The 57,022-nt window shown below is 40.3% G+C and overlaps 3 protein-coding genes across 5 annotated transcripts; 1 reads left to right on the top strand and 2 right to left on the bottom strand.

The window, feature by feature from the left end:
* Nucleotides 1-640: 640 nt before the first annotated feature.
* Nucleotides 641-11,837, top strand: csf2rb (colony stimulating factor 2 receptor subunit beta). 2 transcript variants are annotated; one of them, XM_030736038.1, is made up of 15 exons: nucleotides 641-709; nucleotides 2,142-2,338; nucleotides 2,927-3,044; nucleotides 3,129-3,289; nucleotides 3,386-3,540; nucleotides 4,083-4,227; nucleotides 4,458-4,590; nucleotides 4,708-4,862; nucleotides 5,554-5,687; nucleotides 5,971-6,154; nucleotides 6,254-6,356; nucleotides 6,532-6,598; nucleotides 6,711-6,790; nucleotides 7,049-7,211; nucleotides 7,918-11,837. In XM_030736038.1, the coding sequence occupies exons 2-15, from the start codon at nucleotides 2,233-2,235 to the stop codon at nucleotides 8,323-8,325; spliced, it is 2,112 nt and encodes a 703-aa protein (XP_030591898.1). In that variant the 5' UTR covers nucleotides 641-709; nucleotides 2,142-2,232; the 3' UTR covers nucleotides 8,326-11,837. The 2 variants fall into 2 exon arrangements, with proteins under 2 accessions (XP_030591898.1, XP_030591899.1); XM_030736039.1 differs by having other exon boundaries at nucleotides 653-713.
* A 3,191-nt stretch (nucleotides 11,838-15,028) lies between these two features.
* Nucleotides 15,029-25,355, bottom strand: pdgfbb (platelet-derived growth factor beta polypeptide b). 2 transcript variants are annotated; one of them, XM_030736041.1, is made up of 8 exons: nucleotides 24,540-25,355; nucleotides 19,999-20,095; nucleotides 19,107-19,163; nucleotides 17,725-17,918; nucleotides 17,429-17,617; nucleotides 16,416-17,235; nucleotides 15,715-15,874; nucleotides 15,029-15,606 (listed from the first exon to the last, which is right to left on the bottom strand). In XM_030736041.1, the coding sequence occupies exons 1-7, from the start codon at nucleotides 24,603-24,605 to the stop codon at nucleotides 15,732-15,734; spliced, it is 1,566 nt and encodes a 521-aa protein (XP_030591901.1). In that variant the 5' UTR covers nucleotides 24,606-25,355; the 3' UTR covers nucleotides 15,029-15,606; nucleotides 15,715-15,731. The 2 variants fall into 2 exon arrangements, with proteins under 2 accessions (XP_030591901.1, XP_030591902.1); XM_030736042.1 differs by lacking the exon at nucleotides 24,540-25,355 and having other exon boundaries at nucleotides 20,003-20,065.
* A 19,495-nt stretch (nucleotides 25,356-44,850) lies between these two features.
* On the bottom strand, nucleotides 44,851-48,402 carry tmem150b (transmembrane protein 150B). The gene is made up of 6 exons (XM_030735465.1): nucleotides 48,329-48,402; nucleotides 47,372-47,431; nucleotides 47,145-47,212; nucleotides 46,792-46,914; nucleotides 46,476-46,613; nucleotides 44,851-45,107 (listed from the first exon to the last, which is right to left on the bottom strand). Exons 1-6 carry the CDS (start codon nucleotides 48,391-48,393, stop codon nucleotides 44,851-44,853), a joined length of 711 nt encoding a protein of 236 aa, XP_030591325.1. The 5' UTR covers nucleotides 48,394-48,402.
* Between the last annotated feature and the right edge of the window lie 8,620 nt (nucleotides 48,403-57,022).

Here is a 57,022-nt window from a genome sequence, read left to right on the forward strand (position 1 = left end):
CAGTTCAGTGCACGCAACACTTTAAATCAGAAAGCTACATTGTTAAAACATGGCTTCAGGGCTAACGGCTTTAGAACATACACAAATGGAGTATCCTGAATATGATACCAAGAGGGCGAGGTTTCATCTGCCTGTGGTGAAGCCACAAAACTAAGCTTTTGCCATTATCTGAAAAGATGTGGTTGATTAACTGCTTATACTTTGAGTGGCAGATCTTGATAAGACCTTATCATGAAACCAGAATATTTAAAAATTGTGGGTTTTCACCAATGTTCTTTATTTCTAGCTTAATAATGTTCCACATTTATAAAATGTATACCAAATATAAATTTGAACTTATACAGTACTTAGTGGAACTTTTTCAAAAGTTTACTGGATCCTCAGAAAGAAAAATACCAGTCATATGAGTGCGTTTCTGAATTTTGTCAATTTCTAAACTACACCAAAAGCCACCATTGTCTTTGCCTTCAGCTACTTCCATGAACTCTTTTCACTGGAAATTTTGCAATCAAGCAGCCCTTTTTTGGAGTTTATCATTTAAAACAGCTGATTACGCATTTATAGTGAAGATGACATTAAGTATCACTGTGGACAGAAAGGGGAAACTGAACTCGTCGCAGAGGAAACTCCCACAGACTTCTCGCCTGGCTGACAAGAAGGAAGCAACAGTGACAGAAGGACAAAGGAAAAGCATTCTTGATCATCTGTGGTGGGTAAGAGGGGCATTTATTTTCTATATACAGTTGTGTTGATGTTTGTGGCTGATCTACAGGAAATGGGAGAAGATTTGCCTGTTACAAAAAATTTTTTCACAGTTTAAAACTATTAATATAGTTTCAAAAAGTTAATGATACGTGTACATCAGCTCTACTTAGACATCATGACATGAGACACACTGAGTCTACCATTATTTTGAAAGAAGTCAAACAGGTAAGCTTGATCTTTGAGCTGATTTTAAAATGCCTTAAGAGAAACTGTCATGACGGTCCTGATGACTGCGGCTCAGAAACATACATGCTTTTCTGTACATGAGCGCTTACAACATCACTCAGAAAATGCAGTGTACAATTACTTCAAAAACAATTTAATAAAATAAAATAACACACAGGTGTTTTCAGGTGCTTTATGCGTACTGACAGTTTCTTACGTATACAAGTTTTCCATTCATGCGTTAGTTTGCTAAAAGCTCTGTCTTTGATTTCTACCAGACTGATGGTTTCCATTTCAACTGTGCACCCAACTGCACTTCAAACAATAACAGGTTGACAAGATTGTTTAGTTTCAGAGTGAATGCTATGTTCCCATATTCTCCTGAATGGGGTTTCCCCCAAACCTTCTACTGTAAACAGCAGGCAGAAGTAATGCTTGAGTGATCCTTAAAATCCCCCATTTATATTCTAAACCAGTGAACTGAAGACTTCTTTTTTTTTGTTTTTTGTTTTTTTTTTTTGGTTGTGTTCACTTATCGTAATTGTACCTCTAATTTTATTTTTACTGTGTAAAAAAAAAAAAAAAGGTTGTTATATTTACCCATTGTGTGGTGTTTACATTTTAATGCATAAAAAAAAACCATCATAACAAAATGATCTGATGTTTAAAGCTAAACAGATCATTTGGACAATTTTCTTTCTATTGTGTCCCTCTTACTTCAGTTTCTAAGATTCCCTAATCTGTCTCTGACAACTTCAGTTAGCCAGTTAACTTAGTTAGTTTTGATGCCCCTAACCCTCCCCTCCCCTCCCCTCCCCACCACACACACACACACACACACACACACACACACACACACACGCACACACACCCCTCCCCTCCCCTCCACTCCCCTCCCCACCAAACACACACACACACACACACCCTACATATGCATGCAATGTGTGTTACTGTGTCTGATCACCAGTGTGTTTATTTATTTATTTTTTATCTGTCTCTATCACATGTGAGAGAGAGAGATAAGAGACATGCGGATGTGTGGTGACATCCCACAACAAGCAGACACTCAAAAGCGGAAGAGTGCTCGTTGTGTGGTCATGACTCATTTCTTCATTATTTCTAGTAAATGAACTAATTCTTCTCCCCCTCGCGCTCTCACACATGCTTTCTTTCTCTTTCAACACATATAACCAACCTCCTGTCGTCTACAGACTTCTTGATGATGTCAGTACATGCAGTTAAGAAAGTTTCCTGAGACCAGCTCACAAGAAAAGGGTCGCCTTACCCTTACTGTCCGGAACTATGATGCCTCTCTTCTGGGTTCTGCTTTTGGCAATGCTCCCTACGCTGGCTCTTTCCTCCGGTCCCGATGATTGCAAGATCCAGGAGATCGACAGTTCACAATATGGTAAATATGTGCCTCATGTAATCCTTTAAAAAATAACATGATTTTTTTAATTTCACTTTTACTTTTATTTCAAAGTGTAAGTAAAAGAAAAAAATTGCATTACAGTGGCCTTTGTATACATTTCGCAAATAATAATTTTTCATGCAAATCATGCCATCATCTCCTAAAATCTGATGAATGGTTCAGCAAGGGAAAAAAAAAAAAAACAACACAAAAAAATGTTATTTTCATAAGAAATGTATTTTTGTATGAAAGCAAAAGCATTTTAATCTGTTTTCGCTCAACGATCATTATCATCATTTGGAAACCTGCTTTATTCTTTCAAGATGCAGCCTGTAGGGTGGGCTTTTGCTAGTAAATAGTAATGGCAATAAAAATTTTGTTCACAAAACACATCAGTGTTGATTATCCTATATTATACACGTGTAAACAGAAAAACACGTAATTTACCTGTGTGCTCATCCTTCTTTTTTTTAAAGCTTCTATTGCTGTTTTAACACTATAGATTCATCACAGAACAACAGCCATTACAGAAATACAACAAAATAATTGCCTGATTACCGTATCCACCCCCCTCTTTCTGCCCAGTGTCTCCAGTACTGGAATCATTGCAATGCCATAATGACTACAAGTCTTATGTGCAGTGCAAGTGGAAGCAACACATAAACACACCATTGGAGCTCTGGTTCAAAACAGGAGAAAGCAGGTAAAAAAAAAAAGGAGAAGTCAGAAGTGGCAAAAAAAAAAAAAAGGAGTAAGCAGAGGAGTAACTGTGTTTGTGTCCTTGCAGGAAGTTGTGTGTGCCATATGATGCTACAAATCTAGCTAACTGTAGATATGAAACAAATGTGTTTTCCATTGGCATCATCCACACCGCCTTCTTCCGTGAAAACAAGACTTTAAGTACCTGCTCCTCTGCTTCACACAAGCCTCTTCGTCTCTTGCAGCACTGTGAGTTTAACCTTCGTTCTGTTACTTTTACTGTAGCATTCCAGTGAAATTCAACACTCAACCCAACTAATGCTGCGGCTTTTGTATTTCACGCAGTGAGAACGCTCCCACCAGTGAATCTGTCCACGCACGATGCAGCTGATGGAGGTCGAAAGCTCATTTGGTCCAGCCCCTACCCCCCCTCCTCCTCTCTGAACAACAACCTCACATATCAGCTCAGCTACAAGATGCACAGACAGAGCAGCTGGACGGTAAGCATCACACATACAAACTGTGCTAATAAATTGTGACCACAGTGTTGTACTATTTGTTTTTATAATCACAGACGAACTGAAAATGTCTGTGCCTCATCTTCGCAGCATGTCAGTTTAACTGGAAGGTTGAAAATAGAAACCAAGGCAGCATTTAACACTCCTCATACTTCCTTGAAATATATTTAGCAATAATAATGAAACCAGTGACCTGATGCCCATATATTACATTTTAGATTTCCTCTCACAGGAAAACTCGCAAAAGGCTTCAAACCCATGAGACGCTGAAGTCTGAAGCCTGGCAGCGCTTAAAAAAACAGATTAAGATACAGCTGGGGAGGATCTGAATCCTAACATAAGCATACTAACACATTCACAGTTTGGCTTAAAACAAATAAAGCCACCGTATTTGCATTCTAGGCTGCTAAAAACCTGGAATGTAAAATAAAAATGCACAGAGAATTCAGTAGCTGCACAAAATACTTATTTAAACTTGAATAAATATTCCAGAAGCAACTCACAACACTTAACTCTCTTTGCAGACTGTGGATGTCACAAACACCAGTATGACACTAGAGAGACAGTTGTTGCTTCCAGGCAACAGGTATGAAGCCAGAGTGAGGGCCTGGGCCAGCATGGGCCAGTGGAGTGACTGGAGTCCTGTGGTGACCTGGCAGACTAACGAGGGTAAATTAAAGAAAGCAGTTCAACTTCAGCTGTGAATAAATGGATTGTTTAATGTACTGAATAATTTTGCACAAGTAGTGGCTTTTGCTTCTTAAAGAGACCCAGTCCCTTATCTCTTTTCCTCATATTTTGAATTTTTTTCCCTCTGCCCAATTTTTATGGGAGTTTGAGATCAGTGTGGGGCTTTGCAGCTGTTGTTGTTAGCTCTTTTTCTCTCTCTTGGGCCACAGACTTTGGGCAGCTTCCCACTTTGTACTGTGTTCTGGATGGAGAGGAGGCGGTAACATGTAGCTGGGAAGTGAGCAGAGAGCTGGCTAACACCATTACCTACCAGCTGGCCTGTCAACACAATGAGAATGCGCCGTAAGTTGAGCGTGACGCTGGCAACACCACCTGGCTGAAACAGAAAAATGCACCTGTATCATTCATCCATTCACTTATCGGACCATTCATGTCCTTTCTTTTAACCTCTGTTTTCAGGTTTGAGGCATGCTGTTTGAAACAAGCGGTCAGCTCTGACCTCAGTGAGACAATGCTGAGGTACAGCTGCTCAATGCCTGTCACAGACCCCGAACATCTGCTGCTGAAACTTCTACCAATGCACAATGCCAAGATTTTTAAAGCCCACGAACATAGTGAGTAGACATGTGATAGAAGCTACAGCATTAGAGGAGAGAATAAAGGTGGGTGGGGTGGGGGGTAGGATCTCCATCCTGAGTAGGGAGTAAAGCATGTCTGCTAAATTCAAAGCCCAAAGTCAGGGAACCCTTAGAACAAAGGGTTTTGATTAAGTAGCTCCACCTAGTGCCTGAATGGCACTATTGCATCCATTTTGTTATCTACACATTGGGCGTGCTTGAGCTGGAGGAACTCTTTTGTGGTAGCAACATACATTTTAGTGATACAGCGTTGACTGACACTAACTACTTTTGCTGTTTTTTAGCTGTTTCAAAATTTAGAGGGCAAATTTCTACAGACAGCTATTTAAACATCTGCCAAAATACTTAAAACCACCTTTTGGTATTTTCCACTACAGCATATCATGATGACACACACATACACACCTTGTTTCACTAACTTAATACAACTTAATACATTCCCTAGCCCTTTTACCCTAAACATACCTTTAAAAACTGAACACCTAACCCCAACTTAAAATCTAAATTTACCCTCGCAAAAAATTATCATGGGCCTGCAGGACATCAGTTTTTACCTCACAGCTTGATGGACAGCAAGAGTAAGGTTCCCACTTGGCATGATAAATGTGTTATAGCCATGATTACTTTAGCCATAAACTAACCCCTGTTCATTACTCTTGTTTCACAGTTCATCTCAACCCACCACGAAATGTAAACGTGATGGAAAAAGACAATAACTGGATCGTGAAATGGGATGAACCAAACAAACATGAAGAATTTAGCCTGTATTACCAGGTCTGTTATTACAAGAAACAAGATCAGGTAAGAAACTTTGTTTGTTTGTTGTTTTTGTTTTTTAATCTTGATACTTGCATTGCAACTCATCCACATTAACCATAAATGATGTATTAATTTAAAGGTGAAGTAACTAAAAACAAAAATTAGATTCAGATCAAAATGGTTTGCAGAGTGGATCATATTTCACTCTTGGTTGCTTACCACCCAGGACATCAACGCACATTATAAAATATGCTCAGATATTTAGGCCTTAAACAGACACAGCCTAGCAAGTTCGGAAAGATGTTATATTGTTTTTCTTTTTTAGGGCTCTTCTGTGCTACTGGATGTTTCAGATGGTTCCATGTCTCTGACCATCATTGGAAAATCGTTAGACCCGCTCCAGGATTACCAGGTCAAGGTCAGATCACTGGTTGCCTCTGGATCAGGTTCAGAGTACAAAGGAATCCCATCAGAATGGACTGATCCTGAGGAGTGGACCTCCAAAGAAGGTGTTGTGTACTTGACTTTCCATATGTTTTTGTTTTCTCTGAAGTAGTCAAAAAAGCATACCATGAATTAATTAACATCATAATTTATTCTGTTTTCAGCACTGATAGTCTGGTCTTCCACCACCTTGATCTATATCGTTGTCAGTGCATTAGTGGCTGTGGTGTTCCTCACTCTGTACTGCACTATTCCAGCTTGCCGAAGGTACTTCATTTATGTAAATGGATTTGTCTTCAAACCTGACAGAGCACTGCATCAAAACTAACTATTGCCACCAAACATATATACATAATGCATAACTTATTTTCTAATATCATAAGAATTTATTTTTTTAAATCATAAATTAAAATCTTTTACCCTTTTTTTTTTTAACCATTAGGAAGGTAATTCTTTGGGTGGACTCAGTTCCGTCTCCAAGAAAAAGCAAAACCCTGTCTGAGTTTATGGTAAGACTGGTTAATTTTACAGTCTGATCATTTTTTTTTTCCTACTTCTTGTATGACCACGAAGAAGTCATTCTTTGCATTTCATTTATCTCTATATATATTTGTGATCCAGTCGCCCAACAATGGGACCCTCATACAGCGTGAAAAGGTGTATGTCTGCAAAGTGCAACAACTGGACATCTTATCTACATGGTAATATGTTTCACACATGACCTGTCCAGACAGATAACAATTGCAATTTTTTTTTCTATAGTAAAAGAAAACACTTTGAGCATGAGTGATACTCTTTGGCTGTTGCATCATCCTCAGATATTGCAGCAATAACTCGCATAGACAGACTATTCTGTGGTACTGAATGTCACCGATAGCCAGGCGTAGCTCCAGGAAAGTGAATAGGAAATGACGAGCTGTTACATAAATCAATAAAATTCTTATTTTCTGCCCCTGCAGCTCATCAGAAGCATTACTGTGGCCAGCCAAGGACACTGAAAAGAAGTGCCTGGATCAGGACGAAGGATGCTGGAACTGCGATAACCTGCCTTCCCCTACTGAGGAGGTTAATGTCAGTGACACATCTGCGATGAGCTTCACTGGGCCATACATCCTCTGTCAGGTCAGCTGCTCAGAACCACTGACTGGGTCATTTGTCATGTGTCCAGCTGCTGAGAATTTCTGGAAGAAAATCAAAGACATTAAACTGTTCCTGAATGTTTAGTAGTCCCAGGCCTTAGTCCAATTACATATGCACATGCTGTATGGATTGGTTTAAAATAATAATTGTCTTGCTAAGAGTAGCAAGCGCTAGACCACATTCTAAGAAACTGAAAACAGACACACTGTGGTTTTAGACAGTTTCTTAATCAGGTTCAATGATGGGAAGCTTTTGCTCTTATCACAAAATCCCTGCAAACTGTATACAAAAAATAGATATAGCCACTGTGACATTACCCACTGGTTTGTGGACGACCAGTTTGAACATCTGAGTTTTAGCACAGCATGTCATTTTTATACTTTGAGTTTTTTTGTCCAGATCGAACATGCAAAATACAATGTCACATATAGAGGTTTCCAGTCGTGGTGCTAAGCTAAGCTTTTTAGCTCCTTAATTTACAGAGATGGAATTTGTACCAGCCTTCTCATCAGGCAGAAAGTAAATGTGTGCATTTGTAGAAAAATGCCAAATTGTGCCCTTCATTGGAAAAAAATGTGTAAAATAAAACAGTGTTATAATATGTATAGTGGTTCATAAATAAGTAAACATCCAAATAATAATTTTAGGCCTTAGATGCATACTGAACAGCACTGTTTCTATCTGACAGTCAACAGAAACCCCCCCCCAGTCAATGAATGCCAAGAATGAAGAGAAGGACATGGAAACCCCGTCAGATGATTCTGCATCTCCTTCCCGTGGGAATTTCACCCTTTACGGTGAAGGTTATGTGTGTCTGCCCAGGAGCAACATCTCCAGATCCTCACAGGACCTCCTATTTCACACTGATGACAACACAAGTTCACACTGGCATGACAGTGCTGAGCAGGACCGACAGTGCAATGATACAACACTGTGGCCCGTTAAGTCAGACATCATACCTGGCTCAAGTGAGGCCAGTGCTGTGGACAAACTGCCAGAATACACATCGGGACCTTTCACCAATTGGCCTGAAGAGGCCACCATACAGGCCTCAGGGTACTGCCACCTCCCCACAGCCTTCATGAGAGCAGCATAGTAGCCTGCATAATGTAAGGGAAGATGTTACCAAAGAAGACCTACTACTTTCTCAGCACATAAAATTATTTTGTTTTTACATAAATGTTGCGCTTCATTACAAGTTGCTCATGCTTCAGTGTGGGGGAAAAAATGTTTTCATTGTGACATTTTTGAGAAGCTTTTTGCTTGTTTTTTATTCTTACCTGACCAAGTGGCTCCATAGTGTAGTGATTGTTTACACAGTCTCCTAACAAGCAAAAGATCCCAGGTTTGATCCCAGAAAGTGGCACAACTTGTTTCGGGGTTGCTTCGGGAAGGGCATCCAGTATAAAAATCTGCCAAATCAAAAACATGAAGCGACCCACTATGGCGACACAGCTTTTATTCTTGTGTGGCCATTTGAGGGCAATAGCGAGTCAAATTTGTAGGAGCTCTATAAGCTTATAAAGGGAAAGAATGCAATATTGTGGGAAGCGAAATAAGTATTTCGCATTGAACTTTTCAAGGTAGTTTCCTGGCACATAGTAGGATGGGACAGTCTAATTTAATCTAATGTATTCCAAATAGCAGCCGTGCAAAAGAGCCTTTGTGAATCTCAAAGTGTTCAATTTTTGTTGAGCCTGTGTCTAAGTGTTGTGCATCTCTTCAATTGCATAGCACTATCACTGACTTCCTTGTATAATCTTGCAACATAATGGCAGCCTTTCACACAGGATGTGCATATTTAACCGCAGACTCGAAGAACTTGGTTGAAATCTAGTCTTCTTTTATGACTTCCTCAAATTCGCTGCTGCCGTCACAGCTGAGGTGAAGAAGCTGCATAAAATTTCACATCATGGGAAAAGTGTGTGCTGTAGGTTTGCTAACTGCAATGTTCATGTACAACATGCGTGTTTGCACAAAGGTGTCTGAGTTGGGACCTTGTTGTCAATGTTATAGCCCAAGTGTTGCTGATGGCATGTACAACATGTTGTCTGAATTGTGATGTGCTGATAGTGCTAAGATAAGAATAACTGTGTGCAAAGGTTTTAGCTCAGGACTGATGTCACCAGACATTTAAAATGAGTACAGAGAACATATACAGTATATGCTAATGTACTTAATGGCAATCAACAGTGAAGGAGTACATGCTTTTTATACCCTCAACTCTACTTTAAGAAACATTGGGTTGACAAACTGTGTGATATGAATGCACTCTGACTGTGAATAATCTTTATGTTTAAGGACATAAACTTTACATTAATTATTTACAGCTGTGAACTGTAATTAAATGTTCTTGGGGGGGTGCTAGGTTTCTGTCTTAATATAAAATGAATATAATGAAGAATAGAAGAAAGTCTTTAACTTAAAATGAAGAGTCAGTATGATGCAGCAATGATGCAAAGAAGTGTTAAAAGAAAGATGTTGCTATGGTTGATGTACAATTATGAATGCACTGATGCATCAACGTGCATGTTTTAATATTGTAGTTGGTCAAAGCAAGACTATAAACATCTTTAAACTTAAAAAAAAAAAAAAACTTTATATTTAGTTTAGTCTATTGGTTTTCACCCTGTTGATAGACCTTCCCCTAAGGCACACAAGATAAAATTGAGAGTATGAATATTGGAAGAATATACAGAAATGCAATGTTTGACATTTTAAAATGTGGGTATGTCACCAGAAGTTGCATCACTTTCATTAGAGTCAAAAACTGTTGGGGTTACAAAGCTTGTTTCCCTTAACAGCAATGATACTTGGGGGCTTTCTGCTGTCATGATGCAGCTAAATTGTAATAAACAAAATGATTCTCAAGATACTTGCTCAGGAAAATTGTTTTTATTAGAGATTTAAAGCTTTTTGAATGTAGGTTCAATTTAGGCCTTCCCAGATAGCACAAACATACTGGACCTAATCCAGGCTATTTTTGGTATTTGAGGCAGGTTCAACATGGGTTGAGGCATTGTATGGTCCACATGTAGCCCAAATATCATGACAAACTTGACATTTGTCTCATATAAGGTGGACTTGCATTGAGGCAGGCAAACTCACCATAAGTCAACACCATGAGTCAAGCTCAAATGTGGCCCATAAAATAACTGCAGGTGTGGGATATTCTTTGCAATCTAGTTTATTTTTCTAAAGCTATGAGTTGGTAATCAGCTACATTTTCTTGATATAGTATGGGTTTGGCTTTTTTTTTATATAGTTAAGACTGGGCTAATTATTAAAGTAGCATTTATAGTCCAAATATTTTTAGTACAGTACTGCTGCTGACTAAAATGCAGGTAATATCTTTCAGATTGGCTTTTGTTTTCACAGTTTTATATGAAAAGCAAAACAAACATTTTAAAAGAAGTGAAATATTATAATGCATAATAATAGTTGTGATGATTTGCATTTGTAGGGCACTTAGTGTTATCACCTCCTTTATTTTAACAGTTATATTATTTGCCTCTTTTTCAAAAGCACAGAAGCATCCGCATTTATCATCTTTTGCCAAAAACAGGTTTGTCAATTGGAACAGACTGTGTGTGCAAGTGTGTGTGTGGTGACTGAGTATTTCTTAACCTCACTCACCAGTGTTAAAATGGGAGCATCACACACAGTCTCACAGTGTTACCTAATTTATTGCTCTGTTTATTTTCCCATCTGTTTGGCCTGACAGGACTGCTGAGTTTCCCTGCGCTGTCAGTTTCTGGAAGCAGGTGTGAGTGTGTAATACAGTACATAGTTTGTGGCATGCACTTGTGTTTTAGGTTGCTATGCAACATGATTGTATCAGGGTAAACTAATGAAGATACTGCGCTTTGGTGATCAGTGATTTCTCTCAGTATTACAAGTATAAGATAGTCATTCTTTTCTCTACGCAGGGAACACAATGGTGGAATTCCAGGCATGCTGATATCAACTTCCTGTGTTTTCAGCCCATCGTTAGGTACAACTTCCTGCCTATTGAGATTAAGGATCAGTTTGACATATGCTAACTCAGTAATAATGCTTATGTAGATGCATACACACTCATTTTTTTGACCTTGAATGTGGCCATGGAAGGTGAGGGGAAGGTGTTTGATGTGTTTTCCCAGCATTCCAGGCTTTTTCCAAATACCGTGCCCCAAAAAACAGACACATTCCTTGGTCTCACCGTCACAGGGCTATTGTTCTTTCAGTAGGGAGTGAGTGACAGACACTTTTGTATTAAGTAGAAATGAAAAGTGGATGAGATAAAGCACCGAGGTATGTTTTGATGGAAAGACCAGACTGCTTAATGACGGGGGTGTTTGTGTGGTCATCTGTGTACAGCATGTCCCTGTCCTGTGTTGTACATAAAAACAGGAAAATAAAAGCGCTGGAAGGTGTAGGGAGTGCGTGGCGCCACACAGATGCTTGTGTAACCTCCTGTTCAAAGGCCTCCTGTTTCCTTACTACTGTACATGGGGAAATCTGGGCCATACTGAAGCACACATAGTTATAACATATCTTTCAAAGCAGCCTGGACATTTAGATGCATTTTTTCAGAGATGTTGTATTAAAGTTACAGTGATACTTTTTCATCGATTCATGGTGTGTTCTTTTTTGTTTGTTTGTTTTAAAAAATATTTTAAGTCTCTGTCTTTGTAATCACATTTTACACTCTTTTTCCTTGTTTGGAACAACCAAATACAAAAAAAACATTTAACAGAAAAATTAACTGCCTAGTTTCTGTAAATATATCTATTTAGTATGTGTCTAAAACAAACCCAAACCTAATGTGTTGATCTGTCAGTGACCCAAGACTGCAACCAGGCTAACTCACAGCAAAGCTCTAGTGAATCCTGACAAAATTAATATTATGTAACAGGATGGTTAACAGTTGGGTCATGGGTCATGATCTGGTTGGTTTGTATTAAAGTGTTTGTCCAGTTTTGAGTCATAATTGTTCATTAATTAGTTCCAGTGGCTGTGTGCTGTTTAGGCAACTGTTACTGACACCTAACAAGCCATATTGTCCTTTGAGGTCAGTCAGTCAGCTACGAGCAGCCCCGTGTCTTTAGTCACAGTCTCTGTCCCACAGAGACACTCCCACTCTGTTACGGTGGCTGACCCCTGTGTGTATCTGAATGAGCATGAGCAGGCCCGCGTGTGTTTGTCACAGTCAACAAGCCTCAATGCTCATCTCTCCCCCGTTTTTGTTTGAAGATTGTTGTGTGTGCGTGTGTGTGTGTGTGTGTGTGGGGGGGGGGGTTGCATTGGCAGCTACGAAAAAACAGGCATCCCACCTCAATGCTGAATTTGGAGATGGTCTGCTGTTTAGGAGTAGTATGCCTGTGTAAGATTGACAGTGAGGGTGGGGGAGGGTGGCACTGGAAGTAATGCATGAATACCTCAATACATGCTGACATAAGGCATCACATATGGAACATATGGAGATAAGGGGGCAAAGCAGAAATGCTAGATGGCGTAAACTGTGATTTATGTATATTGGGGCAAAATGACGAGGGCTTATTTACATGCACTCCCAGTCACATTCAAATTACCCCTACATGTATAAGGCTGTACAATTCAAAACATTAGTATTTATTATGTCAAGTAATTCTTTGTGTGAATGGTATGATGACAGGAGCCCAGATGACTTATTGGCTCAATAATTCACAAACATACCAGTGCAGCTGGCTGCTGAGTTGGGGAGTTTTTGCAGCCAAGAGTCAAGTGGGTAATTGTGAAAAACAAACTACAGAGCGAGTGCTTGCCAGAGTTCACCTCCAGTACTTTAACCCCTACATTTTCTTCTCTGGAGAGCTGAGGATATGGCAAATAAATACAGCTTTGTAACCTTGTAAGGTATTCATTGTTAAACTGTGCTTTGAGTAAATGCTGTGCATACAGTAGGTTAAACAGCTAAACAATATATAAAAATAACCTAGACTTAGGTTATAATTTCAAGATAATTTCAGAAACTAAAAAAGGTTTACAGCCTGATACAAAAAAAGGCTTCTGTCTGATCTTTATTTAATAACTGACTCATTAAACCATCGAGTTATACATAATTAAATACCCAGATGGATGCTGACTATTGTGCCAGCTGTCAGCTTGGCTTCACCTGTTAATCGAAGCCACCATTTGTGGTTTTGGTGCCTTTTGCAGTATTTTTAATGCAATTATTTGTACTAACAATCCACTGAAGAAGTCAGTTATGAGCCTTTTTTGGTTTTATCTGTTTGTTACTTACCATTAATTAGCAGGGATCTATGTCTTTGGGACAAATCCATTCAGGCTATACGCCGGGCTACCAAAGCTTCCTACTGGTATCTAATAAACCTCTACCCTCCTCACGCTCCAAAATGCCAAGATGATGATAGCCATAAAACGAAAGGTCAAGTTGACATCACAGTGACCAAGTAGTCTTTGGTCTAGTAGTTTTTAATTTCGTAGGCTAACATGCTAAATTTAGATGATAAATATGGTTTTCAAAAAATTGTACTTGCTTAGTATCTGCATGAAACACTGTCATTTGGGGCAATCAGTGAAAAGGAATAAAAACACAAACAAAGAAGATTTAAGCACAATAGCTTCTTATATCCATATCAAAATAGCATTATGTGGCAAAGTTATCACAAACATTCTCTTTTTTTTCACCAGATCATGTGAGAAAACAGAAAATAAGTAACAGTTGTCAGATGGTATAAAGAACATACATACAAGCCTTTTTTTTCAATAACTTAAGATGTTCTGATTATAGATTATCAGAAAAAATAGCATCAGTGTGTTTCTATATGTTGTTAATATGGGGGGAAAGGATCATAAAAACATTTTAAAAGTTTGCCTTAGTCTGTTTGTTTTAATAACTAACCCTTGGTTTACTGGTTTTGACTCTTTTAGATGCCTGAAAATGAAATAAAATATAATTTGTTGCAGGCTCCCTAAAGAAATATACTCTAGGCTTATGAGTTTAAAATGAATGTGGCTTTGGTGTGGAAGACACATTTCTGTATCAAAGAAAAAACAGAGAGAGAAATGAGGACTGTAGGTGTGAGCAGAAGCACATACTGGACCACACAGGCATACAACACAAACACACATGCACACACTTCTTGAAACTGAGGATACTCGGGGGGGGGACAGAAGGATTTGATTCTTATCCAAATGTTCCGTCTCTCTGTTTTAATCACCCAGCTATTATGACACACTGAATCTTCTTTGCAGACTCGATCTCAGCAACATGTTATTTGCAGTATTTTTATATAGAGTAACAGTAGCAACAAATAAATAAAGATAGCACACAGTCAGGTCACGAGTCAATTTGTGTTTCATCTCTGACAAGATTTTCGGACAAGGAAACTGATGCAAAACTATATTTCTTTCTATACCCATATATGTGTAAATCCAGTGTTTGCAATGAGTTAAATAAAATTAGATATGGTTTGAGCAAGACCATTTTTTTTGTTTTTCAATGAGCTAATAAATGATATCACAAATGGAAATTCTTCTGCTGCTGCAGTTTGTTGATGGTTGTCTCAATTATTTTATCCAATTAGAAAAAAACTGAGTTAGGCTTTGTTTTGTTTTTGGGGGGGGGGGGGGTTTGTATGTGTGTGTGTGTGTGTGTGTGTGTGTGTGTGTGTGTGCATGTGTGTGTGTGTGCATGTGTGTGTGTGTGCATGGGGGGAGTGTTAATTTTTACACCAGATATACTCTGGTGTATATACAGATATACTTAGGCTTTGTTTTGTTTTTTGGGGGGGGGGGGGGTTTGTATGTGTGTGTGTGTGTGTGTGTGTGTGTGTGTGTGTGTGTGTGTGCATGTGTGTGTGTGTGCATGGGGGGAGTGTTAATTTTTACACCAGATATACTCCTTAGTCTAATGTGACTGTGGTTATCACAAAATCCAGGCTTTCAGCAACAAACTCCTTTTAGACTCGCCTCTGTCAACATTTAAGTGCAGTTTCTGTCTGCTGATATCAAGACAAGGTTCCAAGTAGACTTTTGAAATTGCACTATTTTCCACAGTTCTACAGCGATGCAGTTTCATTTTCCCACAGGCACACTGCTTGCACACAGTTCATCAGTCTTTGGGTGCCACTTGTTGCTTTATACCATCAGCTGTCAAAGAGGCAAGCATTCTCTCAAGAAGGTCCACCTTTTATTTACACTCCTTTTTTATCCTTTCCCCTTTACTCCCGAGTATAGGTAGAGGTTCACCAGACAGTCATTAGTAGTGTTACTGAGGAGATCTCAAGGGATGAGCAAGTTACTGACAAATGAATAAATACTTATACAAAGGAAGTCCATTTGGTGTCTTCTCTGGGTTATCCAAAAAATGCACCATGTTCTCTTTGTGTCCCTAAGGTGGGAAATAAAGGAAGGAGTGGTTTAAAACAAAAAAACTGTAAAGCACAATTATCCTTGTTTTTTCTTTTGTGATTATTTTTTTCACATTCTATGAACTCACCTGGGTTTACTTTAGTTCTACATTAGCATTGCTCTCATAGCTGCCTTACTGATCCTTCTGCGATTCTTCCTCATCTTTTTTCTTTTTTGTGGTCGAGCTGGGAGTCTGGGGCCTGTAGGAGCTGGTGGCTTTCGCGTGGTAGTTGTCAATGTTGTTGTCTCTGTAAGAGTAGATACTGTATTAAAGACAATTACCAAATTTTGTGCATCACATTAATTGAAGCAGATCTTAAAGTCAAACTCAGCTATCATGACAGATCTGCTGATATCAGTGCCAGCTCACACTAGATGTGGACTTTGTTGATAGCCTTCATACAGGGTCTGCTATTTAAGTTACTTTAACTTGTCTATAGTTGCTGCCTATCTGCAGGCCGCTTTACAACCCACTTCCATCCCAGCTCCTCCTCCTGCATGCTGTGTTTGACTTAAGCAGCAATCGGTCTTGTGCTTTAAATGTATGCCAATAGAAGGGCCTTATGCTTTCACCATATGTGCATGAAAGACAGGGCAGTCCCAGAACTGAGCCAACCAGTGAAACATAAATTACTGCAGATGGACATGTCTTCTGTTAACTGAAGTAGTCCTGACTCTAGTTACAGTCCATTACTCTCACTCCTGTGATAAAATATACTTTTGATTCATTTAACTATACTGTTTTAGTCTGACAGTTTGTTTTTTTTAATGCTCAATAATCTCTGTTACCTGGTTTCTGAGTTGTAGTTTGGAGATGGTGGTGATGTTTACCATGTAGGTGTTGTTGACTGTCTGTCTCTTTTTCTTTCTGCCTTTCTTCCTCTTCTTGCTTTATTTGCTGCTGTCTCAGTATTTTCTTTTCTTGGTCCAACCTTTTATGGAGAAGTAGAAGCTCTTTTCTCTCCTCTTCCAGTTTTGCCTCTGCAATCTGTAATATCCTCTCCTCGTCTGGAGTCTCATTTTCTCTCCGTCTCTCCTGGTCACGAGGTTCAGGGTTTGGCTCTTTGGTGGGTCGGAACCTGCGCCTAACTGTGTTAGTACTGGTTTCCACAGTAGGACTGAATTTTGCTTGAGGAGTAACGTGCTGAGAGAATCCACTTGTATGGCTCTTTGAATATTTGCCTTTGTCTTCTTGCCATGGGCTGTGTGTTTGTGTCTCTTCGTTTCTCTCGTTAACTTTGCCTCCAGTGTTGATGATGTGCAACCCGTCCCCACCTTCTGCAAACTTGTCCTTTATCTCAGTTCCAACACTATCCACTGAGGAAGCAGTTTTGTTGTCATCTGAGACTACGCCATCCTTCCTCTCCACATTCTCAGTTTCTTTAGTCTCAGTAAGCTTGCTGATGTTATGAGCCCAGTGTGGGGCAAAGAGAACAGCCTCTCCAGAGTGGGAAGTGTTCTCCCCAGCAAGACTGTATCCTTCTCCAGGCTGAGTGAAGGTGTCTCCTCTGGGGCTCCATTGCTGCTCCAGGAGATCCTCCAAGTGGGCCCTCTGGTTTTCTTTGAGCTCATCCAACTGATGGAGTTCATCCTTGGAATGCACCTTAACCTTAACAAAAAAAAAAGAAACAAAATCCAGTTCACTTCTATCCACTTACAGTCAGCTACAAATTCACTGCAGTCCACAGGTCCCAATACAGTTATGTTTATAAATCAAAATTGTATTTGCTTTGCATTGCTATGATAAACAGCAGGTTTTTCATTTTAAAAAATGATGATAGCATGCAGAGTTCCATGTGCACCTGTCCCTGTGCGTGTCCTTGGCTAAGTGTCTGGTTTCGATGCAGGTGGCCGTGCTGCCTACGAGAGGATTTCTTCTTGTGCACTGGGGGACGAGGAGCAGGCTGACATCTGCACTCCACATGATCCACAACTGACACCACTGCTTTAGCATAAGTGGGTCTCTTGTTGATGTACTCAACCTTCATAACCTGGGGAATTTGAGAATAAGACAGGAGTAACAGGAAACAATTCCGAGAACAGGACAAATGTATGCATGCATGCATGTATTTATATAGCTCTGTGTGTGGTTGTTTACCTGCAAATATCTTGTGTGTGTGACAACAGGAACACACTGCAAGCTTTTAGTGTTGCAGCAGCCAGAGCAGCGCTGCACCTCAACACAGGGTGGCCACAAGAGGAAGTTAGCATTGCTCCGGTCCAACATCGCCCTTGTGACCTCAACCACTTCTGTTCGGACTTTACACAGAGCCTGCTGGGCTGGCTGGGCGTCTGAGCAATGAGATATGAGTGAGCATAAGTATTATGGTAGAAGTGGTGTTAGCATTAATATTTAAAACATCCATCAATGCATAAATTCATCAGTTTTCTTAATGACTTATCAAACTTAGGGCAGCTGTGTGGCCTAGCCCAGGTTGCCAGTCTGTCAGATGGATAACATAAACCTACACATCTACAGTCAGTTTATAATCACCAATTAAACTGGCAAGCATGCTTGAAACTGAAGCACCCAAAGGCAAACTATGGAGGCTCAGAGAGAACGTGAATATTTTTTAAAAATTATTCAATCAATATATAAAGCACGCTAGCCATCACCTTCAGAAACTCATTTTCCTTTGTGTATATGTGTTCACTGACCCAATTAGTAAAACAGATGATTAAAATGCATCCAGACCTCCTCATGATCAGCCACAGAAATGTAAACCTTTTTAAGATGCTTGAAACTGAGCGTTTCCCTAATTGTTTTCAGTCCCTTTAAGCGTACTCATTCAGCCCCTGATTCAGTTAGCATGTCTGCATGTCTATATGTATGATGCAAAATACAAGTTTCTGTCACTGACACTTTATCGGTTTTATTGAGATCACCTCTAAGTATTGCATATTGACACTTAAGGGTGATTTTAATAGCTGCAGACACAAAGCATGCAGCTACAAATGAGAAAACATGCTAGAACTCTTTCTCATCAGACTCTGCCGAGATATACGACATATAAGATATTGAGCATATTTTACACAAAGATTAGCATAGGCCCATTAGTATCTCACAGTCACTCAGACTGTTAGTGATTAATCACTAGTAATTCAGATATCTGCTTTATCATATTAACAAGAAAAAAGCACTTAATGGGAAGGGTTTTAACCGTATCATTGAAACCATACTTGTCGCATTAATCACCTCACAGGAAGGCTGACTGAACACTGAACAGGATGAAGTGCTGCTACATTCATGAAGAAAATCAGGAATTATGCATGCCGGCACTAAAACCGTCTATTCATCTTTTCATGAATATGAAGCACTTGGAAGAATTTTTGTGAAGATGTGAACAGCCATATGAGGATAATACGTCTTTTTTATCATATACAGTAAATTTACTTCTTGATCACAAAAAAAAAAATGTCTTCTAAGTTATACTGATTGAAAAAAAAGTTTGCTGAGCTGGGGGTGAGAAAGGGGCTCACCGAGGCTTCTTGGTAGTCTGTGACCTCCATTGGCTGCAGAAGTCTCGTCTTCCTCATCTGAAAACAGAAAGCACATACAGCATTTGGCTTATGTCGGCATCCCAAAGGAATTATGAATGTTTCATTTTTTTGCACCAAGCATAATAGTGTAATCTAAGACCTTCTAGCGCCCTCTGCATGTATAGAGATAAAACATGAACTCGTGTCTGTGCATGTGGGTGTATGCTACACACACGAGCATCACGCGATGACAAAAAGAAAGACGAAGGAGGATGTGGGCGTAGCTGATGCCAAATTTGAGTCATGAAATGAGGGACGCAGCCCAAGGGCAAGCAGTTATTACACTTTTATAAATCTAATAGTTCTTGTGTGTGTTTCTGGCATCATGTATGCTGCTTTATGTTTTATTACTGATGATATCTCAATTAGGGTCAAATAACTAACCACTTATTATTGCACAACATAACTTTAACTTTCTCAAACTAAATGTTATCTAAGTTAGAGTTCCCTTTTTGATCAAGTGTAATGTTTTGCCTTTATTTTATGTGCTAATGTGTGCAATAAAAAAATCTGCTTCTCACTGTGAAACCACAGCATTTTTTCTGTTGTCATTATATATTAAAGAAAGAGCTACAGATATTTTTTTAAAAGGCAGATTTTTAAGTAGAAGCAACACTACTGCACTGCTACACAAGATGGTTGGGTTTTGTGAACAGAATAAAAAATGTTTTAAGGAACCTTAAATTGGTTATGTGTAATTGAAATTGGTTCTGTCCATAGTAAAATTTATAATCTCACTAAAGACTGAAGGAAAAAACTCAGTTACACTCCATAACAACAATCCTAGTACTCTGGTTTCAAAGTAATAATATTAGAAAGCTCTGGTCTTTACCTACGGAGTCAGAGAGCAGCAGCAGCTGAAGGTCTTCTATTGAGGAGATGGGGCTGTTTCTAACCAGCTCCACCAGGGCTGCAGGCAGAGCGTCCTCCTGAAACACATGGGTATGTAAGAGATCATGAGATGCATCGTTCTGGACTGTTTGTGAACATGATTTTGGAAAACGCAAAAGAAGATGACATTTAGACGTATTATCGCCAGTACACTTGGCTACAAGAATAACTACTTGAGATTTTCCAACACTGTCTCCATTCTGCAGCGGTTTAAAAACAGTTGATCATAGTTACCAAAGCATAAACAAAAATCCAAACAACAGATTGAGAACATGAATCTGCTGACACGGAACATCTACAGCTACATGCAATTACACTGAATTGTTACTGCATGGTAAACACAGAAATAATTACATGCAAGAAAGTTAAAGATAAAGCCGAACCTTTGACCTCTACCATGAGGGGATCTGATAGCTCAGATCCCCGTTTTGCCTTAGAGCAAAGCATGAGTACAATTCTCAGTGATTGCCGTCATCCTATGATGAAACATTTGTAATGGAATTTCAGGATGCCTACTCTCTCCACCCATAGCGCTCACCTAATTATTTGATAACTATGAAAATGATATACAATCATTTGCGGCGACTTTTGCAGTCACCTGTGTGCAACTCATTGGAACAATTGTGTTAGAATTTAGACCAATTTGTTATATAGTGCTTTCCAACCCCATCATCAAAACACCAAATGACAGAATTTTCTTTAGAAAAATGGTCATCCGTTCCCCCCAGTAGACTTCCAGAGACTTGGAGGATCTGTGCCAAGCAGCGCTTAAGCAGTCTGGTGGCACATGGTGGCACTCAAGTTGATGAATGAATAAACTGTATTGACGTATAAATTTTCACACTACTCCACTACACTATTACGCTCATAGTGTGTGTTGTGATAAAATTATTCATTTATGGTTCTTTTTTTAAATAAATCGGATTTGATTTTAACATCAAAATGATAAAAGCTATTTTCTCTGAGAAAACAGTGGGTCTGGGCAAATATTTCCTTAGTATTAACCCAAAAAAACAAAAACAGCCCTACACTCTGAGTCCACGAATTTAACCCCTCTGGTCATTAATGGGTAAGAGGCAACTAAAGAGGGGGGAGAATTAACCAAAGCGGACACACAATGGTCACTAAGAGCACGGTGAATGACTATTGGCGTTGTGTCTTCTCATCTGCTAACATTTAGGGGTCAAAAGAGCAAGGAAGGAGTCAGGAAGTGGGGGAAGGAGTGATACAGAGAGGATGAGAGAAGGGAGGTGCATCTGAAAAAAAAGGAGGAATAATAGATGAATTAAAGACGGGCTGAAACGGATGAGGATCAGCCGTGGGTCGAGGCACTTCCTTACACTGACTTCAGTGCTGTAAATGAGGTTCACTTGCTTTGTCATCTCATGGTAGAATGGAACCAACGAAAATGACCAAGAGAGCAAATCTGTCAGGCTCATGCAGCAGTTCACTGAATATTTAATCGTTACACAAATCCATCTGGAAATAAACTTTTGTTTTAATGCAGATTAATTTAAGGCCTGAAGAATATAATGAATCCCAGTGGGATGCAGGTTTTAGAAAAAAGGAAACGGCCATTCATGCATGAGTATTCTCACCCTGCCCATGCTGTTTGCCACTGACATTCCCCCATTGTTGGTTGGCTTTTCAGACAGTGAAATAATACAGCAGGGAAATGCCTGCTGTATTACACTCACATCTCTCTTGCGGAGCTACCGATGCCCCTGAGGAGTCATCATGCTTATTTCCTTCTTTTGCCAATGGAGCAAACCTGCCTGCTTGGCTAATTGTGTCTGATGTTAATTATAGGACGTGTGCTTTTGTTCACGGTGGTGCCTGCTGTCATGACAATTTGCGTCTGAGCAGGAAATATTAAATAAACATTTCAGTTCTGATAAACAAAGCAGATGTAAACAGATGCAAACTGGACTGGCAGAATAGGTAAACACACACTAATAATGATTAATGAGCAACTATGGCATGAAGGTGAGATTAAATATATCAAGATTTAGGAAAAGCACCATTTTTTGGTGCACTTCATATTTCCTGTAGGTAGAAGCATAAAAAAAGATAATAATACTGAGTCGAATTTCATTTTAATAGGAACAGCAGTGCCTTATTAATTTGTAAAAGAATAAAAAGTCCATGCTTCTTAAAGAAAAGATTAAACTCTGTCTCAACATCCAGCTGCAACTGGAGCAGTTAGCCTGTTTTGAATAATTGGCTTCTGCTGATGAAGCATTTGTCTTTGACAGCTGTTAATCTACAAGAACACAAAAGGCCACCAAACTGTGTTTTTATACCTGAACTACCCTCTAGTTGTTAAATGTGGAAGAAAAAAAAATCAAAACTTTACATACTCCAGTATTTATCACCTGAAGAAACTCACCATCCCCTGGAGAACTACTGGACACATTGAAGAATGCCAGGTACAGGCAGCGGCTGCAGCAAGCCGAGGAGGAGAGAGAACATCTAATTGTATGTAATTATGGGGTCGAGTTTGCTGCTGGCGAAGCAGCAGCAGCCATAAGCACGTATGTGAGGTTTCACATGTAGTCCCTGAAAGTATGCTGACACGTGCTCAATATGGGCACGTGCCAGGAATTGTGAGTTTAATTAATTCCACTGTCATAATTGGCATTAGAGTTTGGAAAGCAGCCCAATGCAATGTAGCTAAAACTAAATTCTCCTCTGGAGGTCCTCGGCTGCATGTATATGATCATTACAGCTTTATACTACCACTTCATATACCAGCAGATTCTTTTCTGGTGAAGTTCTTTTAATAAAGAACATAAGTGAACTTACAGTCTCTATGATTTCCCAGCTGTCATGCCATAAACTTTAAAATTACACGTGGGGATTTCCAGGTTGTATACCTTCAAAGCTTTTGTGACTTTCTCCCTCAAACACCCTGTCAAAGCCGCATTTTCTTTTACATGTGGTGCCTGCAGAAGCTGAGGAATGAAAAGACAGCTTGACGACAGGAATTTAAAGTCAACCATCATCGGCAGATTTAAAATGTACTTTTATGTGAGGCGGTCATAATGATGGAAGATTTTATAGATGTACTGCACAGGAGTGACTGAAAGAAGGAAAATGAAACCACCAATCAAATGTTCTAAGATTCAGGGGCTTCACAATGTATATATATATATATATATATATATATATCATATAGTGCAGTTCAGCAGTTGCAGAGCTATTGTGTTTGCAGCTTTGCTTCTTTTGTACATTGTTTTCATTTCAGATGCGCATAAGTTATTCTGGGACCAAACTATACCAACCTTTCAGAAGAAAGAAAACTAACTCAAACAGTCATGCCTTTTTTCTTGCTTTTTTAAACACTGTTTAAGCTTTCGCTTCCCACGATTGACTTGTTAACTATGTGTGCTTTAACCCCATTGACATGACATGAATTGCCTGGGTCAGAAACACAGATGAAATCTGTATGGAAGCAGAAGACTGATAAAATCAGACTTCATATCAGCAAAAAACTGGACAGGATTTGTTCTAAAATGAACATAACAACAACAATATTGTTGTCTAGGTCAAGTGAGACTTCAAGTGAGACTTGACCTAGACAAGACCCACGGTTAAGTTTAGTCTTCCTGTTTGACCTCACCAGATTTTATCCATCTTTTCTGCTTTTATATTTTATTACTGTTTGATGATTTTTCACCTGTTTTTAAGACATTGTTTTGGAATATAACATGCTGCAAGGCAGCAGAAGGTGTTGATTAAAATAAGCAGAAATATATATTCACAATAAAGACATAAAAAGTACAGACACTGCCTGTATAACATTATTGTATGCATGGATGCGCTGGCTGACTTTAACATCTGGAACCGTATCCAGGAATGCGTCACTAAACCACGTGGAGCATCCAGCTGTAGATGAGCCTATCATGGCAGCGCCCGTTTCCTTGCACATCACCCACAGAGGTCGACCCCCGCATGTGTCTGCCCCTGGGCGTCCATTCATAACGCCACTTAATGGGAGGAATAACAATTATCTTCTGTACGAACACGACACCTCACACAGAAGCGGTGAGGGAAAGACAAACACTGACTTTTTGGTTTTAATTAAATGGAGACTGAAGCAGGTGCTCTAATTCGAGAGTTTTTCCTTATAAAGAATCACATAACCTGAATAGCGTGTTCTCCGTGCCTTCAGTTGTGTGGATCTGACTGAAAATTAAGGTTGCAAATAGGTGAATAAAATACAACCCAATGTAATCCATACTGAGGCGATATAAGCCCATTAATGTTTGGATGCTTCGAGTTTTTTGTTTTGTTTTTTTTAACTTTTTTATATATTAAAGACATTCTTTTTAAAAAAGTTTGCATAACATTGCTGTATTTTATATCCTGTTAGATAAAACTTGTGACTTCAGGCTTTGGTGTGGTATTTTTCTAGTGTACCAGGACCACTAATACCTGTGAAGTATCAGAAAAGTTTCTAAAACTTTGATTTGAACTCACCTCGGCCACACCAAACCGCAGACACACCGCTAGCACCGCGAGCAGCAGCTGTACCCACGAGCTCATCTTGCTGCCCAGCCTCGAGCCTCTTCGACGGACCGGGCATTTATGGAAGCGCGAGAGACCTGCGCGCGCGTGCAAGCGTCCGTCCACACTGCGGTCCCACAGCGGAGATGTCCACAAAAGATGAAGAAGTACCGCTCACCTGCAGCAAACTTTTTTTTTTCCAAGTCCCTCTTAGAAATAATAACAATAATAATATATAGACAGACAATAAACCTCCTGCTTTTAGTTCAGTCTTCAAAGTCCTGTTTAGTTGACTCAGTTAAGTTCACCTTGCTGCGCTGAAGTGTGCGTTTTCCGCTGAAAGTGCAAACGAAGAGACTAATATTTCAACAAAGGACTTTTTAGCGAAACACATTTCCAAGCAACAAAAGTCTACACTTTAGAAAAATATCCAGGAGATTCAGAAAGGAAGGAAAGTTAAAAAAATTATTCCAAGTGTGTTCCAAATTAATTTAAAAAGCAATAAATTAAAAATACATTTGAATTCTCATTTCCCGACTGTCAAAAGTCTCTTCCTCGTTAACCGTAATGTGTCCCAAAAGTCCAGCTTAGAGGCAGAAATAACGTCGCATGAAGGTAGTTTGCGGTTCTCTTCTTCCAAGGAGTCTTATCAACACGAAAACCGCTGTGTGGCTCGGTGCGCTTCAGCCCCTGGACCTGACTGATTACGCAGCGGTGTTGTTGGTGGTGGTGAAGGGGAGAGCAGATTTTCACCATCTGCGGTCTCTCTACTGCCCCCTGTCCGAAGAAGTAGCTGGAAGCCACGTTTGTGCACTAACAGCTGCCTGGCAGCAGCCACTCTGAGAAATATTTCCTCAACCATGAATCATTTATGCCGATATTTATGAGGCCGGGCCTTTTTCCCCTCCTTGTGACATGAAATTTTACAACACACTTAAAACTTGTACTAGGTCTTTCATTAATGGTGGTAGGCAACAAAAGTAACTGAGTACATTTAGTGGTACTTAAGCTATTGTTTCAATGTTTCCACATTTCAGAAAGAAAATGTATGTTTGTGCACTACATTTATTTTAAAGCTAGGGGTACTAGTTAGTTTTTGGATTAACTTTTTATGCATTTAATCACATCATCAAATATGTTGTGTCTTCTTCTTATTGTTATTATATAAAGTAAAAGTTACCACTTGCTTCTTCTACATGAATGCATTAGCAGGCTATCAAAAACCCACTAATATCATAAAGGACAATATAAGACTTGTGCTGTTATGCTTTACAACTACCTTATATATGAAGCCTTTTTCTTTAGTCAGTGTTGGATGTCACTATGATGTTACCTATGCATAACCCATATCCCTAATTTAGTCTGTTGTATAACAGACCTTTATGCAGATGCTTTGCTAGAGAGGTCACAGGGATAGCTGCCATTGCCAACTGACTCTTCGTATTATCAGCATCACCTCCACCAGCATCAGCAAGGTTTTCAGCAAATAAAAGGTGTTTCTAAATATCACAGGAGTTATTCTAAGATTTCTGACCTTTTGATGATCACACATGTTTAAAGGACATTTCTGAACAATGCCCAGTGGTGAGTTCGCAGGTCCAAAAATAGCAAATAGCATATTAGGTAGATGACCTTTTACGGACTTCAAAAGACTTGTTATATTATGTGACCGAGGAAAAGAGCAAGTAAGTTTTCATATAATAGAAAAAATATTTGAAAAGGATAAAAACCGTTGGGTTTTCTGACCAAAGACATCACTGTAGCTTTGAATGCCCGCACAGTTAGCAAAGTCGTTTCTTTCAGGTCAGTCACGGCCCTGTGAATAATAGGATGCCATTGTTTTTCAAACAAGAGTCGACGGAGGAAACAGCATGAGCTATGGAGCTATATTTACACTCATTTCATATTCACACGTTTGGCCAAGGCTGCTGGCAGTACGAGGTAACAATTGTGACTTTGGATACCAGTGCAATGCGATGTTCAGGAAACTGCGGTGACGTAAAGGAAAATTATCAAACTGCATGTAAAAAGTTACTGTATGTGAAGACACTGACTATGTTTAATTACATACAGTATATGTACATATCTGCTCAAATGTGTGGTGTAACTTTGTAAAGCACCTTTTTATCTACCAGTGGAATCCTCCTTCATAAAATGATGCATGATTTTTAGCCACATAATAGTGCCTGTGTCCCAGTGGCACATGTGTTGCATCATGCAAGGTTATCATGTTAAAAAGATGATTGATCAGCAGAAAACCCCTTTTCTAATGATGTTAGCACAGGTGAAAATAGCTGCAGTGGTTAAAGAGGCAATGCATTTGGCTTGTTTGGTGTCTGTATGAGGCTGTACATGGATTTCTATGAAACTTACCAGGCTCTAAAAATTGAAGGCACTTCCAGGAAGCTGCAAAAAATTTTAAAAAATGACAACTTCATACACCAGTGTAACAGTGCAAACTGGCTCTAACCAGAAGGAGAAAGAGAGGCCCAGCAATTTCTAAGAAGTGGAAGGTGCGCCATTGAGCTAGATGACATCAGAGTCCACAGATTAAAAAACAGAGATGCCTCAGAGGTTCTCAGCTGTCAGCTTCATTAAATGTGATGAGGTGAAGAGGTGACTCCATGGCAGAGTCCTCATGGCAGAGAAGCAAAACGAAGAAACCCAGACTGTCCAACACAGGTGAAAGATTATGATGAGTAATATAACACAGAGATCGGACAGAGGAAGAGTGGAAAAGGTATTATGGACTGATGTTGTCATGATTTGTGAGACAAGTGTGATTTTGATTTCCGATACCATAATCTGTAAGCCATGGGCTGATTTCAGCATTTGGAATCATTTCTCTGAATATAACAACAGAAGTTGAGTTTATGATGTTTTCATTTGTTGGTTGGTTTGGTTTTTGCTTTTTTACTTTGCACTTCCTTTTGTTTTTCAAGCATCAGCCATTATATGAGCACAAATTTTGTGTTCAGGTTGCTCCCAAAACAGTGTGTGGTGCTGTGTTTGGTTTCTAAGGAGAAGGGAAAAAGGAGGTGGAGACTGAGAGGGAAAAAGAGGATGAAGGTGATGGTGGGGGGAGCAGGTTCTTGACTAGAGGTAGGGATTTTCCCACCGAGGACATGCATTCATATCTCACCACTGCGGTCTTTCACTTTCACAGACACGCACACACCTGCGAGTGCAACATTTCACCATAATCCCACTGAGAGACAACCATCCAGCGTTCTCTACACTGGACGCAACTTAAAGAGAAACATTTCTTTCTTACTTATACACACTTATCTCTGACAGAGCTACAGATTTACAAACATATGTATTCATATATTTATTTATCTTTGGAAAGTAAAATTCTGATGCATGCAAGCAAACACTATCTTTCATGTGTAGATGAAATGCATGCAAGGAGCATCCGTGCGTGTTAGAGCACCGTTGTGTGGAGCAGATCACGACCCCTAAAATATTGTCTCTTTCACACACACACACACACACACACTCAGTGTCCCTTAGCTGGACACCATTTTCACCATGAACAGAGGACAGAGGAGCCTCTATGCTTAAGAATGGAGTGAGAAATGACAGAATTCGCTCAAATATTTAAGAGCTTTTCAGAAGTTCCGGAGAAGGTCACAGCCCGTGAACTAATCTCCTATCGAACAATGACAGCATTTGATTTCATGCGTTTTTCTGCCGTTAGCTGTGAGGCTTTAGTGGTTAATTTGACGCAGTAATCGCATAGCTGGATCCCCCCCCCCCCCCCCCCCCCCCCCCCCCCCCCCCCACACTTCCCTCAGTCAGCTTTTCAAGATGAAAAACATGAGTCTTGTCTATTTGTGTTGTACAAAAGGGCCCAGGGTTTGTGCATGAGCATGTGTTTAATGGTGTGGGCTTCAGTGTGGGTGTGTGGGTGTGTTTGTGTGTGTGTGTGTGTGTGGTTATACAGAGGTGCGCTTTTGGCTGCTGTCTCATGCGTCACAGACAAGAGAGGAGACAACTGACCCTCAATTAGTCGTGGGGATAGACTCTCTCCAGCGCGTGTCTCCGAGATACCGCAGGATCATATAGGCTGAATGGGCTAATGGGAAGTCAACTATGACCGCTCACCCCGGCTCTCGAGTTTCCCAAATCCCAGAAGCGGGAATGTGGCTGAAAGAGATTAAAAGATGAGGCAAGGCTAGATGGAGCAAGGTGCAGGGATCCATGTATAAAGCAAAGACTTCAACACAGAAAAACACATCACTGTTTCTTCTTTTGTTTTTATTTTGTCGTATTATCCTCAGTGGAAATACCCGAGTGTGGCTCTTGACCAGTTTGGCAGAGTAGTGGCAGCTCAAAGGCCTTCGTGTCTCAGCAAAGATCTGTCAACAGCAGCTAAAGAACAGGCCTGAATGGGAGAAAGAGTGACTGACAGTGAAGAATTGTTGGAATGCACTCCACTGAAACAAGGACTGGGAAAAAAAGAAGATATTAAAAAAAAGAAATACGTGACGAGAAGGACAGAAAGAGATACAGGGATATGCAAAGTGGCAAAATAGATTTAGTGTTTTTTTGGTTTTTTTTACAAATAATAAAATAACTTCAGTTGGGGTGCACGTTTGAGAGAGGAGAAAGAGCCCAGACCTAAAGTGCTTTATCTTTAAGAAAAAAGACAAAGTCAGCCATTTTCTGCCTTCCAAAGGTTCAGAGTGCCTCTGGCACAGAGCCAACATCAATACTTCTGATGTTTGAAACCCTGCTGTTACAGTGAGGACAATTTACAAGCACATAATTCTGCATCTACAACTGAAATGTACTGTTTCAGACGGCATCTTTGACTTCAGTCACAAGCTGAGGTCAGGTTTGGGGGGGTGGGGGTTAACCTGGCATAACTGTGCCAAAAAATGACTTGAAAAATCATGCATTAATTTCCTTTCAGAACAAAACTCTCTCAGACAGTATCAACACGTGGCCTGTTGCAGACATCACTCAGTGTCTAACTGAGCCAAAATATTAGCATTAGTCAGGGCATGTTTCTGGCTCGGCTGATCAGCACATAACCTGCAGTATATCGTGTGATTCAGAACAAAGGATGTAAAAATGTGTCTGATCTCCAGTGACAAGTTTGTAGGTAGCTTTAACTAAATCAGTGTAGACAAACTGCCACTGATTAAAAGAAATAAATGTTCTCAGTGTTAGCAACTTGTTATTTATTATTTATAGAAATCATTGCCAAAAATGGGGCATATTTTCTAGGGCCAAACCAAACAATTTACAGTGTTTCAACATTCCCTCTAAAATGTAATTTTATTTCTTTTGGATGAGCACTCTGCTGACGATGACAGTTTGAAGACAGTCACAGATACAGTGAGGATGGACCACACCGTGCTGTGGAGTATAAACACCTCCATGAGGAATGCCTGGTTTTGTTCAGTTCCAAGAGGCTGTATACAGCAGCTTTCCTCTGCCAGGTCCTCCTCCCTATCCTGGTTCACAGGGGACAGGACTGAAACAAGTCTGATGAAAACCACGTAGGCCTATCGTGCTGTGAACTGCTCTCTGATTAACATTGAGCACAAAAATGAACCAGGCCATCTTTTTAAAATTTTAAGAAATACTTTGTGGAAGACTGGAAATTAATATGCAGTATCATACACGCATTTAAACTGCATGTGCACCACGTGACATATTGTCAATAGTACAGCTCACCCAGAACAAAGACTGCACTGCTGCAATGTAGGCGACAACAATGCAGACTTTGGGGGATAAAAAAAGACACATAATGGTAATGATTACAGTCTCAGTGATGTTGTATTAAACCAAATAAATATATCATATATTTATTTATTACACATATATCAGTGTACTCTACTCTGCATTTTAATGCATAGATCATATGCTGAGCCTCCTCCCACTCTTTCCTGTTTACAAGGTTGCTTCCTGATGATGTGCTGAGTGTTTCATGGTCCGTCATCTGCTACTCTTTTCAGAAATCACAATTCCTGTGTGCGTGCGTGTCCTTCTCTGGTTCAGCATTTATTACAATGTCAGGTGGTAAGCTGATCAGTCTTATCCATGCAATTGCACTTTTCTGATGGATAAACATTAAGCTGTATTTCTAATGTTTCTTTCATGGCATGTGATAAAGCACCTCCATTAAGTGAATTATCTGCTGTAACTCGGTGGGAGGGTCAGGGAGGGGAAAGGGAATTCTTTTTAACATTTAAGCTTTGAAAGGTTTGCACAGAGGCCCCGAAAACAGTAAATCACTAACAGTGCAAGCACCTCAGTGCAGCATATGACTCTCAGGTCTATTAAAGAGAAAAATAAAAACTCACTGGAAAAAATATGAAATTCAAGGTCACGAGGAGGCAAATCACTAATGTGATACACCCACGCTAGACACCTTTGTAATTTGGTAGCGCTTCCCCTTTGCTGCTTTGCCATGCAGCTGCACATTGAAAGTTGAAAATCTTTAGAGTCCCATAAATTAGGCTACACCGATGTCAGGCTCTCTACACAGATTCTTGGAGGGCTCATTATAAAGAAAAAAATGTGCACACCTGCATTTGCAGACACACGCATACTGTACTGCATAAACATCAGTGTGTGGGTATGCAGCCACCAGCAGCACGTGCACACACATATGCAGATGTGCATGCCTCAAACCCACAAATGCCTCTGTTCCACGCACTTTCCACGCACAACAAACATGCACATGTTGCATTCTGTCCTTCTGTATCTCACTACGAGGTAGGAGGTTTTAGCTGAGGACCCTGTAATCAAAACGAACAATCAGGCAGGTCCAGACGGCACAGAATTAGTACAGCAGGAACACTCAGCAAATACCAAACATCTGAAAATGCCCTAAATATCTCTGCAGTACCTACTCATTACATTAAAGAGGTAACTACTTCACAAATTCGGATATGGGGATGACAGCGGGGAGTGATGGGAATGAAATGAGGAAACAGTGTTGACAGTTCCTATTAAGTGGCTGAAGTTACAAAAAAAAAAAGAATAAGGGCATTCAGGGTAAGACAAGAGAATGAGAGTGAACAACACAATGAGAAATAAGCTGCGATGAAAAGGTTCAGGGATCAGGGTGCAGGTAGGCACAGAGGAAAAGAAGGGGAGGAAGCTTGTTAAATAAAAAGGCCTAATGGTTTAACAGAGAGGAGAGGAAATGAGAGGAGTGGTGCTAAATGAGAGGGTGAGAGTGAGGGGTTAGTTGTTAAAGACCTAGAGAGAGTGGAAACGGGGAAATCCAGGCTTTACCTCCCAGAAGACAGAAGTGGAAGCGGTGGAGGGTGGAGGGTGGGGGCAGGACAGTGAGCTTGGCATGCAAGAAAACCCGAGACTCACACTCAACTGCCGCTGAGGGCTGTTGAGGACAAAACTGTTTGGCGTCTGCCGTAGCAGCAATTTCCATGCCCTCCTACTCCAGATACAATGAAAATTGTGTCTGAAAACAATGCCATCTGCAGAGGCAGAGTGGGAAGAAAGTCTGGAGTGGCCCAGTTCAGCTGCATGACAGTCAGGGAACTGTGTCAAGGATGTGATGTCTGGACAATAACAACAACTGACCTGTCCCTCTGTATACAACACCCCCCCCCCCCCCCCCCCCCAACCCCCTTTTTTTTGTAGGAAGGACCAGACAGAGTGTGTACTTTGTGATAATCAGTCTATTTGTTGTTGCTATTCCATTTTGTCTCGAGCTTCAAAGTCAAACAAGGTTTGCCTCCTGCGACAAGCCTGTGTTTTCATAGAGATCTGTGTTGGTTTACACAGCCGAAGCCCTCTGTGCCTCACAGCTTGTGTGATAAGAGAAGTTTGTAACGTTCTGTTTTCTCCTGATCTCGTTCCTGTTGAATCAAATCAGTAACATGGCTTAAAAAAAAAAACAGAATGTAGAAACTACAGGCTGCATACACAAAGCTGATGTAGCCACCATGATGTCACCTACAGTGTGACTCCTGCATTGATCTGAGCATCAAGCTGAGCATTTCAGCAGCTGCTATTTTTTTTATAGACTAGGCATAATTCATGATAATAAAGTATGGAGCTGACTGAGAACCCAAAGACACTGCATGCCTGCATGGACTTGTCAATCACAAGGTAGCTATGCCCTGTCGTACCTTTTTTTTTTTATCATGTGTTTTCCTCATAATTTAGAAAGTGGGCATCATGCTGAGTTAAAGAAGTTTTAAAACTAGCAATTGAGGCCAATAATACATAAAAAGATTGCTTCCCGAAGTCATAGATCAAGTGAGAACTGGGGCCCTTTTATCATAGACTGAGCAACATGTTGTGGAGTCAGAGGAAACGCCCCCTGCTGGTCATTAGAAAGAATGCATATGCATATTTCCATATTTGATTGAAACCAAAACCTGTGTTAAAAATACGTGACTCCCTACACTGGTGCAAGAGAGAAATTCATAGTTTTAAGGAATTTATTTAATCAGCCTTAGCTATAATTTTTTATAACTTTTAGGGGAAATTATATATACAGGTGTATATAGGTGTAGCTAAATTCTACACTGAATCCCACACTGTCAAAGCAAGACTGTAACAAAAGAGAAAGTGAAAAGCAGTACTTCATGGAGTTTCCTGGGAATATTATTGAACTGTGTACAAGCTGAGTGGATTGACACTGAGCTCATAAATTTTAAAGCAATACAGTGACCTAGTTAGAGCTTTTTTCATGTGCTCTTTAGTCTTAGTTTCTAAGATTGGCACAGAGTCTTTCTCACAGATATTTTCACACACTCTCAGCTTAGAAACAGAGAACAATACAATAATATCCAGGAGCATTTATGAAAGCCATTTATTCTACTCAATCACAATGATGCTACACTGATTTTTAAACCGGAACACTCTTCCCCGGCCTTCTTCCTGGACTCCACATGGCTTAAACGGCAGCTGCTCTGCCTCTCTCCCTCTCTCTGTTTAATTTTCCCTCGTCATCCTGCCTCTCCTCAGCCTCTTCTTCCTCTTCCCTCCTCTGGCTTTGTTTGTTCTCCCTCTGCTCCCAGGTGTTTTCCTGCACAGCTCCGCTGAGCAGAGAGCCGTTTAAGCCCCTCTTCCGTTCTGACTCAGGTACACTCATGCTGATGGCTTCCCCCTGGCTGCAATACACAACACTCTAATCAATACACGCAATGTTGGCATGCCTCGGCCACGCGCGCACAGGATCTCCGTGCACACAATCAAATCTGTGCACAGACATAAGTCACACCCTCACAATAACAGACACAAACACGAGATGCACATTTATACACACACACCCATAGTACGTCAAACACTCAAGCACACACTCATACACACATGCTGCCTTATTTCGGCTCTCTCTCACTCTTTTTCCTTCATCCAACAATAACACAACAAACCTTGCTTCCTCTGCGTGGGGGAACAATAGTAGGATAGCTTTGATGGCCAGAGGTAGTTTGCTGCAGATACTCTTATCAGCCCCAGCATCACCAGATCAGCCATAGATCTTGGCAGTGGACTACACTATGGAACAGTTTTATCCTCAACCAGTGACAGGATGTTGTAATGTGTGGGCGGGATTCAACTGCATGAACGAACAGCACCTGAAAAAATGTCTTATTGTTTTAGGTCACATTAATAATTGTATTTTTTTTAGTGTGTGCGATTATGTGAAATATTATGAACACATGTGCCAGTCACAGCAGTTTTTCAGCTCTTTTTTACCAAATGCCAGCTACCATCCATACAGACAGGGCTTTAGATTAAAGATTATAAAAGTTCATCTTTACTTTTATACTCTAGATACGATCACTGCTTTGCACTTACAGTCAGCCAAGATGCTTTGATTAAAATAATTTAAGGACTCATATTAGAGGATTTGCTTGTTTAGGAGCCCTTTAGCTCATTGTTTTGTTTTACCATCTAGATTGACTCTTACAGCTCTAATTAGCCTTCGCATTACATTTTGCAGCAATGCAGTAATGCAACACGTACTAAATTCAGATTACATTACAGTTACAATTATCTCATTACTTGGGTTACAAAGGTTCTGCACAACAGAACACCAAACACACCTTTTCTTTCAGTTTGTGTGCAGAGAGGAGGAAAATAGAGGAAAATGATCTACCACTTTTGAGGATTACTTTCATTTTTATTGCATGAAAGAACAAAAACACGGTGGTAAAGCTGATGTTAAAGCTGAGTGTATGCCCACTACAGCGCAGCAGCCGGAGCCTGAACTTCAACAGGTAATAAAGGCAGTGATGAGCAGTCAAGCCTGCAGCACTGTAGCTTCTGTTTCTACCTGTACATGTTTCTACAGTAGATTCACTGTTGCTTTGAAGTCTGGGCTGGTTTTTATCTTTGCATTTTGTTGTTGGTTTTGTGTTCACATATAAATGCTAAATGAAAGATTCTATGTGTATCATTATTAGGATAGGGATTTGTGCAAATGTGTATGGGCCTCAGCCTCAGGTTTACATAGTTAAATGATAATTATGCGACAGTGCCTTTCATGTCATGTTACAGAGTAATGCAAGGGTAACGTAACGAGAAGTGTAACAAGGTACTTTCTCCAATGAATAATTTCATAATGTGCTGCACTACTTTTAAGAAAGGTAATGTGTAATACATTACTTTTTTTGAGTAACTATATCAACACTGATTATGTGCTTCCTTTCCAAAAGCCTATCCTGTTAACACAGTGAGCCATTTAAACATCAGTAAAAATCTGAATAGTCATTTCTGTCTGCAGGAAGCTTAATTGTAAAATAGCTTCTAGAGGGGATTAATGCAGTGATATGTCAGCACGGGTTAAACTGGGCTTGAATGATCCCGAGCACTGTTGAGTTAATGCGCAATTCAGTCTGGCAGTTTAATACAAATTGATGTCAACCCAATTCATTTTTCATACACTGCAGTAACGCTCACATAAATTCTCGCATCTGATATGATTCTTAGTGGTGGATCACTCCACCGCTTCCAGCAATCTGCATGGACCAGTGTGAACTTCAGAATGGATGGATGGATGGATGAATGTGCTGCAGCTTGGCGCCCCTCCCAGATAATGGAGGAGGCAGTTGAGACAACTAATGGTCCCACCTGCACACATCCTTTCTTCTGTCTCATCTCTTTTGTGTTCATATATAAAGTGTCAATGTCACAGTACTTCTGCATCTAGAAGTGTGAAGGGAGGTTTTTTTTTTTATGCTTGTTTGTTTTGTGGCAGCTAAATACAAATGCAGTTTTTCAAACAGTTCAGTAAATCTCACCAAAGACATAAACTGTGTATTATTTGTGTCTGCTAGCTGCAGTTATCTGGGTTGCAGCAGTGTGCGACAAGTGCTTTCTCAGAGATGGAGAACGATGGAAGAAAGAGAGGACAGTGGAGATTATTTAAAAAAATAAATAAATAAAAAGGACTGCTCAGTAAGTGAACTTTTCTAAACTATAAATTCAAAGCTTACATGTAATGTCCTGCCTCTTGTTTTAATAAGACAATTTGGGTGCCGCTATAGGTGAGCAGGAACCATAGGGCTAGAGTCCTTGCTGCAGCATCCTGGATTTGAGTCAGGCTGTCTTCTGCATGTCACCCCCCAAACACACGCACACACACACACACACACACACACGCACAAAAAAGGCTAAAAAAAATCAGACTGTGGACATAATGCATGTGAAGTTAGCTGATATTGTGAAATGTCTTTAAAAACAAATTACTTGATAAGCATTGATTCAAAAGTTACAGTGCCACAGTGAATGCAGGCTAAACTGGATTTGCAGTATTGTGATGCACTTTACAGTGATGGACTGTGGTATCCGTGACAGTTGGTGGTCAGGTCGTGAGTAGCAGCAGGTCTTCAAGAGGAAAGCAGCACAATCACACAGTTTCTAGGTTTCAGCATTTATTTTGTTAACAAGACACAAACACTTGTAAACACAGCAATATGTGAAGCATGACAACTCAGAAACTAATTACACATACATACACTATCATTCTCCCTTTTCTCTTCCTTGATGTCTCACTCTCTCCATCTGCATCAATACTGCCATTGATTCAATAAGCCATAGGCGTTACCGGGGTCAGGGTTGTGTTCGGATACCAGTTGCCCGGGCAACATCTCCATCAGTCCACCCTTACATCCTACAAGCAGACCCTGCTTTTGTCCATGTACTGCACCAATGCACTTTGTGCTAGTGTGTGCCTTCGAGTGTGAGAGTACACAACTGCGTGTGTGTCCTGCGTGGGAGAAAGGAGGCGATGAGTCATAGCATACATATCACCAGGACATAACAGCTCCCCCTGTTGCTGGGGCTGGGGAAGCCCCGGAGGTGTGGGTGTATTGTCTGGGAGAACAGAGCTGTCCGTGACATCACAGGACGTCTTTCTCCTACACCATTCCCTGGAGAAGAGAATTATGTTGGGAAGGAAGGCAGGAGTGGGGAAGAGAAGCGGTAGTAATGGGTGGGTAAGGGGGGCAGTGAGGCTTTCATTTGAGCTTTTTTTGGGGGGGGGGGGGGGGCTTTCTTTCTTTCTTTCTTCCTTTTGTTTTGTCTCTCTTCTTCTAAAGACTCCCATCGATGAAGATTCAGGCAAAATCCATCACTCATTCCTGAGCTGTTGCAATACTTTGAAGCTATCGTCAGCTCTTAACTTTTATGAATGGACCCCACTGTTAACAGGCTCTTTTAATCTTTGGCATTTAGCAAAAGTACTGACTGAGATGTGATGCCACAGAAGGAAAATTCCCGATGTTCACCTCTCCAAGATGCGTGCATGCAAGCATGAGTGCATTCTTGTATTACTCACACTAAGGAAACATACGTGTTTACAGAGTCAGACCCCCTAAACTCAGCCTCAGTCTCAGTTTATGGGGCAAAAATCATGTTCAAATAATTGAAGTCATTAAACTGTAAGGGGAGGAGTTGATTTTCTGCTACGTTTAGATGGAAGTTGGGAATGTGACGCATGTGAAAAATCAGATTAATTTATGGAAAGCAGTCATCTGATTGCTTCTGCAACATATATGTATAAGTCTCTGTAATACACTAATGATATTTTTAGAAATTCATTTTAAATTTTAGTTCATGGTTTTGAGCCAATAAAATAAAAATAATTATATCTAATTTCAACTAATTCTCATCCAGCACCCTCAGAGTCCTGAATTGTCCTTTTAGTAGGTAAACCTTTGATACAAATGTGCAAACGTGTGTGTGTGTGTGTGTGTGTGTGTGTGTGTGTGTGTGTGTGTGTGTGTGTGTGTGTGTGTGTGTGTGTGTGTGTGTGTGTGTGTGTGTGTGTGTGCGCACCCAGTAAGTGTGAAACAGCAAGTATCAACTCTCAAACCTTTGAACCTCTGCAGTTTGCCAGCTCAGGTCACTTAAACAGATACACACATGCATATATGCCCGGACTGGACACATGCACAGACATAAACTTACACACTCACACATGCGCACGTGCACACTCACAGCATGGAGAGGAAACTGCAACACAATGATAAGGTCTGGGAACACAATGGGCTCAGCAGTGCACAGACAGAAGCCAGGACCAGTTTAGCTCTGAAAGGTCAACAAGCCTCTCCAGGCTTTCATTTGGTTCCCCCAGTTATTATTGTTCAACATTATAATGATTACTCTGATGGCCTTTATTTTGCAAATGTGGGAGCCATCCGGAAATACCAGTGGAATATGAAAATGCAGGCCAGACCGGAGAGGAGAGGGGAAAAAGGTTACTTATTTTGGAGGCAGAACTTCTTTGACGTCAAGTTTCCCATGGTCTGGTCCAGCCTTGGATTGGATTCTAGGTTCACTCAGATCTCTGGTGAGGTGCCAGTTTAATACACATCTGCTTGTGTCTACATGTGCCCACTCCTATCATCTTAGTGAATGTACTATTAAACAAAATAGTCTGCATGGTATTTAAAACAAAGTGTGCCTTTTCTGACATAATTATGTCACTAAATTGGTGGATTCTCATATTAAACATGTCAAAATGGCAAATAATGAGGCAAAAAAGTAATATTATACAAAAATTAAATTATATATATATATCATTTAATTTATATATATATATATATATATATATATACATAGACACAAAAATTAAATTTTATATATACACACACACACACATTTAGATTCTTCCAATTGAAGGCCAGCCTACCTTTAAGCTAACAGCAGAGAGCTGTATTTAAGACACTTCCTCTTTCAGCAGATAAATGTGGCATGCGTACAAACATCATTCTGCATCAAAGCTCACATATCAGAGAGAAGTAACAATGAGCACACACTTCTTTTAGCTGTGAGGGACATGAACTGTCAGGACTAAGTCATGAGGAAATGCCAGTTTATATCATTACATATTGTGTTATTGTGTGCTGCTGATAATGCCCATATTGTCTCACATCACAGAGAATGAGCCCACAACAGGCTTTACATTAAGACATCATTTCAGCCCACGGGTGGCGCCAACCTCTTGGGTCTGTCTGAGCAAATGTCTGACTGATCCTCAAACTAGTAAAGGACTAAAGCAGGTCACAGCCCAAAATGTCAGGGCCCTTACATAATTCCTGCATTCATTTTCTGTCGTGACACACCAGTTATACCCTCTCCCTTCTCAGAAGGCTTTCAACAAGACAAAAAGGTCAGAGATGTTAGAGAGCAGAGAATGATCCTGGCAAGCTCGCCTTGCATCATGCAAAAGGATCACATGAAGAGTGAGGATTTAAGCAATATGATCATTAGCTTTCCTACTTCTTTTTCTGGCTTCTGCTGCTGATTTATTGATTATGTCATAATGTACAAGTGGCCTATGACGTTTGAGTCAGGCTTTTTTCAGCTGGAATGCGCGATGACCAACAGGCCGCCTGGAGCATAAGCCTGTGACCTAAGCTGGTGGCTCATCTGTCACATGAAGCGACTATCTTTCCACTGAAGTCAACTTATAGTGCACCATTCATTGTTAATCATAACAAACCATTAATTGTGTAAACTAATTTTCTATGTGAGATGCTATGAAAAGATTTTTTTTTTTCTATTCTTGTTCAATGCCGATAAATATGACCTCTGCCCAATTCTCTTTCCTCTGGAAAATGTTTAGCGCTAAAGCAAAATACTAACCTCTAGGGACAAACAAAGCTTAAGATATTGTTGCCAACATCTAAAAACAACATGATTAAAAACAGACAGCAGTCATTTCTACTTCTAGCTGTTCTCACCATGTCAAAAAGCCTGAGTCAAATATAGCTCTGCAGCAGGGGGTGACTGTGCATGGGCATATGTTCTCCAGGCTGGATGAGAGTCTGTAACTGGAAATGGCTGTTGCGGGTCCTTTCGGGTTGATATTTTCTACCTTGAGTTCAGATTCCCCCCCCCTTCTTTTCAACAGCAGTAATCTCACCACAGAGACAGACACTCGGAGCCCTCTCTGCGCTAATGACTGTTTGCTAATGTTTTAGGCAAGCCCTGTATTTACACCAGACAAAGAAATTCTTTCGGGTTTCTGATCTGCTTTTTCACATTGGAATATTTTTTCTTAAATATGTGTTTGCTAGGCAGAATGCGACCCTGCATATATGCTTGTGAGTAAACAAAGTAACAGCAAAACTTAATGCAAACAGAATGTAAAGGGCCACACACGTGCATTAGCTTCACGCACCACATTTTAGACTGATGCTTCACAAAAAGGAAAAAGTGCTCAGAATGTGGATTGATGTCAGACATAATTTAAATGATAAAGAACATACAAAATGTTTTGGATGAACATGCAGGGTTATCCAAATTGCAGATTAAAATTTACAGATCAGTTACAGTTACAGCGAAGCTGGGATGGATGGATGGATGGATAAAGCAAGTTAGAAAGCAGGTGTCTCTTACCAGGTTGTTGTTAGTCTAGATTTTAAACTTGACATCTTGGACAGGTCAACAGGCTATCGTGGGGCCAGCATAGAAGACAAACAACCATTCAGGCTAACAGTCACACCTACAACCAACTTAGAATCACCAGTTAACCTAACCCAATGCATGCCTTTAGACCGTGGGAGAAACTTGGAGTGCCAAAAGTAAACCCACACAGGCACTGAGAGAACATGCAGACTCCACACAGAAAGAACCTGAAAGCCCAGTGGATTCAAACCCAGGACCTTGTTGCTATGAGACAACAGCACTAACTACTGCGCCACCCAATCAGCATTTGCAAGATATCAAAACTACAAGCGGCACAGTGATGCAGTGGTTAGCAGTGATGCATCACAGCAAGAAGGGTCTAAGAAGCTTTTGGGTTCAAACCTTTTGGCTGGCTAGCGAATTTCTACTATTTGTGTACTTGGCACAATGACAGCTCCACAAGGATGTTTTGAACCTCTTACTGAGATTCACCAATTATTCAGCCAGGCCAAAATATCAGCCCAGAGTGTTGCTTTATTTTAATATTTTCTTTTTTCAAAACCCTAAAATGTCAATATTGACATCAAAAACTCATCAGTTGGGCTCCAGTCCAAGGGTTGCAAAACCTGCTTGATGCAGATGTCTGGAAGTTACTGCCCCCTGCCAAGAAATACTTAGGACATGTCACCCAGGTAAGACAACAATCTGCTGTTTTTTTGCAAGTTTTGCACAGGAGAAACAAGATACAATTAATAAATAAACAAAGAAATGAAAAGTTAATTAGTGAATTTAGATTAGCGATCCCTGTAAGCTGGTTATCTCCGCACACAGTCAGGGCTGCTTATTTCCCCTGTTTCCAGTCTTTCTGTGAGCCAGCATCAAATTTGTCTTAGAGAGTGCAGAATGATATGAAAGAAAGCAAAGAAGCTTACAGTATTAACATGCAAGCTCTCCAATTTTTACAAAGTCTTGTAAGTTTTACAGTATATCAGAAGGCTTCTGTTTGAGCATCTGGTACTCCATGTCGATCTCCAAACAAAGTGTATCTGCAAAGGAGTGTGTGCATAAACCATCCACCGTCCAGTGGTTCTGCATCAGTGCACATGCACATAAGTGGGAGGGGAGTCATGCTTCATTGTCCATGTGCGTTTAGCTGCCCCGTTAAAAGCTAATTTCTCCTCCCACCATCTCCAGTCCCCACCACCACTGCCACTGCCCCTCCTTCCCCTAACTCTCTGTCTTGTGCAATCAACAATAGTCTATTTTGTGCTGTCCCGTGCAAATGGAGACACACCCAAAGCCAAGGCCATGGTGCAAGGGGAGATTGTTGGCTGGTGGCCAGCAGAGAGAGACACTGGCTCAATTTTCGTCTGGGAGAGAGGATTCTTTCTCATCTGGAGGGCAGAGGTGGTCTTATCTGTTTAGCAGTGAAATGTCGTTGTCATTGAGTGCTGTGATTCCCCAGCTAGGACAAGTCACAACCAGTGGGGTACTTCTACATTTTTATACTAATTTAAGGAAAATACAAATTATGCTTCAAAATTCACATTAAAACACCTTTAAAAAATTTTGATGAGAATATTTTAAAGATAGTTGGTTCTCAAATGTGAAATGTTTCATGTTTAATTTTCTTTTGTGTGTGTGTGTGTGTGTGTGTGTGTGTGTGTGTGTGTGTGTGTGTGTGTGTGTGTGTGTGTTGTGTTAGTTCACAGTATATTATGTGGTTGATGGACCCCATAGACTGTATATAAAAGATGGACATAGCCACATTATAGGACAATATAGGAGAGACAGGCAGAGTTGGTCATGTACTAATCAGAAGGTCGATGGTTCAGTTCCCACATTACAGTCCACATGACGAAGTGTCCTTGGGCAAGATACTGAAACCAGTGTTAATTTTGACAGCAAATTTTGATTTAGTTTTAGTCAGTCTTTTGATGAAAATGTAATTTCATTTTAGTCATAATTTAGTCATCTGAATAGTTTTAGTTTTAGTTTTAGTCGACGAATTATCATAAGAATATAGTTGACTAAATCTGCTAAATCTATTAATAATATTAACAGTAGCGTTTCACCTGCTTCCCACACACCTGATCATTAACACCACCTTACTGAGATAATAGAAGAGTTTTACAGCAGGACACGCTCTGAAAGGTACAGAGCAGTGTTCAGGACCAAGATCAGGAAAGGCTAATCCACCGCGGTGTGGTGATTTTCTCTAAACACAAACGCTAAACTGGGAAAAACACTTTACCTGCATGACATTAAAATGCTTACCTTTGTAGGGAGATCTGGGTGACTGGTTTGCAGATGTCATTTTAGATTTGTCATGTTTTTACCCGAGATAGTCGCCCCACATGGTTTACACATCGTTTTGTTTGTCACAACGTCAAAGGACAAATGTGTCCATACATCGACTCGTCTCTTTCTCCCTGCTCACATTGTTTACATAACTTAAATCCCAACAGACAGTTGGCATGAAAGACACCAATTTGTCTGCAAACATTTGCCAACAACTGACTTTACTGTAGTGAAACCTGAAAAAACATGATGCAAATTGTAAGCAGAGAGCATTTACTGCCAGAGTAAAAGTTGTGCCTTTACAGCTACCACCAACATGTTTCAAAAGTCACAATTTCTACTTTGAAGGTGAATGGTCTCCCTTTCTGGTTTGCACCATTCACAGTTTGCAGTATTTGCAGACAAGTTGGCATTAGTCTTACAAACTAGAGGCAACCATGTCAACTTGCAATGAAAGCAATCTCAAGGAGTTTTCAGCACAGCATTTATACCTCTGTGCAACCAATTGCATATAGCAGCTGTCAGCATCCTCCAGCAACCATTTTGCAACCGGTGAAGGAGTACATACAGATAAAACACTAAAATTGGAGCACAGATTTGGTGCTCTGAAAATTATCTACACAGTCACCCAATTTTTTGACTCTAAAAGGTACCAAAACCAGTTTCTGTTTATTAACTCATGTTAGGGTATGACGCCTATCATACAGTAGGTGTCTTGTGTTGGGACCAATGATTGAAGTTAATCCAACAAAAAAGGAATGTATTGCACATTACTCACTACTATTTTTTAACCCTTTAAAGCCATAACTATGAAATAATTTCAAAAATATACAAATGCACACATATCAAGCCATAGTTCCATCCTAGTAAGGAGGACATTCAGTTTACTACAAAGCGGCATCAAAAGCCACTTTCAGCTGCTCCCTTTTTCACAAGGGGTCACCACAGCAGGTAGCAGGAACTGTAAAGTCAGTGAAATTTCAACCCAAAGGGCACTCCAGAAGGACAGGAATTCTGCAGTAGGAACAGGTATAGGTAGAAGCATATGATGCTACAAACCTGACTGTTATCGCTACATTTGTTACCTGCTGAAAATAAAGCCTTGGCTGCTTGATGGGGGTTGACGTGCATTTAGACTGAGCATCGCTCTCAGGGTGGGGTCTTTGGCTGTGGGCTAGCTTGATAGACTGTATAGAAAAGAGGTCAGTATGTTGCCTTTGCAGATGCTTGGAAAAAGTTGATGTCATCTTAGCAGAGGTTGATTGTTGTTTTTGCACTGTCACATTCTTGCCCTTTTGCAAAATAAATTCAAAGTAACATTTAAATAGAGCAAAAGAAACAGTATAGTTGCTATAAAGGGAGAAACAAGCTCTAGAGGCAAAAACCATTTTTTGCACCAGGCTGCAAATAGCCAGTAAATGTTTTATTTATTTATTCAATTTTGAAGCCAGCTTCAAGTGGACATTTGAGGAACTGCAATGGCTGGACCTTGCACGTCTTTTTTCAGTCCTGAAGAATGGAGCTTGGTGGAGCCCCCAAAAGTCCCCACCTTGTCACATATCACATGCCCTGATCCCTGCCCTACCAGACTGAAGGTCATTCTATCGACCCACTATTATTCTCTATCATGATAATCTGTTCCTAAGTGCCGCAGCTGGAGCCCCCCCCACACACACACACACACATTCTGTTGCTGCCTCCTCTGATAAGGCCAAACTCTCCTCATTGTCTGATAATGTAAATATGACACACCAACACACCATCTGAGGGTCCCTGTCTGCACCAGCCAGCCTAATTATATAATTATCCCTTGTCTGATTGTGCCTGTGCAACTGAGACGAGGGAGGGCCTTTGTGTGGCTGGTGGAATGTGGTGCACTTGGCATTTTTCAGCGAAAGGGCAGTTTTCTGGAAGACGATGCCAAAGAGTGGAGCAGAGGGTGAGATCATGGCTGTTGGTGCCCACTCTTATTTTTTGTCTTTATCACTCACTGTCCATCTTTCTGGGACTCTCTTCCCTGTCTCTAGGTCTCTGTATCTGTCTGTGGATCTCTCACTTCTGGACAATCCCATCTCTCTTCTGTGTCCGTCTCTTTGTATTCCTCTCACCAACCATACTGCTCAACAATTTACTCCCAGTCCTCTCCAAGCCTCCATCTGGCAGATTCTGCTGTCTTGCAGATAGACTGGCCTTTTCGATGTGGACTGCACAGGATTTGGCTCATTGATGATAAGGGCTGACGGCTCTCGCTGTTACAGAGAAACCGAGCGTCTGAGGGCTGCTGCTCCAGTGTCTGATAGTGGGCTTGGATGCTGCTGCTCCACTGCATGATAGGCAAGCACTGCTTTTGTTTCTGCTCTAAAGCTGTTGCCGGGATAAGACGGACTAGGGCAGGAGCAGGTGTTAAGGGAGATTACAGTATGGGCCTTGAGAGCATGTGCGCTCTTACCTTCTTCTTGACTCAAAGTCAAAAGCAACAAGGCAGGCGTCACATAAACCATGTTCTCCCACACTACAATAGAGGATCCAGACCTTTTTCTGACATTTACATCAAGGGCCTCCCAGTCTTTGCACGTCACTACTGGTGGTTTTATGAGTTTTTATTACTTTATCAGGAGCCTTTTATACTCACTAATGAAAACAGCAGGGTTAAGGGTATTTTGGCGCCATAGGCCTCTCTCTGAATTCCTTATTATGAGCAGCAAGAACTCAAGAGCATTTTTGTCATTTTAACATCGCAGGCAGAGACTGGCATATGAACTGAACTTATTTTACATCCTTCAGCAGGCATATGTATTTTGTAATATGTCAGTAAAAGTAAACCACCATGCTAATCTGACCTGGACCTGAGATGGTAACAAACTGCATGCGGTCTGCAGCAGAAACACGAGTAATAAACAGTACTTTGAAAAATTCCCATAGAATTCCAGGCTGTCTGCTCCCTGTGCCCACTCATCAAAGCCCCCCTCTGGTTACATCACACAGCATGGAGTATGTGAAAGAATGCTGCTGGGACATAGCAGGACACTGGGGGCCCAGTATTCCCATCTCAAGCATACCCCTAGTGATTTTTGCTGACATAAATAAAAGATACAAACAAAATTAAATAAGTTGATGTTCACAAAGTGCAACCAAGACAGTACCAACAGATCCTGAGATAATATGTTAAAATAAATAAAGAACTTGGATGAGAGAAGGATTTTACACACTGGAGCCAAGAGTAGGACCTCTCCCACTATCAGCATGGCTGCATTGTTTTCCCTGCTGCAAATAGCCCTGACAAAGTGCACTGAATGTGAAACTGTCTAAACTAGAGGCATCTTCCAAAAAACATGCTGGCACGCCACCAGAGGTGCATTTTCCCATCAGCAAAACTATCAACCATTGCTCGACAGCAATGGCCGATGGAGTTTGATGACAAAGTTCAGGTAAAATTCAAGAGTGAAGCATTTTGAAAGTGCCTGACAGTACTCTCTCCTGTATTATATCATATGAAAAGGTTTTTTTTTTTCTTCTCTAGATAACTCAACATTTCCTCCATACCTCCATCCTCCGTTTCTGTCCAACTTCCTCTATTGTATTATCCAGCTGACAGGTGGACAATGCTGCAGAAAAAGACCCGAGTTTTCCTGGTATTCACTGTCTATAATCAAGAGTTGGACTCACATCACGGAGAGGAAAACTGGAATCAAAGTTCAATACAGGAAAACAAAACAAATGATTCTGATGAGTGATTTAATGTGAGCAGTGTACTCACGTAGAAGGCTCGAAATAGTTCAATAGTGCCACCCTGTGGTAGAATGTGTTTTAGCCGAGCCCAGAAGTAGGCCAGGCCAAGGAAGAAAGCCAGGATTGCTACCACAACATGAATACTCATTAAGACTGATTGCTACATGGAGCAGGCAGAGGGAGTGTTTAATGAGTATGCAGGTTGTTTTCCATCTATAAAGTTTTTTCTTTTTTTTTTTAATAATTCTGTTTTATCAGAGTGAAAGAAGTTGAAAAGATCAAAGTGGACACAAAAAATGAAAAATGGAGTTTTAATTTTTACCTTTTTAAATTTTTTACCTGAAGTTCCCAATGACAGATTCCCATGGAGGAGAAAAACCTAAAACTATGCTGGAAATGCTGGCCTTTCTATGGTCACCGTAGTCTCTGACCAGCTGGAAACAGATCACCACAACCCACAGGGCTGAGAGACAACAAGACAAGGCAGTTACAAAAAAGTCACTCACAATCCTCTCATATTATAAGAAAAAAAAAAAAGAAAAAAAAAAGAAACGGTCCCAGCTCCAGACCAACAAAGTAAAACTACAGCTCTGACAAATCGCAGCTATAGTTGAATTTAAATTAACTAATTAGAGAAATCAATTATCAAGCACTCCTACTATAAATTAGGGTTATTACTTCAGTCATTTTTACCTAAAAAGCAGCAGATGTTGCAGATCTGGGAGAAGAGACAACTCTGCAGGTTGTAAGTGCCACACTGACTAGCAGCAGAATGACAGATTAGAATCATCAGCACCATTTTGCTCTGTTAGTGAAAGCTAGCAGAAGTATAAGGTTCCTTTAATGTTGTGGACCTGATGACAGCAGACTGTCAGCTCACTTGTTGACGCAGCTCTCAGGACAGAAAGATTTACACTGACCTGATGTACAGGATTCCCTCGATTAGGTTGACTGATTCATTTGTTACAGCAACTGCAAATCTGATGACAGGAAAACAAGGCTGTTATTACTGAATGCTTATTATAAGTCACCTAGCACACTAAAATCACAACTGATTAACAACACTTTGCAAGGCTATAATTAAATTATTTTTACATAAATAAAGAACCATTTAAGAAGCCAAGCAGAAACATTCTGCCTTGGCTTTAAATTAATCGGCTTTTTAAAATTGCAGATTAATGCTCACAAACAATAGTAAAACTACAGCTGCCATGCTATGTTCTCAGACCACACGCATCTTTAAACTCAGCTTTCATTTCAATGTCATCTACAAAACACCATAACACCAGATCACAGGGCTGGGCGATATATTGAGTTTAAGAAATTTGTCTCTGCACAACTTCACACTGCCCCGCCTCTCTCTCACACCACTTGACCCGTAAATCATGCAGGAAGTGACAGCATGGCAGTGTTGCCAACTTAGCAGCTTTGAGGCTAGATTTAATGGCTTTTCAGACCCCGCTGGTGACTTTTTTTTTCCAAAAAGCAACTCGCGACAAACGTAGGGACTTTTTCTGTGGTCTCAAACAGGCTGTTTTCTTAATGTATACAAACACTACAAGTAAAACATGCACTGACCTGACACTTTATTAGGTACACCTGTTCAGCTATTCATTAACATAATTCAGTGCATTTAGGCATGTGGACACGTCAAGACGACCTGCTGAAGTTCAGACTGAGCATCAGAACATGAGAATGAGTTCACTGCACTCAAATGACCTCTCAATCTAATCCACCTTTGGGATAACTATGATGGGAGATTCATATCGTGGATGTGCAGCTGACAAATCTGCAGCAACTGTGTGATGCTGTCATGTCAACATGGACCAAAATCTCTGAGGAAGGTTTCCAGCACCTTGTTGAGGAAAAACACTAACACAGTCCAAATGCCTGCAGTGCCAAATACAGCCAGGCAGACGGGGAGCACTGCCCACAGCTGCATGCTGCTATAGAGCACATTTCAGCTATTCATCCACTACCTTTGTCCAAATTTATCATTCATTAAATTTACTGAATGATCAAAAGGGTGTTATTTATCCTTTTATGTTGCCTTTTTGAGGCTTAAACCATACTGCTAACACAGCCTGAACTCTGAGGCAGCTTTCTTGTTATTTCTTTAAGTAGTCTTCAGGAATAGTTCTCCAGGCTTCTTGAAGGACATTGTAACGTTTAGGTTGTGTTTGGTGGTGAAGAGTTCAAATCTCTACTTTGGATGTTTGCTGCCTTTTGTGCCATTTACTTCTACTGTTAGCTAATAATTTCAGCTGTTAACATTTTGATATTCTACACGTTTAGTGAGCTTTGCATTTTTTTTTTCCCACTGCTTGCTCATTTCCTTTATTTTTTCTCAAATTTGGGCTCAGGATTTACACAAAGTTTGTGTGGTCAAGAACTCACAGTTCACCTGTTTGTCAGATGTTTGGTCTTCTTCTGAGCAGCAGGAGTCTTTTCCTCCAATCCTCTGGTCTGTGAGTCTGTTCCTGAGTGCTTGATATGACCTTGAGCACCCTGAACTGCACCAGAGTTTCTTGATGTCCAGACTCTGTTGAAATGAGACTGAAAGATTCTTTGTTAGTGACATCATCATCTTGATGAACAACAATCTTCTGGAAAAAATGACCTCTAATAATGATCTTGAACATACTTTGCACAAAATACTTCAATTTAGTACTTTCAAGGCATTAGTCTATTATACTGGCTTTGTTTTAGGAAAATCAATTAAAAACAATGAACTCCTGACTGTCCCCCTTTTTTTGATTTTTGCAGTTTCATGTCCTTCAGTGGTAGGCAATACTTGACCTTGTATCAGAGGTAAACCTTAACCCTGAGAGCTTTTGACCTCCACACCCTTACCCTACCATCCATACCAAGAACAAACAAACAAAAAAACAACTTATAGCACTTCTAACTCACTAAAATAGTACACTAAAATAATTTTACATCCATAGAGTCCTTGATATAAGAAGGTAAAGATAAAACTAGAGGCTGCAGAAAAAAAATCCACAAAGGCCAAAATATGTTCTATGAGAGAGCCAATGGCAGCAACAATGGGTCGACCAGGAGGGAACACAGTGTAAGGTTTATGAATTTGGGGGAGGATATAAATAACAGGAGTAACAGGATTATCAATAAGCATGTAACAATGCTCTTAGGCTGTGATTTCTTTGTCGGTTAAAAGTGAATCAAGTAATGTCTTAATACGTGATTTGAAGTCATCACAGGGGTTATTTTGAAGTTTCTTGTAAAAAAAAAAAATAGTGTTACTCAGCTGTCTCATGATTTCGTTGTCATAATCAGAACGTTCCATTACAACAGCAGCTCCCCCCTTGTCAGCCGTACTTCTTTTTCTAAAGCAAGCTCTAGAATTAATGTGTTGAAAGTATATTAACCGACTGATCAGAATTAACTAACAGGGTATCTACTGAGGTGGTCGATAAGCTATTTGGATTAGAACATGATGAGTTAAAAAAACTCTTTAAGTTGTAAAGTACGAAAAATTTCTGTATGTCAACAAATGTATCAAAGTCATTGCCATGGGGACAAAGGATAACCCTCTACTAAGCACAGAAAGGCAAGGATCAGCAAGAGTTCTTTTAGACAAATTAATCACATTTTGTACCTCGGTGTATTGCTCCTCAGTGTCTTTTAAGTTCTGTGTGCTGTGGTGGTGAGAGCGCTTGCCTCTCCTGCATTTCTTTTGCGGAGAAAGTTTTGCTGCAAGAGCATTTTGGTAATCCTTTCAAAATTGCTTCTGCTTACATGGAGAAGGTTCTTACATGGCCAGTGTTAAAATCTGAGGATGTGAAAGGTCTGCAAGCATATAGTTTTTTATTACGCGAATGCTGTAATGCAATGGGTGAAGTTGGGTACATGCGTGAGTTGGACATTACAGCTAATATGCAAGCAGTTATTAAAAAATTACCTTATAAACTCAGAGACAGATAGAGAAGCATTGTCTGCGAGTTACAGGATAAGTTTCATCGCAGAGTGACCATTAGTGAGATTGTTGAGTGTATTGAGAAGCAAGTAAAAATTGCAAGTGATCCCCTATTTGGAGATATATTGGATTCTGCAGTAGCAACAAGAAATGATGTGAGAAATTTTAAATTACAAACTCATTCTAAGGTAAAAGTTAGCAACTTTGCTACCAGTGTGGTTACAATGGATAAGAAGCCTGAACCCAATAAGTGGGAAAAGACCTCAACTGGTAAAAAGGTTTGCTTGTTTTGTAGAGCTGGACACGGTGTGGATTGGTGCCGTTTATTGCAAAGGAAAACACACAGTGAAAGGATGTCTTTCTTTAACATAAAACGGACGGTGTTTTGGATGTTTGTGCATTGGGCACAGGAGCAAGGATTGTCGAAAGCGGCTTGTCTGTAGAGTGCGTAATTTGAAACATCCCTATAATGTTGCAGATTGACTCCAATTGAAAGGAAAGTGATTTAGAAGAAGCTAACGAGATCAGAAACAGCAAATGAACATGCCGTAATTTCTATGCAATCTAATGGTCTTACTTACGTGACTGCGCACTCTCCATAATACCAGTCCAAGTGAAGTCTAAAAAGGGAGATGAGACATTGATCACCTATGCCTTCCTGGATGCTGGAACGGCTAATGAATAAATTAAATCTCACAGGAAGAAGGACGAGCATTCTCCTGCAGACAATGGGTCAGGAGAAAGTTGTCAACACTCACATTGTTTCAGGTTTAGAGGTGGCTGGGTTGGATGCAAGCTGGTTTTGTAAGTTGCCAGATATATTTACTCAGAAGAGTATGCTTGTCCATCAAGGCAATATTCTTAGATTAGAAGACACTGAAAGATGACCACACTTGGAGCATGTGAAGTTAACAGAGATTGATGCAGGGGTGGAGCTGCTGATTGGAACCAATGTTCCCAAGGCTCTTGAGCCATGGGAAGTTATCCTAGGTGAGGGTGATGGTCCCTACGCAGTCAAAACTGTATTAGGTTGGACTGTGAATGGTGTTCTCAGAGGAAACTGCAATACAGATACTGTGAATTCACAGCAAAATGTTGCTGTCAATAGGATTTTTGTTTCCAAGCTTGAGGAATTGTGGGTGCAGCAAGTAAATGATTTCTCTGAATGCATTCAAGTTGAGCAACTTGGGTTATCAAGAGAAGATGGCTGTTTTGTGGAGTTGGTCGCAAGGTCTACTGTCTTGATGGATGGACATTACAGTATTGGGCTGCCTTTGAGACAAGATGATGTAAAAATGCCTAATAATATTTGCTAAGTGATCTTGTTCAAAAGAGGAAGCATTTGAAGGTCTTTCTTACTCGGTCTGGTCTGGAGAAAGAGCAGCTTGAAAGGAGGCTAGAGGAAGAGATGCTGGGCATTAAAGCCCAGGCTGCACGCGGGTCTCTTTCACTTGAAGAGTTTGATAAGGCAGAAACAGCAATTGTTCGTTTCTGCCAAAGGAAGCAGTTTCCAGATGAGGTGTCCAGTTTACAAAGGGAAGAAACTGTGAAGAGAACTAGAGAGTTGGAGGCAGACTTGGTAGAGCAGCTAATGAGGGTAAACATCCTGTTATATTGGCTAAGAATCTTCATATTTCTGACCTGATTCTTCATCATATACATAATCAGACAGGTCATGGGGGACGTAACTACATGCTTTCAAAGCTACCCCAGAGATATTGGATTCCTGGAGTTAGTTCTGTAATAAGGAAGATTTTGTCTAAGCGTTTTGAGCTTGAGCTAGATGAAGGTCTCTATACAGTCCTTGGTGAAGTTGAGGCTTCAAATGACACGGAGGCATTCATTCCAATCCATCTTCTGCTTGTTAAGTTCAAACTGTCATTGCCACCAGTAGTATTTCAGAGGGTGGACATATGTGCTCGTCACAGATGGAAACAAGTTCCGTACATGTCTGACTTGTTTTGGAAACGATGGGTCAAGGAGTATTTGCCACAACTGCAGGAGCGTCAAAAGTGGCAGGGCACCACGTGAAACTTTGCCCCTAGAGATGTCATTGTTATTGTTGATGATGGTGCTCCTCACAACTCATGGTTAACTGGAAGAGGTGTTCAAGCAGTTCCAGACATGGGAGGGATTATACAACAAGTTCGCATCAAGACGAGGAATAACTGTTTGGATTGGCCTGTTACTAAGGTGTGCCTTCTTCCAGAGGCAGAGGAGCAGTGAAGACTTGTAAAGACTCTTGAACTACCCTTTTGTGAACATGGATTGTTATCGAGTTGGACATTTGTAGTTGTGAATGTATTTGAATGAATGGATTGTATGTTGAATGATTTAGTTAGCAGCCAGAGATCTGAGGGTTGAGTAAGTGGTATATATATTCAATGTTGTTTTGATAATTTGATATTTGACGCCTGTATGTTACTAGTAATGCAATTATTGTTTAGAATAATTAGAGGCCGGTATGTCAGAGCCAAATATGGGTGTGTGTATGTATGTGGATTGTATTGGTTCTTGGGGTGTGGGTGTGTCACTGTGGGTGCGTTTGCAGTTATTTGTGATTGTGCTCACCTGTTCATGGTGGACGGCTGGAGTAATGCGTGGGGTGAGCTATGGGAGCGAAATTTTCTGTTGACCGCTTTTATATATAAGCACTGTATTTTGTAGGAGTTTAATATTTGTATGAACGTTTTATTGGACTACCCTCATCGTTAACGATAATAAAGTAATTAAATGAAGCCTTAAGGGTAGTTGTATTTGGAGTGCGCGTCAGCAACTTTTCTCCCATGTTTAGCCCACAGCGGCTCATCAGGTTTTGAGGATCATTATTGATCCACAACACTAAATGTATTTGTTCTTTTTAATCATTTCATAGATGGAATTACTCAGGCAGGTAATTTTTAAATGTGGGATATTAAAAAAAACATAAAACACAGTTGAACTGCAGGTCATTTGAGGAATTGTCCCAACACACCTGTTACTATACATGAAAGGTGCATTACATCTGCAGGGCTTCATTTGGCTTGCAACAACCATTGTGGCCAGCAGATGTCACCCAAGAGTAGTTAACGACGAACTAGTAGTGATGTGTCGATGGAGTTCATTTCGTGCCAAAAGGTCACACGCAGAGAACACATGCTGCACACGCAAGGAACACACGCTGATAAAACCTGTTGCACGCAAAGAAAACGTTTTACAAACTGTATTCAGACATCACAGACACAGAACATACTTTACAAACTGTCCTCCAGTACAAAATGATCTCTCCTCATATACAAAACAGCTTTTGTTTCTGGTGGGGGTGGCAGGTTGTGAAATATGGCGAGTGTGGGAGGGTGAGTAAAACAATGTGCAGTAAAACATACTCGGCTGATGGTTCTCCACAGTGTGTGGGACGGTCTCCCGCATAAAAATGGCTGACTTATTAACTGTAACCCTGGCTAAATTCTGCTGCCTTTGTGCTGTTTCTGCATTCGGGTTTCTTCTGCTGAGTCACTATTTGCTTGACTTGACTATGGTCTGACCTATGGTCCCTTTAACCTGTGCTGCAAAGGGGTCATGGGTCACTTTGCCCATTCTGTAGTGCTGTAGTAATCATATGACCGCTTTTTCCAAACAGAAGAAACAGTACTGATTTAATCAGCCTGGTGAATGCCTTCTCACGAGGAGAAAAGTAGACATGTTAACTCATCTTAATGAACAGCAAGCTGTTTGCTATCAGCTTAGCTCTGTAAATGACCCTGTAACTTTAACCAGATGTCCTTTTAGCAACAGCAACACTGCAGAGCAGAGCTTCAGTGGTTAGCTGCTCAGCTGGGTTTATTCTAACCAAAAGGTGACAGTTGCTGCTTTCCACCTCCTCTAGTTCTAATAAGTTAGGTCCATCCAGCAGTCCAATAAATCTAACAAGATTTGATAACATCAATTTGAGCTCTAGGACATTGTGATGGAAATTATTTTCTGATTCTTCATATACACCAGTTTCAACAATTTTGTCCATGTCTATGAGTTATAATAAGCAGTTATAATCTACAGTTTGCTTTCAGAAGAGTTAAAGGATAAAGGAGAAACACAAAGACATCTTAGTTTTTAAATTTTTATTGTTTAGTAGTTTAGGAATTTCAAAGCATGTTGTGATGCCCTTCATCTTTATTAGCGTATATGATAACCAGTAAAGAAAAATTTAAGTCATTGTGACACTGAACATAACCTGCAGCTGCCAACAGTTATTAAGTTGAAACAGTCTGTCAGAAATCAGCCACCACAGCTTAAATGTCATTATATTTGACTAATCAGATTTTCTTTATAACACATATTCTAAAATTACAGCAATTATCAAAAGTGTGATTTAAAATGTTGTGCTGCTCTTGTTAAATATAAATAACTGGGCATTGCTTCAGTCAAAATTTCAAGTATCAAGTTTCAAATACTGTTTCACCTGAAGGGTGTAATATGAAGGGGGAAACCCAAACAGTGAGGGCATCTTGTAACCTGACCCTCAAACACTCCAGACAGCTGTGGCAGCTCATCACCTCAAAATGCCAAAGTAAGTCGTGGTCTTGCCTCCATGTGCCTCAGTGGCTCCTGGTATCAGCTAAAGAGCTGTGAGGGTGCCACTCGGGATGCCACAGCTGTGACATCCCCATAAAAAGTTGTGGCATCACCTATACAGCCGTGAGGATGCCACAACTTTTTATGGGGATGTCACAGCTGTGGCATCCCCATAAAAAGTTGTGGCATCACCTATACAGCCGTGAGGATGCCACTGGGGATGCCACAGCTTGTTGCATGCCACAGAGAAGTTGTGGCATCACCTATACAGCCGTGAGGATGCCACTGGGGATGCCACAGCTTGTTGCATGCCACAGAGAAGAATCATGGCTTTTTCACATAGAAAACTCCATGTGCTGCGCTCTGAAACTCAGTCTTTTCTGTTGCTTGCTGCTATGATTTCCCATCTCTGTTCCTTCATCTTACTGGACTAACTTTCACTGGAAAAGGATGTGGTCTTTGCCACAATTTATTCACTTAAAAATGGGGGAAGCCCTTGCCAAAAGATTAGAAAGTATTACTCCATTTATTGTACATCCAGATCAAACAGGCTTTATCAAGGGTCGGCACTCAGCCAATAATACACGTCGACTGATAAATATAATAGACTATTGTTCTATTAACAAATTAGAGACGACAATCGTGTCTTTAGATGCAGAGAAGGCATTTGATCGGGTAAATTGGAAATTCTTACTAGCAGTTCTGCAAAAATTTGGATTCGGTTCATCCTTTATAAACTGGATCAGAACACTACACAGCTCTCCGAATGCGCGTGTTAGGACAAATGATCTCATTTCACAAAGTTTCAGTCTGCAGAGGGGCACTAGGCAGGGCTGCCCACTCTCTCCCTCTCTTTTTGTAATTTTCATTGAGCCGCTAGCAGCAGCAATCCGTCAAAATGTAAATATTAAAGGGATTCAAACTGAAAATATGGACCATAAACTTAGCCTTTATGCTGATGATGTATTACTTTTCCTTGGGAATTCACAAGGCTCTCTTTTGAAGACTATCACACTGATAGATAAGTTCTCATCTATATCTGATTACTCTATCAATTGGAGTAAATCAACAGTTTTGCCTCTGAATTGTAATTTCCAGAGAACCTCTAGGACCCCACTAAAGTCAGGAAATATTAGATATTTAGGCATAAATTTTTCCGCCAGGCTCTCAGACTTGGTACGATTAAATCATATCCCCTTATTAAAAACAATAGAGGATGATCTCACACGTTGGAACAGTTTACCTATATCACTCATGGGGAGAGTTGCTGCAATTAAAATGATGGTTTTACCAAAAATTAATTATCTATTTTCATTGATCCCTAATAAACCTTCTATTCCTTGGTTTAAGTCACTAGATTCAAACATCTCAAAATTTTTATGGAAAAACAAACCGTCAAGAATAAGCTTAAAAACTTTACAAAAGCCAAAACACAGTGGAGGTCTAGAATTACCAAACTTTTATTACTATTTCTTAAGCAGTAGATTGCAGTATATTTCAAAGTGGATCAAATCCAATTCATTAGACAACCCATGGCTGGATCTAGAACAGGCGTTTTGTGGAAAAATAAAAATCTCAGATTTACCTTTCATTAGTTCCAGTATTAAACATCATAACTGCTATAAAGTCCTTAGTATAAATACCTCTCTGACAGCCTGGTGGGAATTTTTAAAAATAACTAAGTCTTCACTCATCCCCTGTAAACTAACACCCATTTGGAACAATCCAGATATTTGTCAGAAAAAGAAAATGCTGAATTTTCCGTTATGGCGTGATAAGGGTATAAATAACTTAGAACATATTATCCAAGATGGAAATTTTATCACGTTCCAAGAACTTATATCAAAATATAGAATTGGCAACGGTAGATTTCTGGAATATCAACAAGTTAAGTCCGTCCTACAGGGAAGATTTAACCTTAATCAATTGAATCTAGAAATGCCTACTTGGGTAACAGAATTTCTTAACCTCTGTACCCCAAAATTGTTATCAAAATTATATAAATTATTAATAAAAACTGATGATTCAGTTTCCCTCCCAATTACAAAATGGGAGCGTGATCTTTCTGTCAACCTGGATCAAA

Source organism: Archocentrus centrarchus, chromosome 8, assembly GCF_007364275.1.
Source record: "Archocentrus centrarchus isolate MPI-CPG fArcCen1 chromosome 8, fArcCen1, whole genome shotgun sequence".
Lineage (NCBI taxonomy): Eukaryota > Metazoa > Chordata > Actinopteri > Cichliformes > Cichlidae > Archocentrus > Archocentrus centrarchus.

What these genes read in the sequence shown, in the direction of transcription:
- csf2rb (XM_030736038.1), top strand. Translation starts at nt 2,233, where the DNA reads ATGATGCCTCTCTTCTGGGTTCTGCTTTTGGCAATGCTCCCTACGCTG. An exon ending in TCTTCGTCTCTTGCAGCACT is followed by an intron (nt 3,290 to 3,385) that starts GTGAGTTTAACC and finishes TATTTCACGCAG; the next exon opens with TGAGAACGCTCCCACCAGTG. An exon ending in ACAGACAGAGCAGCTGGACG is followed by an intron (nt 3,541 to 4,082) that starts GTAAGCATCACA and finishes CTCTCTTTGCAG; the next exon opens with ACTGTGGATGTCACAAACAC.
- pdgfbb (XM_030736041.1), bottom strand. Translation starts at nt 24,605, where the DNA reads ATGAGCTCGTGGGTACAGCTGCTGCTCGCGGTGCTAGCGGTGTGTCTG. An exon ending in TGCGGTTTGGTGTGGCCGAG is followed by an intron (nt 20,096 to 24,539) that starts GTGAGTTCAAAT and finishes CATGTGTTTCAG; the next exon opens with GAGGACGCTCTGCCTGCAGC. An exon ending in GCTGCTCTCTGACTCCGTAG is followed by an intron (nt 19,164 to 19,998) that starts GTAAAGACCAGA and finishes TTCTGTTTTCAG; the next exon opens with ATGAGGAAGACGAGACTTCT.
- tmem150b (XM_030735465.1), bottom strand. Translation starts at nt 48,393, where the DNA reads ATGCAGCTGTGGGCAGTGCTCCCCGTCTGCCTGGCTGTATTTGGCACT. An exon ending in GAGGGAATCCTGTACATCAG is followed by an intron (nt 47,213 to 47,371) that starts GTCAGTGTAAAT and finishes TTCTGCTGCTAG; the next exon opens with TCAGTGTGGCACTTACAACC. An exon ending in ATTTCGAGCCTTCTACGTGA is followed by an intron (nt 45,108 to 46,475) that starts GTACACTGCTCA and finishes CTCCTGCCCTAG; the next exon opens with TCCGTCTTATCCCGGCAACA.